Source organism: Vitis vinifera, chromosome 1 (genome assembly GCF_030704535.1).
Source record: "Vitis vinifera cultivar Pinot Noir 40024 chromosome 1, ASM3070453v1".
NCBI lineage: Eukaryota > Viridiplantae > Streptophyta > Magnoliopsida > Vitales > Vitaceae > Vitis > Vitis vinifera.
The window spans coordinates 8,331,459-8,401,571 of NC_081805.1; the positions used below are offsets into that span (position 1 = coordinate 8,331,459).

At 35.4% G+C, this 70,113-nt stretch overlaps 7 protein-coding genes across 22 annotated transcripts; 3 read left to right on the forward strand and 4 right to left on the reverse strand.

Moving 5' to 3' along the window:
* Positions 1–1,052: 1,052 nt before the first annotated feature.
* LOC100853983 (transcription factor bHLH90) lies at positions 1,053–3,857 on the forward strand. Of its 2 annotated transcripts, none has more exons than XM_019223089.2 (8): positions 1,053–1,360; positions 1,457–1,636; positions 1,754–1,832; positions 1,939–2,007; positions 2,090–2,653; positions 2,730–2,945; positions 3,064–3,240; positions 3,615–3,857. In XM_019223089.2, exons 1-8 carry the CDS (start codon positions 1,260–1,262, stop codon positions 3,750–3,752), a joined length of 1,524 nt encoding a protein of 507 aa, XP_019078634.1. In that variant the 5' UTR covers positions 1,053–1,259; the 3' UTR covers positions 3,753–3,857. The 2 variants fall into 2 exon arrangements, with proteins under 2 accessions (XP_019078634.1, XP_059595870.1); XM_059739887.1 differs by having other exon boundaries at positions 3,560–3,670.
* On the reverse strand, positions 1,973–15,867 carry LOC100853947 (pentatricopeptide repeat-containing protein At5g61370, mitochondrial). Of its 5 annotated transcripts, XR_786036.3 has the most exons (4): positions 15,584–15,844; positions 12,776–12,922; positions 2,706–7,000; positions 1,973–2,572 (listed from the first exon to the last, which is right to left on the reverse strand). XR_786036.3 is itself a non-coding variant. In XM_019220224.2 (2 exons), the coding sequence occupies exon 2, from the start codon at positions 15,045–15,047 to the stop codon at positions 13,596–13,598; it is 1,452 nt and encodes a 483-aa protein (XP_019075769.1). In that variant the 5' UTR covers positions 15,048–15,166; positions 15,584–15,828; the 3' UTR covers positions 13,266–13,595. The 5 variants fall into 5 exon arrangements, 2 of the variants coding, with proteins under 2 accessions (XP_019075769.1, XP_010651364.1); XR_009466691.1 differs by having other exon boundaries at positions 1,973–2,907; positions 15,584–15,867; XR_009466690.1 differs by lacking the exon at positions 2,706–7,000 and having other exon boundaries at positions 1,973–2,429; positions 15,584–15,834.
* Positions 15,868–17,541: 1,674 nt separating this feature from the next.
* LOC100853911 (proline-rich receptor-like protein kinase PERK12) lies at positions 17,542–22,193 on the reverse strand. The gene is made up of 8 exons (XM_059739883.1): positions 20,614–22,193; positions 20,077–20,538; positions 19,906–19,992; positions 19,447–19,517; positions 19,254–19,330; positions 18,841–18,988; positions 18,314–18,475; positions 17,542–18,128 (listed from the first exon to the last, which is right to left on the reverse strand). The coding sequence occupies exons 1-8, from the start codon at positions 21,527–21,529 to the stop codon at positions 17,877–17,879; spliced, it is 2,175 nt and encodes a 724-aa protein (XP_059595866.1). The 5' UTR covers positions 21,530–22,193; the 3' UTR covers positions 17,542–17,876.
* Positions 22,194–24,040: 1,847 nt separating this feature from the next.
* On the forward strand, positions 24,041–26,504 carry LOC100852765 (probable inactive poly [ADP-ribose] polymerase SRO2). 3 transcript variants are annotated; one of them, XM_003631213.4, is made up of 4 exons: positions 24,041–24,754; positions 25,288–25,526; positions 25,644–25,780; positions 25,869–26,504. In XM_003631213.4, the coding sequence occupies exons 1-4, from the start codon at positions 24,279–24,281 to the stop codon at positions 25,992–25,994; spliced, it is 978 nt and encodes a 325-aa protein (XP_003631261.1). In that variant the 5' UTR covers positions 24,041–24,278; the 3' UTR covers positions 25,995–26,504. The 3 variants fall into 3 exon arrangements, with proteins under 3 accessions (XP_003631261.1, XP_059595880.1, XP_059595878.1); XM_059739897.1 differs by having other exon boundaries at positions 24,059–24,492; positions 24,579–24,754; positions 25,644–26,504; XM_059739895.1 differs by having other exon boundaries at positions 24,059–24,754; positions 25,644–26,504.
* Positions 26,505–31,237: 4,733 nt separating this feature from the next.
* On the reverse strand, positions 31,238–36,752 carry LOC100853867 (uncharacterized). 2 transcript variants are annotated; one of them, XM_010653044.3, is made up of 8 exons: positions 36,505–36,752; positions 34,833–35,038; positions 33,908–34,162; positions 33,201–33,325; positions 32,993–33,037; positions 32,817–32,898; positions 31,742–31,810; positions 31,238–31,639 (listed from the first exon to the last, which is right to left on the reverse strand). In XM_010653044.3, the coding sequence occupies exons 2-8, from the start codon at positions 34,998–35,000 to the stop codon at positions 31,463–31,465; spliced, it is 921 nt and encodes a 306-aa protein (XP_010651346.1). In that variant the 5' UTR covers positions 35,001–35,038; positions 36,505–36,752; the 3' UTR covers positions 31,238–31,462. The 2 variants fall into 2 exon arrangements, with proteins under 2 accessions (XP_010651346.1, XP_010651340.1); XM_010653038.3 differs by having other exon boundaries at positions 34,833–35,041.
* A 13,935-nt stretch (positions 36,753–50,687) lies between these two features.
* Positions 50,688–51,695, forward strand: LOC100852726 (uncharacterized). Its single transcript, XM_059736323.1, has 2 exons — positions 50,688–50,877; positions 51,019–51,695. The coding sequence occupies exons 1-2, from the start codon at positions 50,688–50,690 to the stop codon at positions 51,693–51,695; spliced, it is 867 nt and encodes a 288-aa protein (XP_059592306.1).
* A 563-nt stretch (positions 51,696–52,258) lies between these two features.
* Positions 52,259–61,094, reverse strand: LOC100852697 (AMSH-like ubiquitin thioesterase 2). Of its 8 annotated transcripts, none has more exons than XM_010652992.3 (11): positions 60,681–61,092; positions 58,884–58,957; positions 58,704–58,776; positions 58,223–58,275; positions 57,788–58,082; positions 57,484–57,573; positions 56,248–56,310; positions 56,054–56,128; positions 54,391–54,453; positions 53,350–53,402; positions 52,259–52,663 (listed from the first exon to the last, which is right to left on the reverse strand). In XM_010652992.3, exons 4-11 carry the CDS (start codon positions 58,234–58,236, stop codon positions 52,489–52,491), a joined length of 828 nt encoding a protein of 275 aa, XP_010651294.1. In that variant the 5' UTR covers positions 58,237–58,275; positions 58,704–58,776; positions 58,884–58,957; positions 60,681–61,092; the 3' UTR covers positions 52,259–52,488. The 8 variants fall into 8 exon arrangements, with proteins under 8 accessions (XP_010651294.1, XP_010651287.1, XP_010651291.1 ...); XM_010652985.3 differs by having other exon boundaries at positions 58,611–58,776; XM_010652989.3 differs by lacking the exon at positions 58,884–58,957.
* Between the last annotated feature and the right edge of the window lie 9,019 nt (positions 61,095–70,113).

The following is a 70,113-nucleotide window of genomic DNA, read 5'->3' on the forward strand; positions in this document are numbered from 1 at the left end:
TATTAAGCTGGGCTGTCACGGCCCATATCATAGACTTTAAAGCTTTTGGAAATAAAATATTAGATATCATCGAAATCTTGTTCGGGGATTTGACGACACTTTCAACCTTGGTTTTAATCCCTAAAAAGAAATGTTCCCGTGCCAGAGAGCAACTAATTCAATTTTTTTTTACCATTGGGTTTAGAGCACTAATGGGCTTAGACCTTACTTCGTGATCTTTGTTCTTTTCGAGATGATACAACAATATACCTTTTTTTAGGGTCCATTTATAATACAATTTTTTTTTTTAGTGGATAAGCATTACATATATGTTTTCAAGTCTCATTATTTATACCCTAATCCTATCTGTTTTATACTTATGTAATTTTGTTTCATTTATTTATATCCTTGTTGGATAATCTAAATTTCACCGTACATATTCAATAACTCACGTTTGGAGTTCAATTTTTAAACAAAGAATCATTAGAACAATTTATTCCTGCCATGATACACTTTTGGCCAAAAGTACTCTACCAATTCCAACAAATTTTCTTTTTAGATTTTAAATTTGCTCGAATTGTATCTCTTTAATATGGACACTTTTGGTCAAAAGTCTACCAATTCCAACAAATTTTCTTTTTGACTTTTGAATTTGCTTGAATTGTATCCCTTCTATTCCTATATCGAAAATATACTTACATGCAAGGATTAGAAGTAGTACTAATCTCCAAGTGGGTGGCATGATAATCCATGCCTGCAGTCCCTAAAAAATCTGCATTTGTTCATTGTAGTTTTGTACCCTTTATTGCTATTGGGAGTAGTGTGTCAAATAATAGGGAAAAAGTAAGCATATATGCCCAGCCGTGCAAATATTCCCTTTTCTGATATCCTCCCAGAACTGAGAACACTGTACCACGCGCAATTGTAGAATGCCACTAAGCAAGTCTATCTTTTAAAGCAAATAAGAGCATTTTTCATGTGGGTGAGTTAGTGTTTTCGGTGGAAGCGTGTATGTCGCAGCCGCTTCAAAGGTGGTTGAGATTGCTTTTGTACATGGAGCTTGATGATTGTCCCGAAGTTATGCGTAGCTTTCAGTGTAGCTTTTTGAACCATTCGATGGCCGTTTTTATCCTCAATCTGGTAATCAGTCAAAACTGCCTCTGCAGAGTGTCAGATTCTTCTGACACAGAGATCATAATGATACTTGATTAATAAGGAGATATGAAAGGCGGTTTTAAACTAGAACAAAGAAAGGAGGCAAGTGCTGAAAAAGAGGAGGCATGAGAGGTTTGGAAAAAGCGATGGAATGGCTGAGACCCCTTGTTGAGAAGAAGACATGGGACTACTGCGTTGTTTGGAAGTTAGGGGACGACCCTTCAAGGTATCAATCATATTATGCTACCATAGTCGACTACACACCCCTTGCTCATTAAATTAATTAACTTCCTTCTTTTTCCTTAAATGACAATCTACATAGGTTTGTTGAATGGATGGATTGCTGTTGTGGTGGTGGCTATGGTCTTGCTAATGTCAAAGTTGAAAGAGAAGGGCAGCATTTGCCTCCCCTTTGCAGGGATAGATACTCTCAGCACCCTGTAAGGACTAGAGCTTGTGAGGCACTTGCCCAGTTTCCTTCTTTCATGCCCCTATATTCTGGGTACTGTTTTTCCCTCTCTCTATATATATGATTCCCCCTGTTGTTATTCCTTTTATTTCATTCTGTTATTGCAACATCGAGTCCAAGAAAGACTTTAATATTTGAGACTAAAACCAGGATTCATGGAGAGGTAGTGGTATCAACCCAACCCAGGTGGCTTTCCCATGGCACTGCCCTGGATTCAAATCTTTCTCATGTGGGTCTTTCTCTCATTATGCCCTTATAATCTCATGTTTCATATATGAGGTTTCATGTTTTAGTTTTCGTTTAATGAGAAAAGAAAACTAATTTTCCTTTTACAGGAGTTCGTTGGAACCCAGGTTCTGATCCCAGTAGTTGGTGGCCTTATTGAGCTATTCATTGCAAAGCATGTAAGGCTTGTTTGATTGTTTACTAAAGTTTAACATGATTGAAATATCCTGAGACTTGTATCGAAATGGTTCACCTTTTTAGGTACCCAAAGATCAGAATATCATAGACTTTGTCAAAGCTCAGTGTCATATCTCTTTGGAACAAGAAGTAAGGAGCTGCAACAGTGTGAGTCCCAACGAAAACTCTCTTGATCCATTGCTCGGCAAGTACGCAGACAATCTTCCACCTCCCCTGCTCCACTTGAGTTCCATTCTCCAGCTACAATTTCTTCCCCCAGCAACCCAACCCTCCATGTTGTGTGGTTTTGAAGGATCTTCCAACGTTTCTGATCGTTTGAATGAACATCCATCACTTGATTCAAGTTCCTGTCTTGCACCAAGACATAAATCTTTGAAGCGGCCAATTGAAAAATCTTCATTCTCTACAGACCATCATTACAATGAAACTTTGTTAAAGCAACAGCTGGGTTTGGGTTTGGGTTTAGTTAGTGCCACTCCCATGGTTGAGAAAGAAAATGAGAAGGCCAGGCAGAAGCCCGAAAGCGAACAATACCACTCCAAGAATCTGATCACAGAGAGGAACCGAAGAAATAGGATTAAAGACGGGCTCTTTACTCTACGTGCTCTGGTGCCCAAGATTTCCAAGGTTAGGCTAAACTTCAAGTCAAAACTATACTTCTCTATTTGCCCATATCTACCTTATATTTTCAATGTCCTTTTAGATGGACAGGGCTTCAATTCTTGGAGATGCGATCCAGTATATTGTGGAGTTGCAGCAGGAGGTGAAGAAACTCCAGGATGAGGTCAATATGGAACAAGAGGACTGCAATATGAAGGATGCTGAATTGAAAAGAAGCTCTAGATACTCACCAGCTACTACTGAACACAACCGAGGCAGCTCTAGTATCCGCGAAAAGAAACAAATAGAATCACAAAGAGTCAGTAAAAACTTCTTACTCATCACTTTAGGGAGGAAAAAGAGGGCATAAGTAATATATTTTTTTCATGAACTTTGTATATACATGCATGAATAATACATTCTGGACTTTTGCATAGGTGCAAGTAGAAGTGAAGCTGATTGGCACAAGAGAATTTTTGCTGAAGTTGTTATGTGAGCAGAAGCGAGGTGGGTTTGCAAGGCTGATGGAGGCTATCAACGTTTTAGGGCTTCAAGTTGTTGATGCCAACATCACCACATTTAATGGCAACGTCTTGAACATTTTCAGGGTTGAGGTATGACTAAAGAAAGGGCAATATATGAATTAATGCTAATAGGGAGTAGGGAGTTGGAGACAACTGGACATCCCATGGAAAATCAATCTCTCCAAGCTGTTTTACATAGCACACAAAATATTGCATTATCAACAGTTTTTTTTCCCTTTTTTACTAGGGGGTCATTAATTGAAATCCTATGTAAATCACAATGGACTTGTTTCAAATTCTGGAGTCACTTTTCCTTGGGACATCCAAACCATCTCCTGCTTTTCATGCCCGCAGTAGTTAATTGGCTTCTATCTAATATGTCATAGTATTTTATTTGTTGATCTGAAAGGCAAACAAGGAGTTCCAACCGAAGAAATTGAGAGATTCATTGATTGATCTAACAGGCTAGAGAAATCAGAATGTACATAGAAATACATTGGGATGAGAAGAAAAAGAGAGCAAGTTGTGATTCAGAAAATGAAGCATTTACTCTCAGCATTGAGAGCTCTCCTGTTCATGTATCTTCACTTCATCTTGTATGATCATATGGTCTATCACCTTTGAAGATCAAATTTAGTTAAACGCTTGATCTCTTGTACAGGAGGAGGACATATACATATCAAATGACTCGTGTGTCATGTTGCTTATTTTTCTTCTGTTTAAGGAAAAGATTTTGATCAAATCATTCCAAAATGATTCGCTAAAATTTTACGACACGGTTGGTTTAATTTAAATACTTTGGAAAATGTCATACTGACTCTTTGAGCAAGAAACTATTAAAGCTCAAAAGGCTGCAAGAATAGTTGTGTATTTCATTACAATATATATATATATATATATATATATGTAGAAATAGTTATAAATAGTAATATTTGACCCTCTCCTAGAATCAAGTAGTGAGTTATGGAATTAAGTAGTGGTACAAGTTTAGAAATAAATGAATTCATGCCTCATATGAATTGAAAAAACAATGAGGACCCAAAATTTAAGCCTATAGAAATTTAAACCCATGGGACCCGAAATTTAAGCCTATGGGTCCAAAATTATAGTTTAGGGCTAACTTAACCCTTGGGTGTTACATATATCCCCTTAAATAATCTAAAGGTAAATAATTATAGTTAATCCATGATCATGGTAATGTCATTAAGTTGAAATTTGATATTTATTCTTATGATTTAGAAATATTAAGTGATCCTAGAAAAATGGATTTGTAACTCAAGGAATTAAGAAGTAATCTAGTTAGTTGATAGCAATTTTCAATTTAGATTATGGATATTAGTTCACGGGAACATCATATAATATATCGCAACTTAAGGAATGAATTATTCTTCATTGTAATTATCATACAATACCCTAGTATAGTTAATATTCTTTAGTGGAAGAAAGATCAATTATAGAACTTTTGAAATTTTGTGGGAGTGGGTTTATTTATGGGTCTGAGTAGTCCCCATGTTAACTACCTTTTTATGTGTGCAATATTTAATTAGAATAATTTAGAAGACTAGGGTGCACTATGGTCTTAGGTACACCATAATTGTAGTCTTAGCTAAGGCTAGCTCATTAAAGACAAGTTCAGATCCATGACCTACTATCCATTACATTCAAGCTCCCTATGAACTAGCGTCCATAATCTAACAAGGTAGTGTTATCACCTATCAAGATTACCTCACAAATTCTTAAGTTATAAATTCCACTTATTATATGATCAATTGACATACTCTACCTCCAAATAGCATATGTCAAATTCCACTAAAAGAATTAATGCGATCATAAATTTCATGATCACATATCCTTTGTATCACCCAAAGGAACATATTGTCTCAGTCCCATGAGATATCATAGTGTCTTTATTGAAAATACTTTTTGTCACCAGCCTCCATCAACAATGACTCAATCCATAGGAAAATATGACCACTTTAAGTCTCACCCATAGGTCAAAATCTTCTATTGATTTCAAGACAAACTTAATATCCTCTTAAGATTGAGAATTCATAAAGTATAGTAGTTTGGTAAATCATGATAATTGATAATTTTACGTCATGATTCACTTTAGGTCCTGTCCAATGTGCATCACATATACTAGTGCACTCACTATGAGAAACTCATCCTGATGGTCAAGACAAGTCATCCCTCAAAGTAGGATGTGGTGCACTACAGTCTCTACTGAATTAACCAAATCCATGAATTGAATGTGGACAACTCATCTACTTACAAGGAACCCATGACTTATATCTTTTATGCAACTCTTAATACACTTAAGTCATATACAATGTAAGAGATATTGGTTGAATGCTCAAATCAATGTCAATGCGTAAAAAAGATAGCACAGGGATAGTCAAGTCTAACTTTGTTACACCATGTCTTGCTTTTAGAGGCTCAATCCCAACATAAACAATACTATTGGAGATACTTTTTGGAGTTGCCCCTGATTCCTTCATCTCTTTCTTTGTCTTCCACTTTGTTCTTGGTAATCTTCCACATAGTCTTACATACTTAAAGAAAAGATACTCTTGTAGTCTTTAAAGCAAGAAAAAGTGATAGATCAACCCTTCATCGAGCATATCAACTTGTAGATGCAAGTTTAGGCAAGCTTTTCTTAAAACCCTAAATATAAGGATGCATGCAATATTGTTATTGTCTGCTATGTTTTTTTTATTAGATTCCAATATAAACCCCTCCCATAAGTTACAAACAAAGAAGGAAGTTTGCGCCTTATGACCTTCTTCACTGAGAGGGCCCATTGGTCAAGATTAGATTTTTTGTTCCATTGATCATGTGAAAATTCAATTAATACTTTACTTGAATATTTATTTTGAACCCAAAAACTAGGTTTAGAATTAAATAGTATCCCTTCTTGTCTTCTATCAACCCTTGGATTTATGGGATCAAATAAGATCATTACTAATTAATTCCTCATGCTAAGCATTAATAATATTAAGAAGCATCCAATAAACTAGAATCAAGACAAAAGCAAGATAAGATCTTTAAAAAATTCTAGGTATCAAATCTAAAGCATTTTCATACATTAAAAACATGTCACCATCAAGACACAAAACAATCCTAAAATTAAGCCTAAAATACCCTTCTTTAGTTAGAGAAATTAGCTACTAAAACATCACATCATTACATCCATGTTGACAATTGCAAAATAGCTAAAAAGTTTAAATAAAAATATAGAATGTATTCAATCTAAATTAAAACTTGGAAAATATTAGATCTTTAACAATGAAATCATGTATAAACATGGAAAACAAAGATAGTGAAAGTGCTAAGGCAAATGAAACTGAACGAAGTATGAAAAATTTGCTGAAAACTCTAAAAGCTTAAATGGTAATAAATGTTATTGAAAATTTGAACTGAAATTTTTGAGATTGTATGCATCCAAAGCTCCTAAAGAGATGACTGAAAGGCCACTAAATCAGCCCCAAAATGTCACTTAAATTTGGTTAAAATTGACTCTAAAGTCCCAAGACATGGCAAAATTGCAAGCATCAATTAGGCTTAATTTAGCCCCAAATGTGAACCAACTAAATTTGGGCTTTAGGAAATCTGCATGAGGTTCATCTACAAAGTGTAAGGTTAACAAATTTTGCACTAATGTTTGTCCAGTGGGGCAACCCCAATGGAAATCATATTGCGAAACCTAAAAGAGATATTTTAAGGATTATTGTACTCAATGTTTGCCCAGGGTGGATCCATGAATGCAAGGTGAGCAGATTAGCATTTTCCTTGCTTCTTTATCTTTTCATGACTCCATAGACATGTGACTTTCCAAGTACCTTATTTTATCCTACAAAATATCACCAAAAAGCATAGAAAATATTAGAAAGTAGAAAGAAAATAATTAAAGAATAACATAATTTAAGCTAATAAGAACCAAAAATGCTTTGAAAGGCTTTGAAATATAAGGAGCGGGAAGCATTTTTTTAGTGTTAACAATCAACTTCTTCTCGAGACTATTGGTTGGAACTCTCCATGGCTGTAGATACATGTTCAAAGAATGCTTAGCATCATTTTCAATCCCTACCTATGGGCTCTTCACTAGAAATGATCAAGGCAACAATACCCTATGTAGCTTATATTAGACAACATAGACTCCACCAATGATATGGTCACACCATTGGGAGGGGTGTGGCGTTGGGAAAGGGCATGGTTGGGGTTATTCTTCACCACTTTTATATTGGGATTTCGTTTAATCATTTCTTTTTCTATTCTCCAACACTATTATTCTAAACTCTCTTTTTTTCTCTTAACCATAGCTATCTCTACATCTGCAACCCAAGTACCAAGAATTGGTTGGGTATCCAATTCTCCTTATCCTTTTAAGTCCTCTTCTTTTTCTCAAATGTGGTTTTTCACTTTTACTAGTTAGCATAGCATCCTAGCAATCGAACATGTACCTTCCTTGAATCAAAACAAAATTATATGCTTGTTTATACATAATCTTAAAAATTAAATGTATAGTATTAGCAATAAAGTGTTCAGCATAAGAAATAGTACACATGTAGACTCCATAGGGATACTTGGATCTCTCCGTTCCTTATACCCAAATTAGGTTAGGTGCATGCAAAACTTTTCTGGGCTTTTCTAAATCCTATGCATAGCATAAACAAGCATAATTTTAAACAACGGATTTAGATATTAATGCTAGAAAACATTATCTTTGATTTAGACGTTCCTAAATCGATTCCTTTTGATAAAAAGTATATTTATAGTTGCAGAAAGTCTTGTAAACCCACAATCTTCTACCCAATGGCTCTCAACAATCAACCAATGAGGGGAAAGAGAGGATGAAGGCTATGACTCTCTCTTTCTTTAGAGGTGGAAGATGAAGTTATGAAAACCTCAACCCCGGATTCCTAACTTAGCTTAAGTGACTCAAGTCTGTTGTAGGCTTGAGTCACTTAATCTAACCAAAAATGAATTTTAATTAATTAATTAACCTCATAGGGTCATCTAATTAATCAAATAGCCCAATCCTGAAACTCTGTTTACTTACCCTTGTGCAACCTTACATAATTATCAAAACACTCTTATACACAAAAATGGACCTAAGGCTAATCCAAACCCCATAAACCGTATCAAGGTATTTGAGCTCGAGCAGAGACCACTAGGACCATAAGGTAGTACTAGAACCCTTAGAATCTAAATCTAAAGTTGATTCAACATTTGACTATAGAAAATTAACTACACTCTAGTACCCTATGTAGATAACAATGAGACATTATGTGCTCGGGTTTGTGACCTACTATCCATGGCGTTCAATCTCCCCATGAACTCGTGTCTATAGTCTAATGAGGTGAAAGCTATCAACCTTTCAAAACTACCTTTATTATCCTTGAGTTACAGATCCTCTTATTGTGTATTCAACTAACATGTCTTAACTCTCTAAAAGTCTGTCAAATTTCACTTAAATAACTATTATGATTATGACTTATATGAATACACTTCCTTAAGACCACCTAAGGGGACACCCTATCTCAATCATATGAGATATTATGGTGTCTCTATTGAGAATACTTATTGTTTCATCAATACTAACACAATCCATGGGGAATGCTAAAGTCACTGCTAATTTTAGTACAAGTTCAATATTCTCTCAATGTTGAGACACAACACAATGAAGCGGTTTGGTGTAGTTATGATAACTTGATAATCTTATGTCATGACTCACTGTGCAGGTCATTTCCAATATGTAACCATATACACTAGTGCATTCACCATAGAAAACTCATATTGATAGCCTCAATCATCCCTCCAATTAGGAGGTAATGCACTACAACCTCTAATGAGTTGACTAGACTCATAAACTAGTTATGAATAAGTAATCTATTTACAAGAAAATCATGACTTGGATCTTCCATACAACTCCTAATGCACCCAAGTGACGCACAATGTAAGAGATACAGGTCAAAATGTTTACAAGGTATAACGCATGGAATTATGATAAATAAAAGTGAAAATTAATTAATACATAATAAATTTCAAAAGTCTATTATATCATGTTATGCTTTTAAAGTTCTATTTTAATAGACTTTGGTGCTTGGAAGTTGATAAGAACTACCCTTGTTTAGTTTCATTAACAAGTCATGCTTTTAATAGGGGAGTTATTTATTGGCTAACAATACATTAAGATCTTCATAACCAAAACAAGCACATTCTCTTCTTAGATTTGGAAACGCCTGTAGCATTCCACCACCATCATCATAAACATTTCCATATACATAATCTTGAGGATCAAGAACAAATCTCCATGATTTAGTTTTCATATCTAAAAAGAGAACGTGTTTGTTTCGGTTATAAGAGTTCAATCTACAATCTAGTAATTATCAATTGCCCTACTAGAAGCATGACTTGTCTACGAAACTAAACAAGGGAAATTTCCTATTTACCTCAAGGCAACAAAGTGTACCACACGTAATTTCAAGATTATGTATAAATAAGCATAGAATTTTGTTTTAATTCAAAGAAGGTGTGTGTTCAATTGCTAGAATATTATACTAACTAGTAAAAGTAAAATACCAATTTAAGGAAAAGAATTTGAGGACTTGAAAAAGTAAGGAAATTTGGATACCACAATAATTCTTAGGCAATTGGATTGTAGTAGTGGAAAAAGTCATGATTAAGAGAAAAAAAAAAATGAGTTCGTAGTAAACATACAAGACAATAGAAAAAGAAGTTAGTAAAAAATTCCCATATGAACTGGTTAAGAATAGCTCCAACCATGCTCATAATGGTGACATATACCTAGTGGAGTATGTCTAAGGTAAGCCAACATAGGGTGTTACCTCGAGCGTTGTTGGTGAAGTGTCTGCTAGTAGAGATTGTAAATGATACTAAGTCATTCTCTACACACACATCGACAACCATGGAGAAGTCTAATGACTAGACTTGATAAGAAGTTGATCCTCACATTCCTATATAGATTTCTACTAGCGATGATCTTTTGCACATTGGATCCCTCTTTTTCTTTTTTCTCTTCTTTTGTCTTGTTGTTTGTTGTAAAGGATCAAAGATTATACAAATACCTAATTCTAAGCAACGAGACCTACAATGCCATATTATATACTCAAACTTTACTAACCCCAATTTTGTTCCATTTAAGGTAGTTTTTATTACTATACATGGACAACAATTACAACAAAAATGAAAGTATATTTTGATGGTAAAATGAGTTGTTAGATAGTTTAGTACCCTAATTTGATTCTTGTTAAGGTAATGTTTATCACTATATATTGACAATTATTATAATAGAAATGAAGATATGTTTTAATAGTAAAATAAAAAATAATAGCAATAATATTTTTCTTTTTCTAAAGTATAAAATTATGAAATTTTGAGAATTATTTCAACATGAGACATTTTTAATCATTTAGCTCTAACTCCACTTTTTTCACAATTCTGGTTCCTAGTGTTTAGACAAGACGAGATGAAGAAGAAACCGCCAATTAGTTTTTCTACTATGTTTTTCCTTTTTTCTTTTATTGTTTCTAACCCTCTTTTTCTTTTTTCTTTTTTTCTTTTTTTTTTGGCTTCTTCATGAAGATTTCTTCTGATTTTGAAGTTTTTCTTTTCCTTTCTTTTCTTTTTTATTTAATGGGGTTTTCTTTTTATTGAACTACAAATTTTCTTAAAAGCTTAAGCTTGTAGGATTTAAGTTCAATACGCATATCATGCTCCTTAATATCCTCCCCCATGCGCGGCCCCATACCCGCACGTGGAGAGATCCCATAGAATTGCAAATTGGGGAGAGAGATACCAAAAGAATTGCAAATTAAGGGGGAGAGATACCAAAGATTGGAAAAAGGGTAAGAAGAAACAACACCCCCAATTTTATGTTAGCTCAAGACAATTGAAGAGTTGGGTATGTTTTTAGCAACCTCGAGCATTGAAGTATCGTGTTGGTAAAGATAAATACTAGAAGACAACAACACATGGTCTACTTCATCAACAAGATGTTTTTACTTTTTAGATGTTGAAGCTCATTATTTAAGATTTTAAAAAATTGTTCTACTCTTCCACCTAAAACTAAAAAGCTTTAACCCTATTTTCAATGTCAAGTCATCGATATTTTGACTAAGCAATTGATTCATACCATTATCCACAATCCAAATCCCTCAGGTCATCTTGTCAAATGGGTTAAGCCATATACATTCTTAAAACGACAAGTGCTAGTTGACTTCAATGTGGAATTAGCCTCAACCAATAAAACATCCATAGATGCACTAATTGGACAAGCTAATTGCCCAGGGTGGTGGTCTCTCTACATACAAATGCCTCTTCTCATTATTTGATGAGCTCACTCCTTAGTTGTTGACATACATAACTTGTTCTTTCAAATTTCTCACAAACATCAAATGTAGTAATGAGCTTCTTGGAAAGGAGTGAAAGTGTCAGATTTGATTCTTAACTTGTCTTGCTTTGACTCCCTAATTGTTGATCTAAAAATAATATTGGTGAATTCTCAATATTAGAAGGGCTACCAGCTTGTAGTTCTTGGATTTGAGCTTCTAAAGAATCAACCCTCTCCATAATCATATAAACGAAATCATTTCATTGTCAATTTATCAATTTTCTTCTAAAACTCCAACCGCTTCACGATGTCATAATACTACCCATAGGCTTTTATACCAAAGTAGATGTAGTATCTTAAAATTTCCAACACTAGAGAAGATTTTTCCTTGTTGTATGATGAGATAAAAAAAGACTTAAAAATCTTTTTTTTTTGAAAAAAAAAAAAAGAACAAAGAAAAGATAGATCATTGACAATTTTATCAAGGTTTCTAGGCAATCACACTTAAGGAAGACAATCACACCTTAAGAAGTTAGATAACTACTATATTCTCAATAAATTCTTTTTGTTAAGATTGAAAGACTATATAGGCTTTCACAGACTCAAGAAATTCCTTTTCCTAATTAAATTAGAAACTAAAACAAATAGAAATTTGACTAAAAGAACAACTATTAAACCATTTTCAATAAAATAGGAAAATAGACTCCAACTAAAACTATGAGACACTAAAACTATTAAATTTACTTTTCTAAATATTTTGCCTTTTTCTTTCATAATTCTTCATAGGGTGCTTTATGTGTTGTTCCCCATCAGATAGACAACTATTAATACTCCATTTGGCCCTTGGAAGGATTTAAGGAAAATGTGAAGGAAAGAAAACAATATGGAAAATTTAAACTCAACAAATTTTTCTTACATGTTTTGCCAAATTAATTTTTCTTTTCTTTCTTCTAGATAAAGAATAAAGAACTTGAAATTTATAAATCTTTAAATAATTTTAATCCTATATTATTTTCCTTCATGCTTTGCATGGTAAATCAAGCAAAAGAATTTGAAATTCATTTATACATTTTTTCTTTCCCCAACTATTTTTCATGATTGAATCTGGAAATTTTACAAATAAAACAGTTTTCATGTTGCAAGCTAAAGCCTCTAAAAGCAAATTTTCATAATCAACAAAACAATAAACAAATGGAAAAAAATATAGTTGATATTCCTCTGAATCCTTCATAAGGAATGACATTGTGAAAGCTAGAAAAAAGAATTCTTTACCTTCCCTGACGACAAGAGGCCTTTCCAGGGAAAGTAAATCTGTAACAGTCTCATTATAAACCTCTAGAAAGAGAGGTGAACCATGCAATTTCCATCACAGCTCCTTTGCCTGATCTTGGTGAAGAGACCTTCCAATAGATTTACAGCCTGTGAAGCAAATGCACAGATATCAATTCATCAAATATTCAGAGAAGATGGTGGTTCAATGCAACAATACAGTCCAACCAAAATCCAAAAAGAACCAGCAGAATCCCCTCAAAGGTAGCACCTCATTGAAAATTTTCAGCTAGTAAGTTCGAAAAATAAAAAATACAGATGTGTGAATGATAAAAATAGAATAAAGCATGATCTACAAGATTAGTCAAGCCAAACAACTATTAGCAAGCGGCAACTCTCACGAGCGAAACAATATTGGCAATGTCATATCCTGGTCTTTTACATTGCAAAACTAAAAAAGTAGTAGTGTAATTAGCCAGAAAGCAATCCAGTCTGCTTAGAAACCCATGTTTCTTGTTTTACAATATATCAATATGCCCAGAGATGGGCAAACAGTACATGAGGATGAGAAGTCATAAGCAGTCCAGGAAATAATAGAATAACAAATACATACTGGGTATTCAGATATTAAATTGTTCAATGATGTGTGAACTACTTCTGGTTTACAATAAAACCATGATAATAAGTTAGTAACTAACCAACAAAGATAAAGTACAATCTTGATAACATTAATGAATAGCCATCCACAGGTTTCTTTGCAGTCTTATAAAGGGGAAAATTAATGGTCCAAAAGAGCTTCTATAGACAAGATATGGATTTCCAGTTAAGATGGTGCAGCACTTTTCTTTTTGTTTTTATTCTTCTTATTCTTATTTCCATTTCTGACAGCTTTCGCTTCTTGCACAAGAGTTCTGGACATGGTGCAGACTTCCTCATCCTTCCTTGCTGGCTTAAACACCTTAGTGATTGAAGGGTCCAACACTTCACTCGAGCAATGCAGCAGAACACCCACCCTGGTTGCCTCATCCCAAAGCTCCCTACCTTTTCCAAAGTCACCTGATCTACAAAGCTTCGGAATAAGCACATCATATACTGGTCCATAACCACCCAATGAGCTTCTCTTCATTCGCTCGAACATCTCAAGAGCATAATTCACCCTCTCAACCCCACAGAGAACACCAATTAAATCATAATAAAACTTCCGATCCGGAACCAATCCCTCTTCAATCATTTCATCTACTATCTGGTTACCTTTCCCAAATCTCCCTGTCAAATATAGTACTCTTGCAACAAGATAATAGCTGACCCAATCAGGAGAACAACCCAACCTCTTCATCAAGTCAAGTATTCGACAGGATTCCTTAACTCTTCTAGTCCTACCTAAACAGGAGAGCAATATGTTGTAACTAATTGAGGTTGGGGTTATCCTATTGGATCTCATCTCCATCATCACATTTAATGCTTCGGGTACAAGACCTGAAGGATTAGATTTAAGATTTCGCTCACAAAGGCATCTAAGGAATGTGTTATAGCAAAATAAATCTGGCATAATTCCAACTGACTTCATCTCTTTGAGAATTCTTCGTGCTTCTTTCACATTCTTCTGCTCAGACCATCCGTAGAAAAGACTCCTATAAATGCAAGGCTTTACCCCCAAAATCTTATCCTTATGGTGTCTCACAACTCCTTCTGCTCTTCTGGCATGACCTTTAGAGCAAAGGGCATTAACAATTGCAGTAACTGTAACGCTATCATAGGAACACTTGAATTTGTCCAGGTTCTTGAAAAGACCCAAAGCATCATCTTCTCTCCCCAGACTGACCAATGTCTCAGCTACAATACCAAAAGTCTGAGCCTTCATCTCTCTACCCTCATTACTGAGATCTGAAACCAAAATATCAATTGCCTTGAGGTCTTTCTTCTCCGCAAACACCTGAATTGCATAATTAAAATCATCATCTTCCAATTTACAATTGAACTTCTTAGAAGACCACAAGAAGAACCTAAGAAGCCTTCTAGTGGGTGCCTCGTTTTTGCAAGTGTCAAGAATCTGGCTAATGAGAGATGACGTGAAAGAAGCATCAAGCCGATCAAGACTTGCTTCCAAATCATCTAAACTGCCGACTCCATTTGAAACAACATTGCAAAGCTCCTGCAGGACCGGCGATGGGCCCAGTGACATTGTAGAGAAGAGAGCCAAGGGAAGGCGTCTTGGATTCTGAGTATTGATACTTTGCAGTGAGAAGCTTTTCCATTTTGATTTCAGTAACCACATGGTGTTCTTCTTCAAGGAAATTCATCAAACAGGTTTTCAACCATGGGAAATAGCTTCTAGAATAACAAACCCTTTCCTTCATCCAATCTGATTTTTATTTCAAAAACCTTCTACTACGTCTGCTCTGCATTAAACAACACATGAAACCCATTTACAATTATAAAATCATGATGAACAAAAAGGATTGAACAATTGTGCATATTGCAAGTACGTCCACCCAAACCCTAACCATTGAGGAATTCTTCAAGAACAAAAAACCGTTCCCAGCCTTCAAATTCAAAAATTAATTGATCCCAGTACAACAAAGCAGTCCACAATTTAACAATCAAGAGGAACCTAAATATATTTCTCAACTCCGTACCGTTAAGCGTATTTATCGTTTAAGATCCTAGCACAACAAAACATGATAGATAAAAAATTGCCAGATGATAAATGAATCTCCAAATATCAATCTGAAATTATAAAGTTAGAACCAAAAGAAAGCCAAAAAAAAAAAGAATTCGAATTCATCTATCAGACTCTGTTTCGTGTCTAACCTCCATGAAGAAGACCATCAGTTCGTGGAAAGCTCGGACAAGAACACAAGAATCACCATTAGAGGATTACGCTCACCGTGAAAAACAAGAACCCACTTCCACTACTGTAAGATATCGATTTTCGCAGGATGCCGAAAGGGAGAATATACGATTGGCCTGCCCGGAACAGAAGAACAGAATACTAAAACGGTGTCGTTTCAGTTGACGTAAGTCGCTTTAAAGAACTGCGTCGTACCAAAATTGAATTTAATGTGTCTTTCCATGATATATATATATATATATATATATGAAAGCCTATTGAACCCAAAAGAATAATATCTAAATGGAACCATCCAGAGATGAATGAAGGTGTATCATCAATAAATTAAGGGAACCTTGGAAATGCCAAAATAAGCATTCTTGGCCCCATTAAAACCATTTGAGCAAAGAAATGGTGCATGAAGTGTTCGATTTTTTTTTCTATTCATAACTATATTTGTATAATAAGTATGGAATTCCCGGTTCAATCAACAATGAATATATATATATATATATATATATATATATTCAATGAATCTTGTATATAAAACACTAAAATTATTAAGGGAAAGTTAAAAGGATTTTTTTCATTTTCATGAACATGGAGTTACAGTATTGCTAAGTGATAAGTAGTAATAAATGACATAAGTTGTTATGGCAAATTTCACAGACATTCAATGGTAAGATCATGAACATTTTCAATGTTAAGGTATGGTTTGTAGAAAGTACTATAAACTGTCAACATAAATTAAATGTTAAATTATGAAGTTTAAATCGATTTTGTTGCACTATATGGAGGATGATGGAGGATTGAGCTCTTATTTATTGAATGATGAGTTAATGCTATTATATTATAATCTTCTTCTGATTTAAGGTTTCATTAGCGAGAATTATATATGTAGCCTTAATCATGCGGAGAAGAAGAACTTTCACCATCATCACTTTGCATCCTCATTTATTTGGTGGACTCTTGAATATTAATAGGTTCCTTGAATGTAGGGTTTATATTGATCATCAAATCATATTAAAAATTCTTATCTTTCTTTTTTCCCGCTCACATGTGATTAAGTTAACATTAGGAGCTTAGAGATAGTTCGACATCCCTTGGAAATTCATTTTGTCCATTTTGTTTTTACATTACATACAAGGTATTGCTTTGGTGGTGTAATATGGAGATATCAATAAAATCACCTTTTTTTTTTTTTTTTTCCCTATTTTACAAGGAGTGATTGATTGAAACCCCATGTAAACCACAACTAGCTTGTTTTCAATTTTAGACCTAATTGTTCATGGATAAATCCACTCCTGCTTTTTTTCTCCATGTCATACCAATTTATTTATTCTAGAAGGCAAAGGAGAGTTTCCACTAAAGAAATTGATGGATCCACTGATTCAGTTAATAGGTTAAAACGATGTTTGATAAATCAATTTAATGATTTAATATTATTTAAGCACATAATTTAAGTCAACCTTTCTTCCTTGCACTTAGTAATGGTAGGCAACCTTTCTTTTTTGCCCTCCTTCTAACTTTTTTCCAAATGAAGAGCTAATAGAGTTACACTTTCTTAGTACATTGCTTTCCATTTATAAATAAAAGTAAATGTGATTTAAAATCAATGAAGATAAATATTAGTTAAAAATAATAAATATAAATGCATCAATTTAATGATTTAAAATAAATTTTAATTCAACTTTATCAAACAACTTTAATATTTAAAGTAAAACAATTAATAAATAAGCTTTAAATTAACAACTCAAGAATAATTTAATTTAAAATCAATTAAAATTATTAAATAATAAGTATTAAGTTTTATTAAACATCTTAATAAGAGAAACGAGATAGTACACAAAAAAAAATATAAAGAGAATAATAGGAGAGAGTATCTTAATTCCAAAAAATGAAGGGTCCTACTGTGATGAAGAAATAATGCAAGACAATGGAAGTAACATGTAAGCTCAAATTGGAATGAAGTCAATCGCTTGATCATAATTGGAAGCCCCTTACAAGTATTCAGACAAAACTGCAATTGCCTTTACTTTGAATAAAACAGGCACTTTACAAGCTCCCCCACAATCTGCATATCATTAAGAATGCACCATGACTTCACAAAAGAAAGCTTTATACACAGTCAAGCAAATGCATTCACTTCAGTATATGTTTTTTCTTTGTGGGGCAGTGAGGAGGTAGATCCCAGGAAATTTTCCCATGTGTAAATGTCAGAAAATACACCTCCAGTCTCATTGGGCCTCACCAGATCGATCTCGCTGCTGGCAACTATTTGCCATTCATGGCTTGGGTTTCTGACTCAGTTAAGGTACTTGAAGTTGGGGCTCCAAGAGACACTTCTTTCGATTGGTATTCCCCACTGTACATGTCATATTCTGAGCTGTCATCACCAAGTGCCATCCTCCTAAATCTTTGAATGTCCTGATTGTACTGCCCAGAATCATAAATGGTGCTCTGACCATATTTCACTCCATTGGTGAGATCAGTCGATTCGCCTTCACTGTCTAATGCTCTTACCACCTAGAAGAGAGGACATGGAATTGTGTTCAAATCTGAAGGCAGTGAAAAAAGGGGCTGCTATATAGTTATAAGCAAAAAGCAAAGGAGAATAAGTTCATGATATTGCTTCAATTTTCTTTGCGAATAATGAACACATTACTAAAATAAGAATGAACCAAGGATATATCAACAACTATTTAAATCACCTTTGCCATGCGGGGCCGCTTTGGAGCAGAATGACGAACACAGGCAGCAGCTGTCTCAATCATTCTAAGCATCTCGCTCTCCACGTACCTGTGTTCCAGCCTTGGATCTATTAATTCACTGACATCACCAGTTTCAAGAGCATGAATGAGGAGCGGGCGAGCCTGCCAAAATCATGACAGCAAATTCTTCAAATGGAATCTAGTGTGTGAAAAATATTGAGCTACCAGCCACAAATTCTGTTTCTAACGAGCTCCAAGCTTAGAAGCGGTATAAAATCTAGGAAATTCTGGTTCTAAGTAGATAGTTCCTGATCATATAACAACGCCCCAGTGTTTTTTCTTGTCAAATAGAACATGGATCCAAGTTCCTTGATAATGAAGTGGCAAACTATAGGCGATACGAAAAAGCATAGGAGACAAACAAATCACAAGGTTATAATGAAACAAGAATGATTAAACAGCATGAGACAAGAATGATCCATGGCACTGAATGTGCAGCTGTGGTACTGAAATGGATGTATACTCACCCATTCAACCAAACTCTCATCTCCCAAAGGTTGAGTTGGATCAACAGGTTTACGCCCTGTTATAAGCTCTAAAAGTACCACCCCGAATGAGAATACATCAGATCTATCAGTCAATTTCCCACTTGATGCATACTCTGGTGCCATGTACCTGAAAGCCAAACTGGACATTAGTATGACAATCACCAGAGATGCATTTAGGAGAACAGTTGGAAATCTTGAATTGCAGCTCTTTCTTACTTTCCCTTATTTCCCCTTTTCTTTTGTCTGAAAACTCAAGCAGACCCGTTAATTTGAAGATGTGTTAGAGACATTTGACATTTATGATATAGTTGTACTAGGGCTTTGCTTAATGCAAAAACCTTATAAGCTCCAAATCAAAATGAAGCTTAAGATTCCAAACAATCCAAACTCACCCAAAAGTTCCCATGACTCGAGTTGATACATGGGTATTATTGTCATTTGATGGTTTGGCAAGCCCAAAGTCTGCAACCTGTGATTGAAGCAAGATGAAATCAGAATCTAGGATACAATATTTAAGTAGGCCATATCTTTAATACTATGACCAGTGGAAGAATTCAAGCACCCAGAAAAAAGCCATATGCATACCTGCGCTTCAAAATCATCATCCAACAGAATGTTTGCTGACTTGATGTCCCTATGAATAATTTTTGGATTACCTACAAACAGATTGCAAAAGATGAAGGAATCAGATAATTAAACATCTACATACCAATTAACTTGAAGATGAAGAAGTTTAGAAATAAATGGTCTGGATCCATCTACTCATGGAAGATGGATATGGTTTAGAAATAAATTGGGGACCTATCAATAACTGTTGTATGCACTTATCAGTTTGGTATATTAGCAAGTTTGTTCTTTTTTAGTTTTGATTTTTTGTTAGGGTCTTTCCTGTTTCTGACTTCAGTATGAAAGGAAAAGTAAAAGTTCCTCTGGTTTCCTATAATGATTTCTATTTAGGTTCTATGTGCCATGCAAGAGATGAGCGAGGACAGAGCAATCTCGACTAATGAAAATGCATTATAAAAAAAAAAAAAAAGGACTTACAGTCTTCATGTAGATATGCCAAACCACGAGCAGATCCTATGGCAATCTTGAGTCTTTTGGTCCAGTCCAATACAGGCAACTCTTTACCTGACAGCACAAATCAATTTCAAACTAAGAATCATGATGAGGACGTTATATTTGATGGGGAAGCAAAAGCAAATTTCACTACACCATGCAAATGATGTTCAAGAGTCTTGTTTGGAAGGAATTCATAGAGGAGTAATCTTTGATTCTCAGCTATAGAATATCCCACCAAAGAGACCAAATGCCGATGATGAACACGACTAATAATCTCAACTTCAGCTCTGAACTCCCGTTCGCCCTGTCCACTGCCTGCCTTGAGCTGCTTAACGGCCACCACTCTCCCATCTGGCAGCCAACCTTTGTAAACATATCCAAACCCACCCTCACCAATGATATTTTGACGAGAAAATCCATTGGTTATTTCCATCAACTCTTCATAGGTGAAAAAGGACTTAGCACCGCCTATGACACCTGATTCTGGTCCCCCAGGGTAGTACATTTGCCCTCTTTGACTCCCATAGTTGTTTCCATTTCCATGTTGAGAAAGTGAGTGTTGTGAACCATAAGGAGCTGACATCCCCATAGGTTGCTGTCCATAGTAATGCCCATCTGCAGAAGGAAAATAAGCTGTTAAAATGATAAGATACCAAGCAATGTGAAAGCTCAAAAGCAGAGAGGATTTACTTGATTTCACAGAGTAGCTTGCAGTTGGTGGATTGTATTTTGCTGGAATGACCCCTGAATGCTTCTTCTTCCGTCGAGAGACCACAAAAAAGATGGCAACCAGTGCAAGGATGACCACTCCAGCTACTGTCACACCGACAACAGGGCCAGTCTGAGAACTCGTACTTGATCCCGATCCCGATCCCGATGATTGGCTAGATTTCTCTGGACTGGATGTTGGGGAAGGAGTGGATGAACTTGGAACCCGATCTGATGGTGGAGGAGGGGGGACATGTGAAGTGGTTGGCGTTGGAGGACTCGTATCAGTTGATGGAGTGGGATTAGGAGTTGAAGGAGTGGGAGTAGGAGTTGGTGGTGGTGGTGGAGTACTAGGCAAATTAGGAGGAGGGATGGCAATGGGAGGAGAGAGTGACAATGGAGGGGAGACTGGAGGAGCTGGCAAGGCCTCAGCAGGAGGGGGAGGAGAAGGAGATGTAGGAGGGGTTGGGGAAGGAGGAGGTGCAGTTTGAGTAGGGGTGGGAGGAGGTGAAAGAGCGATAGGGGCAGGTGGTGGCGATGTTGGTGGTGGTGGGGGTGAAGAGTTTGAATGTGATGGTGGTGGAGGTTTGGGAGGGCCTGAACCGGAGGACGGTGGAGGTGGAGGTGGAGGTGGAGGTGAAGGTGAAGGTGGTGGCGGAGTAGGAGGCGGTGACTCGGATTTGGGAGGGGGTGGTGAGGGCGGTGATGTGTTTGAATCAGGTGGTGGGGATGAATCGGAGGGTGGAGGGGGTGAAGTTTTGGATGTAGGTGGAGGTGCCGAAGGAGAATCATCATCAGGTGGAGGAGGTGGTGAGGTTGATGATTTTGGTGGAGGAGACGAGGAGTCCTCCGGAGGAGACTCAGGTAAAGAACCTGGCGACTCCGCCGAGTCCGACATTCTACTTGCTTTGAAATTCGAGGAGGGTGCTCCTCACAATCTTAGTTTGTTCATCCTATATCGATCAACTTTGTAACCAAACAACAAAAATGTCGTACATAAAAAGTAGTAAAAACACAAGAATCCAGTTGATGTAGTTTTTGTTTTACAACGACGATGAAATCAAAATCAAAGTGGGAGATGAATGAGGAAAAGAGGAGGATGGAGGAGAATGTGAAGAGATTGGAACCTGTTTTGAATGCATGAAAATGGGAGGTTGTGATGCAATTGCAGAATCTGCGAGAGCTATAAAGCCTGGGGATTCCCAACAACGTCCCTGACCCTGCACCGCCCCCACGAAAAGCTTTTGGACATGTCTTCCTCTCTAACCAACTGCACCAAAACCCCTATAATTTCTGCGAGTTTTGTTTTTGTCTTTTTCCCTTCTCTCTTTGTTAGATTTCTATTTGTGTATTTGTGGCCGTTGCTCTTCGCCCCTTCCTTGAATTTCGGCTTGCCGCGCAATGATATTGATACCATGCTGACTGCGCAGTATCGCTCCTCGTGGACTGGTACGAAATCAAAAGGCCCATTGTCTTAACTTTCTGACGGGCCTTTCTTGTTTTGATTATTCAAATTACACGATGGAAGAAGACACTTGAAACTTCAAAGTCACTCATTTGGATTCCATTACACCAAGATGTTTTTTTAATCAATATTTAAGTTAATATAAAATAGTATTTTTTATATCAGATGTTAAATATAGTTTATATTCTTATAAATATTATTATTTATATGTAGATAATTCCAATCTCTCTTTTCAAGTTGAAAGGAAACTTTGGTGTTTATTTGCTTGCATTAACTTGCTGCCAAAGCTATGATTTCTCCTCAAAATTCATGATTATAAAATTAAATTAAATTATAATAGTGAAAAAAAATTTGGTTCCCTGCTCACGCCTCAGTATCACCAAGGCATTATAATTACCCATCGTTTTTTCTTTTATTTTTATATATCTTTTTTAGTATTTTATTAACTTGGTGGTGTTTTTTTTTTAATGGAAAAAGTTAAAATATTTATTTTTTTATTCAATTAAAAATCACATGTTGATATCAATCAATATAAATAAATTAAATATATTGATAATAATTTCATTTTAATTATATTAGTTTATATCAATAGATTACTTTTAATTGAATAGAAAAAACATAAGGTGATATTTATTTATTTTTTACTTAATTTCAAAATGGAATTTAAAACTAAATAATGTTTAATAATATTAAGTATTAGGTTATTTATTTTTGTAATATTTTATTTGTATTAAACATTAAAAAGTAAAGAATGTCAACGTGTTAATTTTTTCATTAAAAAATTGTAAAATATTTTTGTTTTTTCTATTCAATAAAAAATTTATAATAAATCATGAAAAAATAGAGAAAAAAAAAACAACAACAACAACATAAAATTTGAAAACAAATTGTTTTCCGTAAAAAGTTAAAAAACAAATACTCTCTAATATTTTGACTTTTTATATTTAATAAAAAAACAAATGAATACAATGGAATTGGAAATTCAATAAAAAAAAAATATTGTCTTATTATTCAACACAAAAGTAATTTTTTATTGTTATATTTTTTTAATAAAAAATATTTTTTATTGGGCACAAATTGGTTTTGAAATAAGATGGGTGAATACTAAATTCAAAAGTAGGAAATAGAATTTCAATATCACATGCACACTTACGTCTACTTTTTTATTTTAGGAAATAAATTCCAAAGCAAGGCTGGAAAATTCTAAAGTCTTCTAAGAAAGAATAATAGAAAGAGAAAAAGAATAAAAGAAAAAGAAGCAAAAAAAGGCCCAATGGGCCAGCCAATAAGCAGATGTTCTTTAGTATTTACGATTCTATACGTATAAGGTAACAACAAGAGATGACTTGCTTTCAAAGTAAGCAAGACGCCAGGGACCGATCCCGTGGCCTGTTCTACTACCACATTTCCTAATTTATCCCTTGGTCCACATGGAACATGCTCATAGAGAGAAATTGGAATACCGCTCTAACCAATATTCGTACACATGTGTATCATGGCCGTCGAAAAGTAATAAAGACGTGACTATTCTTAACTTTACAATTAATGTCATTCTTCGCTTCCAAGCAACTAAATCTTTTTAACTTACCATTTAGATGATTGAGATGAAATTTTTTTTCATCCAATGGTTCAAATAAAATGGAAGTATGATAACACTGTAAATTTTTTTTTTTTATAAAATAATGAAATTAAAGTATTTAATAATATTATAAATTTAATATAAAATAATGAAACTAAGATAGGTAAATGAAGATATTCAATTGATCTAACTTTTCGATTTCGTATACACCGATTCAATGCTATATCATAGTATTGTAATTTCGGAAATACCTTATTAGTAAATTGCAATAATAAAAAGTTGAAAAACCAAGAGGCACCTTCATGAGGGGTAGTTGAGTAATTTTAAGATGTTGAAATAAAATATCCTGAAGAGAAGTTTAACGTGACCGCCTCTCTTAGGAAACGGCGGCACGAAACAAACCGCCTAATCACACCAATCAAAATTATAACAAGAGAGTCGGTTTCGTAACATATTTATACTTCCCTATGGGCCATTCTTTACCGCTCTCTCTCTCTCTCTCTCTCCCAATCTCAGCTTCCTTTTCCTTCTCTTTAATATCTTTTTCGTTCATGATTCTTTGAAAACTTGGTGAGAGTTTTTTTTTATTCTTTGCACTAATAGATGGAGCGTGTTGGTGCCGAGGAACAAGTCTCAATGACTGTGGACGACCTTGAAATCATCCGCCCCGAGGCAGAATCCGATGAATTCAGTTCTAGTTCAGAGCGAGTCGATTTGTTTGCTTGGAACAACGGAATGATCAGAGTTGATGAAGGAAATACAGAGCACGACGCCATCAAGAAGATGTTTTTTTCCGGCATGGGACCGATCGGGAAGGGTACGGATGTTGTGTCTATACACAAGAATTCGCATTCTACTTTAACCGGCCAAGCGCGATTTGAATCGTTTCGAATATTTTCGCAGGCGGTGGGGAAAAAGTGCGGTGGTGATGCTAATATCAACTATGCCTGGTATGGCGCCTCCAGGGGTGAAATCTATGATATTATATCTCATGGATTTAGCCGACTTCAACGGCCAAAAGCTGGTGAACTATATGGTTTTGGGGTATATCTATCTTCTGCAAAGTTTTCCATTGATTGGTAAGCATAGAATGAATATTGTTCTTGTTTACTCTGCCTGTTTCTGTTTTTTCTTTTCGCTTTTGTTCTGGAGTTCCTGTTTGATTGTTTGCAGGGAAAAATAAGAGTGAAATTGGAGGTTCCTGAGTCTTTTGTTTTATGTTGCCTTGGTGAAAAGGTCAACTGAAGCGGGTCAAATATAGTTGTATTAGGGTTGGTGCGATGTATTTTTAGCTTTCTTGGATTCCAATGAATTAAAAGTCTAAAATAGAAAAGTCCCCACTATCAATAGAAAATATATTTTTATTTGAACTTTAAATGCACTTTTGACGAAGCCTTTGAAAATATGATGAATACTTCGATAATTTTTATTTGTTCATAAAAATAACTGAGAATTGCTTTTTAGAACTGTGTTTTTTTAGTATGGTTGTTGAAAATGTTGCCATGCTGTTCCTTAGTTTCTTTCCTTTGATAACGCATTTACTTAGTAAAGGAGAATTTTCAGAATGAATTATCCAATTGTCTCAATTCTGATGCTTCCAACATTGTGCCAGTGCATTATCTTCAGCAGAGGATGAAAATGGGCTTAGGCATGTGATGTTATGTCGCGTGATATTGGGCAACATGGAAACTGTTTGTGCTGGTTCACAACAGTTTCATCCATGCTCTAGGGAGTATGACTCTGGAGTGGATGATGTTTCAGCGCCTAGAAGATATATCATTTGGAGTGCTTACATGAATTCTCACATTCTTCCCAGTTACATCATAAGCTTTAGGGCCCCTCTGAAGGGAGGTAATACCAATTCCAAACAGCTACTTCTCTTTAGATTGAACTTTGAGCTCCAGAGTCTGGATGATTTCCGATTTAAATTCTAATATTCTTTTGGGTCTTGTATTTTCAATTGGTTAGTTCCTCGAAGAATTCAGGCGAATTTAGTAAAACCCACCTCCCCATGGATGAAGTTTCACACTCTATTGTCCGTACTTTCAAAGGTTTTACCTCCTCACAAGATGACCCAGATTTCCAAATATCACTGTGATTTCCATGTAAGTACTATTTTCTATTTTAAGACGGAAATCATTTTCTGTGAGTTTGCTTTGTTTTGTCCTTATTTTCGGAATATGCTTGTTTCAGAGGAAAAAAATTACGAGGCAGCAACTGGTAAAAAGATTAAGACAGATAGCCGGAGACGAGATGTTAACCAGAGTGATCAAACTTTACAGAACTAAGGATCAGACCTCCTGTGTGCTAGTTCCATGATAGGGGTGGGTCTCCATTCTGAGGTGGTGTTTCGAGGATGATACTCTTTTTGTTTGGAACATTCATACTTGGTATGGTTAGCTGAATGCCAAAGCTTGTTCGGTTTTTCATAAAGTAAGGTGGGCTTGTATGGGCCTCCAGAGTGGTCCAAATGGAGTTTTACCCTTTTTATATGTTGAAAGCTTTTCAAATTCATTGAACACCACCACACAAAAACACACCCGCGGAAGTCTCTAGGCAGGTACAGAGAGGTTCATCATGTTCCCTGTAGATATTGATGCTGAACAATATATTACTCATTGTCAGTTTCGATACTCGTATATCCCAAAGCACAAAGTGGAATTGAAGTCTTTGCTCTGAAGCAACTTAGAGCCCGATCACAATCTTCCTGAGCTGAGGAGCTTAGTGTAGTAGATTGGCTTCTTGCCATTCCCATCTGAATCTTGAGATTGTAGATGTGAGGTACCAGTGGTTTCATTTGGTATTATGAACAGAATCATGTTTTGGGTCCTTGGGTTCTTTCTTGAAATTTTCATATTTTAGAGAATTTTGCTTTCCTTTTCTTCCAATTGAAAATTTCCATTTCAGCACAAATTTCTGATAGAATTATGCAGTATTGTGTTCCAGGCAACAGAGACCACATAGATTCAATATCCTGTCATTAAATTACAGCAGATATTCATGAATACCAGATTTAATGAATTACCATCTCAAATTTTTGGGCTTGTTCACCTGCACCATGCCCATTTGTATATTTTAACATGGAAGGCGACAGAGGACTTTTTTGCAACTGAATGACCTGAGATAGCAAGTCCCTTCATTTGCAAAAGCTAGACATCTACGTTTAAATCATCCAATTTACTTTTATGAGCCATCGTGTCATGTGAAAAACAATGTTTAAGGGAATAGTGAAGATTTTCAAATGAACCTTCTTGAATGAAATAAAATAATATTTTGAAGTAAAAATATCCTTCTAAGATATTTGTAGGACAAAGCAGTGAGGTGGGCAATGGGCAGAGGACAAAATTTTGGTATGATGTTTAATGTGGGGAGGTTGCATTCAAGGACCATTTTCCTTGTGTAGTCTCATGCGGTATACACTATTGATCTACAGTTCTCCTCTGTATATTAAAGACGGCTTTTCCACCTCTTCTTTTGATCAAATTTTGTAAATTTGGAAGAGATGATTTATCCATCACTTATACATATATTTATTAACCAAAAATATAAAATATTTAACATTATTAAGCCTATATATAGATAAACAATTCTAACTCCAGTAGGAATCTTACTAATTTTAATAATCCTAACTCTAATAAAACTTTATCACTGAATAATAATAAGCCTAAATAAAACAAAAAAATAAAGTATTATTACTTCTCATAATTACGTTTGACATAAATGCATAATTTAGTATCTTTATGTTCATCATTTCCCCCCAACTAAAAAGAAGTCAAGTTTGGTGAGTTATGTTGCAAATATTACTCGTAAAATATTCAAATCAAGTCAACAAAACTCCTTAATATCATCAGTAGAAGGACAATCTTTCCATCAAACAAGAAAGTGTTGACTATCACCAGATGGGGAAGTCATGTATTAGTCCCCTAATACATCCACAATCACATCAACTGACGATGATGACACAGGAGCAAGAGGCGTTGGAGTAGAAATTGCTCTATAGAAGGCGGCAAAAGCAAAGGCTTGAATGTGTCTTACTAAGGAAATAAATCTGCTACATTGAAGATTGAACTTATAGTTATGTGTGATGGAAAATCAAGCAAATATGCATTAGATGTAAGCCTTTGAAGGATAGGGAATGGGCCAAGTGAGCAAGAATGAAGTTTCTTGATGAAATTTCTATGGTAGTGCTCATGATAAATGCAAGCCATAACAACATAATCACCCACTTTGAACTCTTCAAAAGACCATTACTAACTTCAAAAGGATTTTTTTTTTTTTTTTTTTTTTTTCCTGTGGACTGATTAATCGAGTTATTATAAGCAAACTCAATGATAGAGATCCCAATTATCAAGCTTCTCACCAACTAGGAACCTAAGCAAATCACCCGGATGACAATTCACAACTTCTATCTAACCGTCTGTTTGAGAATGAAAAGCAGAGGAATACTTCAAAGCGGCTCCAAACAATTTCCAAAGCATCTTCGAAAGATGGTTAACAAACTTGACATCTCTATCATACACTATGGTAGAGGTAAACCATGTAACTTCACAATTTCATTCAAAAACAACTTTGTCAATGATCTTGGAACAGGACCATCTTAGAGAATCTACCTGTAACTACCAAAATGGAATCATAAGCTTTAGCGGTCCTCGACAACCCAAGGACAAAGTACATGCTAAGATCACAGAAGGTGTATGTGGAATCATTAGTGGAGTGCACAAACCTATGTTTTGTTTCTTAGCCTTACCAAGATGACAGGTACAACATTGGGACACTATTCTAGCAACATTGCTTTTCAAGTAAGGCCAATAAAACATACCTTCTACAAGAGCTATGGTTTTATCCATAACAAAATGTGTAGCTAGACCTCCAAAATGTAACTCGAAAGCTAAAAACTCTCCAAATGAAATACTAGGAATGTGCAATTTAACTCCCTTGAAAAGATAACCAACACAAATAAAAAAGTTGGTATGATTTCTATTATGACCATCTAAGAGATTCATAAAAATAAAACCAAAGTCTTGTCAAGTAAGATATTCATCCTTAATTCGCTTAAAACCTAATACTTTATTTCTTAGAGTAAAGGATAGTGGCAATAGGACTAGGGGCGTTGGCAGCCTTATTTTCTACCCTAGAGGGATGTTTGAGAATGGAAGTGTATTCTTGGAACCCATGCAATATATCTGTCACTCAACTTACATTGGGAATTAAGGTATCGAAGGGCCTAATGGTCAGAGTAAAGGATAAACTCCTGTGTTAACAGATAATATTTTGAATGACGAAGAGATCGCACCACAACATAAACTCCTCATCATAGGTAGAGAACCGTTGTTTTACCTCATTGTGTTTTTCATTAAAGTACACTAGAGGATGACCATCTTAACTTAAAACACCACCTATACCTACTCCAGAAGCATCACCAGGTACGTTAAAAATCTTAGAAAGACAAGGGTGTCACAAAACAAGATTCTCAATCATTTACTGCTTTATTGCTAGGAAGCTTTATGGACTGCAGGGGTCTAATAAAAGTCTCCTTTTTTCATGCCCTCAGTAATTGGAGCAGTGATGGTATTGAATCCCTGAGCAGATCTCCCACAAAAAGGGTTAAACCATGAAAACTACAACTACAGTCAAATTTTTGGGTTCAGGCCAAGCTCTTATAGCCTTTACGTTATCAGGGTTAGCGGAAATCCCTCGAGTAGGACACAATAAAACCTAAGAAAATCACTCAAGTTTGTGTGAAAGACCACTTTTTAAGGTAAGCATACAATTTCTCAACTCTAAGACAATGAAAGACTTGTCTAAGATGATTTAAATGCTCTTCCTTTGATCAACTATAGATTAAAATATCATAAAAATAGTCCATAAGGGATTTTTTGAACAATGGCCTCAAAACATGTCATTACTCATGAAAATACTGCAGGCGTTACACCTTTCAAAAAGCATCACTAACCACTCATGCAATCTATCTTGTTCTAAAACTTGTCTTCCATTTTTGAAAACTATTGGGAACCAGCTAGCTCATCTAACATATCTTCTAGCTAAAGAATAAGAAATCTGTTTTTAATTGTGATTTTGTTGATGACTCTAGTATTCACACACATTCTTCAAGATCCATCTTTCTAAGTGGTTAGCAAAACAGAACAAAACAAGGACTAAAACTATGGTGAATAAAACCCTTAGCTAAGAGACTCTCAATCTATCAATTCAATTTATCTTTGTCCACAAGATACATCTCATAATGAGGAAGATTAGGTAATTGGTATCCTTGGGTTAAGTCTATAGGATTCATCTAGCAAAGGAGTAACTTCAGAAAGGTAAGCTAAACTAGACTTAGATGAAAGGTGAAAACATTCCTTAGCTACAAGGGAATATACCAAAGCAATTACAAGACTTATAGTAAGTTGCCTCTTAGGAGAATGCAAACTAACATCACATTTAATTTTAGCTCTCAAACCATTTATAAACCTAGCAATAATGACCTAATCATCCTCGTTAATTCCACAACATAATAGTTGATCTAACAAGTGATTTCTATGATAGGTTGGTTTCATCTTTTCCCACATAGTAACAAGGTCTTTACTTAAACGATCAAGGTCAAGCAAGACTAATTGCCAATAACTCTTAATAGACCCTACCAATTTCATCTTAACAGAACGAACAAATTGAGTATCAGTAAAGTCATACTAATCAAAGTAATCTTCAAGATTCGCTAACCAATCAAGAAACATACTTGGGTCTAATCTACTATCAAACTCTGGTATCTCTACCTTAACCCTTCTAGTGGTATCAACTAATTCATCATACCTAGATTAGCCATAATGGTACTATGAAAGTGCAGGTCAACGCACCAATAATGGTATCTATCTTGATGTTCCTAATTCCTAAAGGCATTTCAAGGACCTTCATTGACAAATTGTGACCTAGAAGACTCTTTCCTATCTTCATTAATAGGCATTATGGCACCAAAAACCTCATCCTCATGAAAATCATCATTTTCATCTAAGGCTCTACCATTAACTAGATCTTTGTGTATGGGCAGCTTTCCTAGAGGTATGGGTAGCAAACCCACTCGAGAATCCCTAATCTTCTATGGTTTGCAAATTAACTATAGTGTTGACCCAGTTTAGATTCATCTATTGTTTTCCCCTCATGATGCTCTCTAAGATCTTTCAACAAATGGCCCAAGTCCATATTCAATTTAGTCACAACAGCTTTGACCTCTCTCAAACGGTTTAGAGGATTGTCGCACTAAATTTTGATGTTTTGTATATCCCTCTGAAAGGTCAAATGAGAGTGATCTAATTTAGCAACCTTCATGTTTGGTGAAAACAAAGGTTGAGAATAAAATGAAAACAAGTATAAATTATGAAAGAAAATGGTAATGCTTAATAAAAAATTCTCCTTTGGGCTTAATAAATTAAGGAAAAAAACATGCAGTGAGATTCAAACAGATGACCTCCCACTAAACAAGGCTCTACTACCATGTTAAACAATGACAAAAGCACAAAAACTAGAACAAACAAAGGGTTGTGATAAAGCAGTAAATCTGGAAGAGAACATGAGGCAAGGTTGTGTTATTTGAGAACCTTAAAAAGTTAAAAAAAGAGAACACTTATAGTTACTTGTGATAGTTGCTCTTTATTCCCATCCATACCCCTCTTTTGTACAAGAAAGTCAGCCTCTTTTGCATGGACAAAAAAGGCAATCACACTACACCTAATATGAGAGATTCCAACTAACATGAGAGTTATAAACACAACATATAAAATATTTGGAATGAGCAATTACACCTTCAGCATCCTAAACCGGTCACCGAGTGGAGCAAGGCCATTAAGAATAGCCCAGGCCAAAAACTCTTTTGAGCATGCATGTTTAAAGAAACGGTGCTTTAAAAGCTTCTCTGATGTGGGACGCTTCTTTGGATCCTTCACTAAGCAAGCACCTACCATCTCTTTAAACGACTGCAAAAGTCAATTATTTTCAGCCTGGTGAAAAAGAAAAAGAGAAAAAGAGAGCAAAAAAAACCATTATCATTCAAAAAGTTTAAATTGAATAGCATAAACCTTTGAAAATCTTCGATCCCTTTCATAGTCAAGACCAGGTGGTGCATTTTGTAATGTCATCAGCAACACCTAGATAAAAAAAAAAAAAGGGAAAGAAATGTCATCAGAAATACCTATAATAAGTAAGAAACAGGACTAGAAGAAGATTTTAAAATAAGGAGTTTCTCGAAATCAGCCCTGGTTTGATCTATGTCATTCAGAATCCAGGCACACTTAATGAAGGCTGTGAGCTTTTTAACATATGTTGTTCATAGCTGGGGAGCATCCAGAATTTCTATATTGAGAAAAATAATTTTAGAACAGCACCAAAATGTGACTAAATCAAGAGGAACACAGCAGGATTTAGAGGAGATTCATTTTTGTGAGTAAAATGTTGTTTCTATGTGGCATATCTATTGTAGGGGTGGTCCTACCTATCAAAATTAAAATTCTCAACTTTGGAAATATGTGCCCAAATTGGAAAAGAGGGCAAAGAAATGGAACTTCTAAAGCAACTATTTATTTATATTTTTTATATAAGTATTAACACACACACAATATGTATATATGCATAGCTGCCAATGATAGGCTGTAAACAAGGGGCGATGGGAGGGACAGGGTCAATCAAAACCATTTCCTCTGCCTTTCATTCACTCTCACGCATATGACATAGGAAGTGACTTCGTACCAATGGAAGGAGTTTAACAACTTCCAATACCCAGTTCTTCCCTGAAAAAACTAAAGTTTATGGGATCTCATGATCAATAGCCTACAGAAGTCATTTTTAGGTGCCTTGAATACAAATAATGGTGAGACTGCTCCATGGGTTCACCATCATCAGGACATCGGAAGTCATTTAACTCCTTCCATTATTGCAAAGTCAATTCCTATGCAGCATGCACAAGAGTGTGAATGAAATGCGGAGGAAATGGTTATGACCGTAGCTGTCCCTCTCATTTCCCCTCCCTTCCTTTCTGCCTATCATTGGCCACTATATATATCCTTTAACGTCTGGGTATTTTCTGTGTCAACATTCCCTAGCTCCATCAAATTTGTGCCTTGCATTATCTTAGTTGCACAGAATTGTGAGATTGACCTTCATTGGTGGATACTTGGAAAATGGGGCATGACCATGAGCAAGTTCCAGAGCGGTTATTCCAAAAGACCAGATGTCTGCTCTGTTTACAGAAACTTACTTCAGAAGAAAAAATGAAATCTAAAACAACACCTTAGTTTAAAAAGAAGTTAGAAATATATGAATCATTCACTTACTTAAAGTCATATCCATTTAATTGCTGCATAACTTCAGGAGCCATCCTATGAATAATAGGGATAATTTTTTATTTGGACAAGAAACAAGAAGGCATGGAAGTGAAAAATAAGAGTTTTAGAATCAGAAAAATGAGATAAAACAGATTATTAGCCAATAGAAAGAATCCTGATAAACAAAAAATGGCAGTGGTAGGGCCCAAGCAAGAACCAGCATGGAGTTCCCACAAATGTGTTCCTTGAACGTTGTCTATCTCCAGCATCAAACATACATGCCGAAACTCCAAAGTCAGCCAACTTAATTGCACCTTTGGAATCAACCAAGATATTCCCAGCCTAAAGAAAATCAAAAAGCCAAGGAAAAGGTAAACTATGGCCAGGAGTAATGGTGTATCCCAAATAAAGCAGGAAAATAAGAACCACCACCAAAAGGCTACATGTTGTACGCCATGACTAAGAAACATCTTGCATCAATAAGCAAAACATGTACCAACATATGCAGAGATGTATGCCTTTTAATTGATAATGTATCTAAAATTGAAATCAAAACAAAGCATTGTCCCTGCAACTCAGGTCTGGATGATATACATATAGTAGCATTTCCCAGAAACTTTTAAGTCCCTATGCTGAAAAAAGCTGGTAGAGCTAGCAAAAGCATCAAAGGGAGTCACTTCACTCTATTTTGTAAGATTAAAATTTTCATTATCAAGAAAGAACCGATTTTTTGGTGCAGCAAAGACAATAGCAGCAGGAGTTCTCAGGCACTGCTCTCAAGATATAATTGGCTGTCATAATCAATCAACTTGAGTACAGGATGAACATTCCGTATTCTTGGGGAAGCCCATCATCCAGCCAAAAATTTCATGTAATAGACAACAGACACCATTAGAACCAAATCATGATAGCAGGATGGAATACCTTAACATCTCTGTGGATGTGTCCATTGGAATGAAGATAAACAAGAGCTTTAAGAACTTCACGTAATAGTGTTGCAATAACAGCCTGTTCAAAACCCTCTGGATAAGAAGATTTCATTATGTGAAGACAAGATCCACTAGCCATATAAGGCATCACAATCCAGAGGCAGCTTCCCACTGAGAAAGAGCAATGTGCCCTGAGTACATTTGGATGATCAATCAGGCTCATAGTTTGTACTTCATGTCGAATACCATCCTGTTGAATCCATACTCAGGGAGGAGGAAAACCACAAAATCAGGGAACCAGTGATAAAAACTCTATAGACAACATGCAAGGAAATGTAGAAACTTTCTTATCACAGCAAGTAATCAGAGACACTGAAAGTATCATCTTCCCCATGACAATTAAAATGTGGAATATTGTCAATGCGCAAAATCTGAATGTCCTGATATAATACAAAGAATGAGCACTCGCATCTTACACTTGAAGTGAAGAGAAGAAGATCATCAACAGACATATTTTATAATGGAGGATAACATGTGTAATTAACCATGGAGGAAAATATATCCAAAGGAAACTAAAAAACTTCATAAATAAGAAATAGGCAAAACAAGTTATTGAGATTAATAAAGGGAACCATAGAAATATTTTTAATGCCTTTGTCCCCAAAACATTGATTTGAATTGCATAACTGCATAAACTGACATGCATGAGCATGAGTTGTTGATCATTAGCATCATGAAAAGACAACATCTAAACATAGTGCTAACCAGGTAGTATGAACTAGCAATGCAAGATTCTAATCAGGATAATACACATACTACGCATACACTAATCAGCATAATACACATACTACGCATACACTAATCGGCACATGCCTATATGTATTCATGTCACGTCTCTAGAAGCAAAGGAGTCTGCATACCAAGTTATCGTTGCACCTCTCCAGATCCATAACCTTGACAGCGACTATCTCATTAAATGGAATGCAGAGAGCTCTGTACACTGTGGCACTAACACCTTCACCAACTTCCTCATATAACTTGTAATCTTTTGAATTGATGGGAAATTTCTTGTTTGATAAATATTCCATGGCTTCTTCCTATGGTACATCATTGAGATCCTCCATTTCTTCTAGAAAATCAAGAACTGATAAATTAAGTCATATCTTGAAGGAGGTAACAACAATTAGAGTCATAATTTATGCAAATATCCTCAGTGTCATGTTTTAAAAAATTTCAATCTCATGTAAAGTCATTTTGATTTAAAAATTTAAATCAAGAGAAACCTCAAACACTTTTAGCAGGTATCAATCTCAGGACATCCCAGACTTGTGTTCTAGAATAGAGGGATGGCGTACTTTTTTAATGCATGGAGGAAATGATACCTATTTCTCACACTTTCTGCCAACATTTAAACAATTAAAAATTTGATGACTAGTTGGATCAGAAGATGGAGTGCCCCATATTTGTATCGTCTGAAGTTATTGTCATATCTTTACTTTATTTGAGTTCTTGAAAGCCTAGAGTTTGGATTTGATAGAATAATATATATCAAAGAAATCAGCAAAAATTTTCAGTAAGTTGATTTTACCCACGTTCAGAGAACAGAATAAATCAAAATTGCAACATTTATGGTAAGAATCTTATAACCTCTTCAGTGGAATATTTAAAAGCTAATTAAAATTGCTATGCTTTAGCTTACTAAGATCAGCAAATAACAAGAAGGCAAATCTTGAAATGTGTTGCTACAAAATAATAGTAAAGACAAGTATACAGATACGTAAACAAAATTTCAGAATTTACAAATCAGCCATTCTGCCAGCTCTTTAGACTATTTTTTTTTTTTTTATGAAAACCAATTTTACATTGCATTCCAACAGTAGTTTAGTAACTGGTGATAAATGATGTCAATTTGAAAACATCTGGACCAAATTTCTGAATCTGAAATTCAGTGCACAACGACAATACGTTACCATTTTGCTCTTAAAGACCATTTCAAAGTGACATTTTTTTAGCCTAAATTCCTCATCAGAGACGATAACACTATTCTATTGGAAAATAAATTTTGATGCTTTGATTAGAACATCAATCAAAAGCCCAAAACAGTCTAAAATGATGTCAATTTGTATATTAGAGACAAGCTAAAATGACATCGTTTCGACTACATATCAAATGACATCGTCAAAACATTCATACGTAAATCAGAATGCTACATGTATTTCCAACATTGTCACACCAAGATCAACAGCAAACCCCATGATAAATCAAATCAAACACATCATCTGGCATATCGACATACAGAAATTCAGTTGCCGAACCAATCAACGCCGCCGTATGTTATAAATTGACTAGAAGCTAAGCATTAAAAAAATCATTAAAGCGATCAAGTGTGCTTGTGACAATGGTGTTATCCAATTCTGAATGCCGAAATTTAGTTTGATTAGAAGAAAAAATTGCTATAAAATCGAGATCATCATCAAATTAAATAATCAAATCAAGAATCGATTGAGAAACCGGAAAACAAAGAGAGAGAAAAAGAAAAAAAAGAAAAACGAGAGGGAGACGGTGATGAGTTTAGAAGAGATTAAAGATTACGAGGCATGAATGAGTCCGGCTGCTTCGGAGGCGAAGAAGAAAGAGGAATGCTTCGAGATGATGGTGATGGTGACGATACGCTTGGATGACTCCGCCATGAATGGTACGGAATCCACTCCGTCGTCTCTTTTGTCTCTCTGCTCTCAATAATGCAATTTTACCATTTTACCTCCCAATGCTATTTCACCTAAAATGGAAATATCATCAACTCCAACTCCCCACTTCTCTCAGATTTGCCAAATAAATTTTAGCGAAACCGTTTTTATAGATCCAATTATAATTATAATAATAATAAAAATATTTTCCTTTAATATATATATATATATTTTTGGTAATACAAGATGAGGCAATATTGTAATGGTAATTACAAATTTCACCACCTCGAAAGCAGACTCCTACAAATACAAATAAAAATAAAAATAAATAAAAAAGGAAGAAAGAAAAATTGAGGAAACCCAAATGCATAAATATATTTTTAATTTCTCAACTATTATCAGAATATAAGACTATATTTGGTTTTAGAATATTAATATTTGTGCATTTATGAGGAAAAAAAATAGAGAGTAAAAGTAGAAAAAAATTTAAAAAAATAAATAAATTATTTTTATATACTATTTTAAATATATTTAACTTATTTGAACTTTTTTTATATAAATAGTAAATTAATTTGAAAATATATAAATTTTTAACTAATTTTAATTATATCTTATTTTTTTATATTTAATATTAAAATAAATTATAATTTTTTTATATTTAATAGTAAAATAAGAAATAAAATGAAAAATATTTTTCTTAACAACTTTCACATATTAGAAATTGAAAGGCACTGATTTTTAGCCGCAGTGTGTTACATACTAAGAATTAATCGTAGTAGAGAAGTGAAGATCCAAGGGTCGGCAACCTAGTATTGTTGTTGGACACTTTTTTTTTTTTTTTTTTTTTTTATCATTTCTAGAAAATGCTGATGGAAGAAAAAAAATATATAAAAAAAAATTAATTTTTTATACTTGGTTTTATGATACATTTAGTTAGAAACTCATGCATTAACTAAATAAAATGATTTTTTTTTTGTCTTATTTCATATTTGTCGATTTTATATATACACTCTGGACCCTCATTTAAAGTTTTTCAATGTTTTAAATGTATACTTTTTAATTTTATTCTGTTTTTTTAATTTAAAAAGTAATTCATACTTTGTGTTATAGGCTTAAGTACTAGTTAGCTTAAGTGAGCATATCAAAGTTGTTGCTATTAAATTCTTATTATTGAACTTTTTGATTTAACATAGAGTTTTTATTAACTCTGAAGGAAAAGAAATGAGGTAACCCTAAAATTCTCGCTTTAGGGTGACTTTGGGCTATGCAAGAAGATCATACTACGCTTTTATTAAAAATCGGACTGTAGACCCTCATTTTTGGTCTATAGGTTGGAGGTATTTTGGACTACATTTTTACCACTTTTGAGAAGTTTTGGCAGTACGTGTATGACCATATTTTGCATGGCCACCCTACGTGTATGACCTTATTTTGCATGACCACCCTCCTAGGCCCATTTTCACAGCCCATAGCTTCGTGCATGCCTTCAAAAACTGGATTTTCAAAAATCTTGCTTTCAAATAATTTTAATTCTTCAATTTTTCTTTCTTGTTTTTAAATAAATTCAATTTTAATAAATCAATTCTTACCATTTTCCACTAGGCATGCATCTTTCCTTTTTTTTTCCTTGACTTCAAATATTTTTTCCATTTTTTAAAATAAAATTTATTGCCACATTTCTTTTTGGTGAGCACCTTTCACAAATTCTCATTGATTTTTAATAATTTTCTGATTTTAATTTTTTTAATAACCATGAACAATTCTATAATTTTAAATAATAAAATTTATTAAATTAATTCATGCTAAGATAAATCGGGCTTTGGTGGCGCCCAACATATGAGATTTTCTCATTGATTGATTGATTGATTGTTATGTTTGATTGGTTTGCCTCACTCTATGACATGCATGCGATTATCCTGTATTCGTGCACTAACCTTGTCTCTTATGATAGCACTCAGCTTGCGACTAAGGTACGTCTTATACCCGATTGTGTTTATCTATTTATTTGTTATCATGCGTGTCTTGCTTTCACACCCTTGATCATTGTTTGGTATCCATAATTAATCAATCAATTCCCACACTTGTTTTAACTCAATCAGTAGATACCTAATTCTTAGGGCTTAGAGGGGTGTTACGATCTATCACCATACCTTCCCAATAGGTAACTTGACCCTCGAACCTAGACTCGGTTTTTTACAAACTTGTTTTTCCTTCAGGAGTCACATTTAGAGTTTTCTATCTTATTTTGTTTTTCCCTTTAAAAATAAAACAAAAATAAGTGGTGACTCCAAAACTTTTCAAAAATAAAAAAGCGACTTGCGCCATTTAAGTGGGAAACGCATGCGTCCAGAAATACGGAGTCCACACGTACTTTTTGTTTAATTCCTCCTCAATCTAATGTCAATATTATTGATTGTAAATGGATATACATCAACTATACCAAACTTATTTTATGGCCAAGGGATTTTATCAATCTTTTGGCATCAATTGCACAAAAACTGTCAAATTTGTGGTTGAAGTAACAACTATTTATACTAAGTTGGATTTGGCTCTATCTTGAAATTGGCACATTTTTCAACTCAATTCTCACTATAACTTCTTGAATGGTTTAGTTGGCGAAAATGGTTATATAACTCAACCTCAAGGATTTGTTCATCCATAATTTCTAGACCATGGATACAAATTGCAAAAGGTTCCTTATGGCCTCAAGCATGCTCCTTGGGCCTAGTTTTAGTGTCTCCATGAAACTTACTTCGTTAAGGTTTTACCAACTCCACATTGATTCCTCCTTGTTTATTTTTTTGCAACTTTGATCATATCATTTTCTCACTACTTTATATGGACAACATCATCCTCAAAGGTGATTCAATTCCATTTCTTCTATCTTTGATTGCTTATCTTCATAGGAACTTCCCTTGAAAGATTGGGCCATTAAGCTATTGCATAGGGTTACATGCTACTAGAAATGACAACACCTTGCATCTCATCCAATCCAAATGTATTACTAACCTATTGTTGCACACAAAAATGCATGAAGCTAAAACTTGCCCCACTCCAATTATTTATGGGAAACAACTTTGCATTATTGATGAGGATTCGATGCTTGATTCAACTCTGTAACAAAGTATAGTTAGTGTTCTCCAATACCTCACTCTTGTCCAACATCACATCTATAGTTAATAAGACTTATCAATTCATGCACAAGCCCACCACATTACACTAAGGGAGTGTAAAGGATTTTTTGATATCATAAAGGAATTGTCACACATGGAATGACATTAACAAGGTTAAGTTTTCTCAATCTTACAACTTGTATTAATGCGGATTAGACTAGTAATTTAGATGACAAAAAGTTCATCCATGGGTATGTGATTTATCGTGGTCCAAACCTCATTTTCTAAAAGACAAACAACAAATAGCGGTTGTTCGACCTAACATAGTCTAAATATAGAGTAATTACATTATTGTTACTAAGTTAACGTGGATTCAATTTATCTTAAAAGATATTGGATTCACACAACACTCTCCATTAGTATTGTGGTGTGCTTGGAGCCACATTTCTAGTTGCTTATCCAATTTTATGGTACGAATGATTGATCCCACCTCTTATTTTATTTTTAAAGAATTCTAGCAGCTTCAAATTCATAACACCATAATTAGTATTTGATGTTTCTTAACTAGGCTCTTTGTACTGCTTGCAAGTTGCAACGCTAACCATGAAAAATGAGAAAAATCTAATGAAAATTAATATAAGACATGAGATGAGTTTTAGGTGAGAGATTATTATTATTTTCTTTGGATCTCCTATACCCTGGTGGAGCCAGCATGTGCCAAAAGGAGGTACATGCCACACTTGAAAAACCAAACTACTAGGAAAAAAGAAAGGTTTTAACATTAAACCATATTTATATTTGGGAAACTTGTGTTTTGATGGGGCAATTTGGGAAATATATGGTTTTTGAAACCCAACTTTATGAAATCTGAAAACCAGCTTTTAATGTGAAAAGTTATATATTTTTCATGCACTTTGAGTCAACTGCATATTTTGTGCCGAGATTGCCCTCGGGTCTAGTGATTTTCCAAAATTATCATTTTTGTTCTTTTTTTTTTTCCTCCTGTACCCACCATCCGCTTCTCCTTCCCTCCCCAGTGAAACTGGTCGGCACTTTGCCAGCGTCATCACCGGCCGCAACTCACACCTCTCTCCGGTTGGCAATCTCCCCCTCTCTCTCTTTCCTTTCTCTCTTTCTCTCTCTTTCATTCTCTTTCGACATCACCAAGAGAGAGAAAGAGGGAAGGGAAATGGAGAAAGGGGGAGGTTTCCAGCCAGTGAGACCTGTGAGTGACGACCGGTGATGAAGTTGACAAAGCGCCGCTCAAAGGCGACAACAGGTGATGGCGATGGTGGAGAACCAAGGTTGGAGGGAAGAAGGTGCGACTGAGTTCCACCGTTAACCTCTACCCAGAGGTGAGCTCACCCTCGTCGACATCCCTCTCGCCCCTCCTCAACATCTCTCCCTACGCTGGTGCTTCCGCTGTCAATGATTGCGAGAATTGCTCCTACGACGGCGGCAACGACAACAAAAACAACAACGCGCATGATCAGCATGTGCCCTAGTTCTCCACCATCGCCACCGCCACCACTACCAGCGACCCACTACTCTTGTTGTCTTTCATCGGTAGCAAAACCGGACGGCACTTTGTCGGCTTCATCACCGGTCGTCGCTCATAGCTCTTTCCCGTCAACAACCTGCCCCTCTTTCCATTTTTCTTCCCTCTTTCTCTCTTTTGGTGATGTCGAAAGAGAATGAAAGAGAGAGAAAGAGGGAAGGAAAAGGGAGAGAGTGAGAGATTGTCGACTGGAGAGAGGTATGAGTGGCGGCCGGTGATGACGCAGGCAAAACGCCAACCAATTTTACTAGGGAAAGAGGGAAGATGGTGGGTACAGGAGGAAAAAAAAAAAAAAATGATAATTTTGGAAAATCACTAGACTCAGGGCAATCTTGGCACAAAATATGCAGTTGGCTCAAAGTGCATGAAAAATATATAATTTTCCGCATTAAAAACTAATTTTCAAATTTCATAAAGTTGGGTTCCAAAAACCATATATTTCCCAAATGGGCCCATCAAAAAACAAGTTTCCCTTTATATTTTGATATCACATTGCCCTCAAATCAATTTTTTTCTACTTTGTCCCCCTATCCTACATTTTTGGCTCCATCAATACTCTATAATTATTTGATTTTAATTATTTGTTTTTTAATATAACATTATAAAATAGGGTAACAAATTATGAGTTGTTTGGCAGAGTTTTTAAATATAGTTTTCTGTTTTTAAAAATGGAAAATAATATTTAAAAATTTATAACACTGTTTGGTTATTGTTCTCTATTTTTTAGTTTTTAAAAACAAAGTAAATTAGATAATAACTTTTAGAGAATAAGTAAAAGTTGTTTTCACTAATTTTTAAAAACAATAAAAATATACATAGACTTTATTATTTCTCTTCTACATAGAATTATTATTTTTCAAGTTTTTTGTTAGACAAATTAACTTTAAATTAAACAAAATTTAATACGTTGGATTTGTTAACAAGTCTATTATTTTTTAAAAATAATTTAAAACTTAAATAATAAACTCATTAATACCATAAATTTATGAATATAATAAAATAACATTTTTCTAACATATAATAAAATAATATATTTTCTACTAAAAATATAATTTATGATTTTATTGTAATATTACTATTTATGTTTTACTAAAAACTATATATTTTTTAATTTATTTATAATTACAAAATTATTTTCATTTTACTTCAATTTAATTTAATTAATTAATATTATATAAATTGAATTTAAAATGTTTTTACAAAATCAAAACAATGTTTATATATATATATATATCCAAACAAGATTTTTGTTTTTTATTTTTAAAATCCTTTTATAAAAATAACATACCAAATATCCTTAATTTTATAAAGCATTAAAAAACTTTTTTTGACTCTTTAACTTAAAAAAAAAAAAAAAAGTTTCTAAAAAAAAAGCATAAGAAATCATGATCAAACAAAAAAATAAAAAAATAATTAAAGTACTTTTTTGACATATATTAAAATTGTTTTTATCTTATAGAATTTTTTTTCACTACAATGAAAAAATTATTTCATAATAAAAAAAATCTTTAACTCATATATAATTGTAGATTTTATTTTTATTTTTAAATAAGACTTAATTTAAATTTGATTTTATATTATTATAAATTAATTTTATAAAATAAAAGTAATACATCATCTTTAAAAACAATACAAATTATTTTATTCAAACAAACTTCTTGTTTTAAAAAACGATTTTTTAAAATATCTTGTCAAGCATTTTAATTTTTTTTAAATTTTAAAAGAATTATTTTTTATTTTCTATTTTTAAGACAATTTTTAAAAATAAATTTTTAAAAACACCGTCAAACAAACTCATATGCTTTAATAATATTTACATTTGTTAAAGATTTCTAAGAATTTTAATTCTCACCTTTTATATGGTTGGGGATGAGGAAAAAACAGATGAGAATTGAGCAAGGAATGGAGGTGGATGGTGCTCGCTTCTTGCTTGAGACTCAAGCGTAGAGTTAAAAAATCACAAGGAGAGCAAAACGAAGTTTCTCCTTCAAAGCATCCATTTTTGAACTTGGAGGACCACATCGTAATTATCATCAGAAATGTTATTTAATTTTTTTTTTTTAAATCAAGTAAAAGATGAGGAATTGGTCAATAATTGACAGAGTCAACAGTCAATTTTGACCCTTGTGCAGCAAGGAAAGAGAGAGCACGTAGCAACTGGCAAGTGCATCTCCGGTGTGGAAGTGGGCCAACTGGCCACTTGTCTGCAAGGGAATTCGCTTTCCTTTCTTTTTATTTAATTACTTGAATTTAAAATTAATAAAAAGAGTCGGACCCACCACCCACCTTTAAGAAATTTTATTACTTGAATTTAAAATTAATAAAAAGAGTCGGACCCACCACCCACCTTTAAGAAATTTTATTTTTCATAATGAAGGATTAGTTTTCTCTCATTTTTAACAACCTTATTTTGTAAGCTAAGGATAGCTCAGTTGATGTGATCTTGAATTTGCTCTTTAATGATCATTAGTTCGAGGTCCCTCAAAGCCCATTACTCAAGGTACGGGCCTCGGACATTCACGATTATCAAATATATATATATATATATATATAAACTCATTTTGTTGTCTTCAAATGAAGATAAGATAAAAAGTATCCTTAAAATTAATGTAATTCAATATAATAATATATTTAATTATATTAATTTATAAGATGATTATTAAAAGGATTCAACATATCTTCTTAATAATTATTTTTAATTAATGAAACATAAATATTTTTAATTCTAAGTTTTATTTTCATTTCATATTTCAATGAAATTTTTAATTCTAATTTTAATTTCATGTAATTTCTTATTCATTATCTCACAAAGTTTATAAGCAATCACATTGCAATCATTTGTGAAAATGACGGGACTTATGACCATCACAATCAATCATTCACTAAACTTCTTAAATCTTAAATCTGAGATGATATTTATTTCTTTTAACTTAATTATAAATAAAATTTAAAATTAAATAATGTTTAATAGTATCAACCCAATAGTTTGATTTTATAATGATTTGATTTTATAATATTTTATTTTTAGTAAGTATTAAAAAATAAAAACTAACATTTTATTTTTTAAAAAAAATCAAATATTTTAATATTTTTTCTCTTCCATAAAAAAATTATAATAGATTATGAAAAAAAAATCATTTAAAAACAAATTGTTTTCAAACAAAAAATTAAAAAAAAAAAACAAACACCCTCTCTTGGCTTCTTTACCATTTCCATTGCAGTAAACCAAGACTACCTTTTGCTTTGGAAAGATTGGGGCCAAATACAAAAGAAAAAATAAATTTAAAATTAATAAATTATTTTTTATCTTATTTTAAATTCATTTACTTATTTGACCTTTTCATTTAAAAATGAAATAATTTTTAAAAAAATATAAAAAATTTAGCTAATTTTATTTATATTAAATTTTATTTGATATTTTTCATATTGAGGAAATTATATTTCTTTAGTATTGTTTTTTTCTTTTCTTAAATATTGTTTGGGATAGCTTCCCAATTTTGGCTTCATTTGGAAGCCAAAAGTGAAGTCAAAGTCACAATTTTTAGATGATAATATAAATAATTTTTTATATAAGTTTAATTAGAGCTTTTACAAAATTACAACTAGCAATATTTTCCTAATTTTCATTTTATTCCATTATTAATTAAATTATTTATTTATTTTAAAACTTTATTCACACTCATGTTATAGACTAAGTAAAAACTTGCCTATGCGAGAATATTAAAATTCTTGTTATTGGATTTTTGTTATTTACTTTTTTTATTTGAATGTTTCATTTGAATAGAATTTTTATTAATTCTAAAGGAAAAAAAATGAGGTCCTCTTAAAATTCTCACTCTAGAGTGGTGTGAAGTCTATGCAAGAGGATCATACTAATTCCTCTTCTAGTTTGGATTTAGTGTCCCATGAAACTCTACTTCATTGTGGTTTTATTGGCTCTACTACTGATTCCTCCATATTTATTTTTTACAACTTCAATCATATCATTATTTTACTAGTTTATATGGATGTCATCATCCTCATTGTGATTTCATTCCACCACTTCTCTCTTTGATTACTTATCTTCATAAGAATTTCACTTTGAAAGATTAAGGCCACTAGGCTATTTCTTTAAGTTAGAAGCCACTAGAAATGACACCACCTTGTATTTTATCCAATCTAATATATTAATGATTTATTCTTGTATAACCTTATCCCCACTCTCATTGTCTTTGGGAAATAATTTTCCATTAGTGATGGGGATCCTATGCTTGATTTGACACTATATATCGAAGTTCAGTTGGTGCTCTCTAATACCTTACTCTTGCTTGATCCAACTTATCTTCTATAGTTAATAAGACTTTATCAATTCCTGCACAAGCCCACCACACAACACCAATAGAGGATGAAAAGGATCCTTTGATATCGTAAAGAAATTGCCTCACATGGAACTACATTATCAAGTTCTCTCAATCTTACAATCTATATCAATGCGGACTAGGTTGCTAATCCACATGAAAAAAAGTCTATCAATGGATATGCGATTTATCATGGTCCAAGCCTCAATTTTTTAAGTAAGTAAATAAATAAATAGAAAGTGATTGTATAAATATGTATGATGTCTATGTTGGAATTTTTATGTGTGGACTTACATAATCAATTTAATAATGTCATAAATCAGTGTTATTTATTTTTGCATTGTGGTCCATAATGGGACTGGACACATATTATTGCTTGATTTTTTATGGGCTCACCCTAATTCACTTAACTGACCCATTAAGTCAAGTGGTGGTCCAAATAATGTGTGTGATATATATATAAAAGAATAAAAAGGGGCTTTTCTCGTGGGCTTGCTCCCTGCTCCTTCCTCCTTTGGTTGAAAGAGAGCACGCACTCTCGTTTTGGACTGAATCTGGGTGTAGAAGGGAAGAGCTCATTAACCCGTAATTCTCGCACCATCAAGCACTGGAGGACCTTCCTGAATACCAGAAAAGAGCAAGAAATGACATTTCACGGAATTAACTAAGATGAACGTTTCCGTTTTTGCCGTTCAATGCATGCTTAAATGTCAATATGTGATCTTATGCTGTTTAAATTTTCTTCAATCTAAATATAAAACAACTGCATTTGTTATTACTGAATTGACATGAATTCAATTTGTTTTAAAATATATTGATTTCACACAATACTCTCCATTGATACTATGATGTAATAGTCTTGGAGCCACAATTCTTTGTTGCTCATGTGACTCTACTCTCAAATGAAGTATGTGAAAATTAGTTTTCAATTCATCAAGAAAAAAAGTTTCTCAAGGAAATCTCATTCTATAGCAATGATCAAATTGCATATATTATCACAAATGGTATTGAGACAGATACTATAAGCCAATGTTATTATCTTTATAAAAACAAATAATGAGGAAATGATAAGAAAAATCATAATCATCCATATGATTGTTGTTTTTGTATTTTGGTATTTTTTGTTATCTTTGCATTCTATTATGGTTCTTTTGTTTAAAAGTTAAAATTCAAACTTTATATTAGAATTAAATTTGATCTGATTGTAATGTACTAAAAATTTAATTTGTATATTTCATATATATGATTTATCTTTACTTTACCTCTATCTTCACTAGTAATATACATGTAAATTTATATAATAAAAAAAAAAAAATTAAGGATGAGATAGTAAACAAGTATGTTGGTCAAATGGTTAAATGTGATATATCATACATATACAGATGAAACTTTTCAAAGGTTAAGCATTAAATAGATTAGATTGATCCCAGCTGGATTGAAAGGGAGAATTTCAAACTGCTGTACCAAACCCACGAACTCCATCAATTTCCATCCGTCCATGCTATCCAGATTAAGACCACAGAAAACCGGTCACATTGTGCTACTTTTAACAATCAATTTCCATGGGTCCCTTGCCTTTTAATCCTCCATATCAACCCATTCTTTTTCCTTGAAATCACCTCTCAATATGCTGAGACATGTTGCATTAACATTATTAAATATGATTTAGATTGTCCACTTGTAATATTATTGATGTTGGTTATGTATAAAGATACCATAGCATATCTAATGTGACATCCCATATTGGATATGAGAAAAAATTTTTAACTCCATATAAGTATGAATTTTTTTTAATCCTGTAAACGACTTTTAAAGTCGTTAAACCTTTTTGGACTTAAAACGGACAATATTCATGTGATTGGGAGCAAATTGTTACACTTTAGCTAATGTCCCTTTCGTTTATAAATGATCAGGGTTTTTAAGCTTAAGAAACCCTTTACGAATATTAATTCTGGCTTGAGACTTAAGCATCAAGTTAAAAACGTCATAAGGAAAGCAAAACGAAGCTTCTCTCCCAAAGCATCCATTTTTGAATGCGGACGTCCACATCGGAAGTATTGTTATTTAAATAAAATTAAGAATAATAATAATAAAAAAAAAACCACAAGTAAAAGGCGAGGAATTAATCAGTAGATTGACGGGTCAACGTTTGACCCTTGTGCAGCAAGGAAAGAGAGAGCGCATGTATCAAGTGGAACTGTGGAAGTGCTCACTTGTCTGCAGATACAATAATATTTAGCCGCTGTGATTCTCTTTCCTGTCACTTTATTTAATTATTTGAATTTAATATCAATAAAAAAAATGAAAATAAAAAAGTCAGACCCGCCCAATATTGAGAAATTTTAATTTTCAACACGAAGGACGGCATACAACCCATTCTTTTTTCTAAAAATGAAAATAGGATGAAAATATCCTTAAAAATTATTATAATTGTTTTAAAATATATTTATACTTACAAATATTTATAAATAATATAAAAATAAATTATAATTTTTGTTTTCAAGAATTTGTTTGATATTATAAGGAATATCTATTAATTTAGTTGATGTTTTAATCTTATATAAAAAAGAGTTTGACTTTATAAAGGATATCTATCAATTTAATCTTATAATCTTATAAAATACGTTAAGAATATCATGACATAAAAGTGTTTGTAATATCTTACTCTCTCTCGAGTTATATAAATATATTTATTTTAATTATATAAAGGAGTTTTAAAATGGATTGAGCGTGATTCGTTACAAAATTTTATTAAAAATTTAAATTCTGATTTTAATTGTCTGCATTCCCTTTTTTTTTTTAATTCTAGCCGTTCTGATTCATTAACTCAATAAAGTTAATAAACATGCCATTAATTCAATGACACGTGTCTCCAGGGGAACGACTAAACCATGTGCTTAAAGTTTACGTATGATATGATATCACATTGCAATAATTTATTAACAAAACGACACTGATGACCAGCGCCAACCAATCATTTACCGAACACCCCGACTCTTGCAACAGACGACCTTTCCTTAGGAAAGATATGCGGTAATTGAAAATAAAATTAAAATTAATAAATCATTTTTATATAATATTTTATTTTAATTCTTTGGTATAAAAAATAATTTAAATATAGATAAGGTTTTAACTAATTTTATTTTATATTTTTTAATACCTTTTTCAGACTTTAATTTGAAGTAATATTTTGATTTTGGTTTTACTTGAACAAGAACTCAAATTAAAATCATAATTTTTATTAAAATTGAAAGTATTTTTTGTATAAATTTAAATAAATTTTTATTTGAAATAATATTTTTTTGACTAAGTATATGAAACTATTTTTTAAGTTATGAACTCTTTAGATAAAATTAATTATACGGACCTAAAAGTTATTATTAAACTTAAAAAATGCTTTGACTTCTTAACAATGGCATGAAGTAAGGATTTAGAATACTCTTTGGAAAGAATCAAGCATAACTTAAGATGACAAAATCTAAAATATTTTGGAAAATTTTGGGGTGATTTTTTGTGGTGTAACAGATGCCATGGTGTGTCTGATTTTTCTTTTTAAATAGTTGAAAAATCAAAATAAAACTGGTAAAAAGTCAAATAAATGATTTCAATGGATTTTAGAATAATTATTTCTTTATTTATAAAAAAATTTAAATGCAAAGTAATCATATTTAATATATGATAAAATTGTAAGTTGTTAGAAGGAATGAAAAAAGAAATGGTAAGGGAAATATTTTTTGGGAGGTAAATATAAAATAAAATAAAATATAATTAAAATTAATTAAAAATTTAGATATTTTAAAATTATTTAATCTTTATACAAAAAAAAATTTAAAACTAATTTAATAATTTTGAATTTTCTTTTTCTCTACTTTCCTTTCCTTTCATTTTCCATCAAATTTTTAACCAAATATAATCTTAATATTTTCAATAATTTCTTAAGAACATATTAAAAAAGCTGTTAAAGTACTTTAAAATTTTATTTTAAATAAATTTAAAAAGAAAAATTGAATTTAAAATTTGTCAAACTTAGGTTTTAAAATTAAAAATCCATTTTTAAAATTTAAAACAAATTAAAAAAATTTAATTTGAAGAAAAGTGAAATTTGCATTTCAAGTCAAAAAAGAGGTAATTGAAATTACTAAATAAAAAGGGTGAGGCAAATATTGAAATGAACCCCTTTCTTTTTACCCATAAATAGAAATACGAGAAGGTTGGACCCTTGACCTGGACTTGTAAAAGTACTAAAATGCTTTGGCCTTGAAAATCTGTAATGGTCATAGACCTACCATGTATGACCATGGCTTTCCAAGATGGAAGGTCGGGAATCGGGATACATGAATTTTATCACACTTCTCTTCTGTTCCAAAAAGACAACAGCTTTTGAGATATGGTTGGCGGCTCATTCTAGAATTGGGCTGACCAGCCTCCGGTGGTAGACTGGCTTCTGTCCATACTCATTTTACCAAACTACCCTTTTTTTTGTTTTTTCTTTCTTTCTTAACCATTTAACATTGATTTAATTTTTGGTAAAGTCTCAATTCTTCAAATAAAATAATACAAAATGAGACACACCGTAATTTATTTTAGGAAGTCTAATCCTTAAATTTGAACATTACATCATGAATGAGATGGGGGTGGGGGATTTGATTTGAATAGTGAATAGTCGAATGGATTCGTGGGCAGCCTCGGAGGGCAACCGCATGGGTGATGCGTGGTGTGACGCACCCACCTTCCCTCTTTTTCTAGAAGCAAGTAAATACCACGTGTGGCAAGTCAGGAGTTTCCGCGTGTAACGTTCAACGCGTCGACCTGTGTGAACACCGCCCTCTCTCGCCTCTAGAAACCTAAAAAATAAAACAAAATAAAATCCAAAACCGCCGTCAGACATTTCGGGCCCGCATGCTCTCTCTTTCTTCTCATCTTCTTCCTCCGTCCATCTCCATCCTAGAAGAGTTATTAAAATAATATTGTATTTCTCTATTCAACCATCTCCAAATCTTCGGCCTATAAATACTTCCCAAATAGACAGAAAGAGAAAGGGAGTTTTGATTTGTGAATAGATTGAGATATGCAAAAGGGTATGACTCTGAACCTGTCTCCAACCTACAACAGCCATTCATCCGAGGATTTTGCGCAAACTGATGGTAATATTACCCAGGCTTTTGGCGCTATGGACGTCGGCTCCTTTGATTTTAGCCAAAACCTCCAGGTAATCGTTTCTGAAGACAACAATGGGGAGGCACTCCTTGAAGAGAACTCAAAGGATCATGGTTTAGTGGAGATCTCACAGCCGCACAATGAGGCTGAAGAAGATGGGAAAGAGGAACAGGAGGAAGAAGAGGAAGAAGAAGAGGAAGAAGAAGAAGAAGAAGAGGACAATGGTGACTTTGAATTCTCTTTTGTTCGCGCAGATCCTGATTCGTCCCCCATTTCTGCTGACGATATCTTCTTTAACGGCCAGATTCGGCCAATGTTTCCATTATTCAACAGAGATCTCCTCTTCGCCGACAGTCACGAGGGAGACTCCGAGGCTTCGGGCAAAGCCTCGCCTCTTCGGCCTCCGTTGAGGAAGCTATTCGTGGAAAAAAGTGAACATCCTTCGTCTTCCTCCTCGTCAGAGTCCGATGAACTTGAGGGGGTGGCCCCCGAAACCTACTGTGCCTGGTCGGAAAAGGCGGTAGAGGCGTCACCTGGGGCGTGTAAGAAGAGCAGTTCCACAGGATTTTCGAAGTTCTGGAGGTTTCGAGACCTGGTCCTTCGGAGTAACAGCGACGGCAAGGACGCATTCGTGTTCTTGGATCCGTCGGCGGCGAAAGCGAAAACGGTTCAGACAGACGAAAAGGTCGAAAGAGCGAAAAAGATCGAGAAAACAGAAGTTTCGGTGGAGAAGATAAATTCCGGCGATGGAAAGGTGGGCGGCGGCAAGGTAAAAGGGGAAAAGAGGGTGTCGGCACACGAGAGCCTCTACATAAAGAATCGAGCATTAAGGGAAGGAGGGAGACGGAAATCTTACCTACCGTACAGGCAAGACCTGGTTGGATTCTTCACCAACGTTAATGGCCTCAGCCGGAACGTACATCCCTTCTAATTTCCAAACAAATCATCCATTTCATTTTCCATAAAGTTCTATTTTTTTTCCTCAAATGTGTAGAGAGCAGAAATCTAGTTAGGGTTCCACTCTGGAAATCTGGGTTTGATTGGTATGTAACACGACGGTTGGTGTAAATCCATCAGTTAATTGATTTTTTCATCCGACAAAAAAAATAAAAAATTGCAGTGACTTCTCATAGTATGAAGTTATGAACATTGTGCAAAGGTCAACTTCTAGAATGATCACTCAGTTGTGTTCATCTTATTTTCTTCTTTAGGAAATAGCATTTTTTTTTCTCTAAAAAAAAGTCAAGTTTCATGTAACATGAATCAACCCATAAACATACCTATGTTCCTTTCATAACAAAATGCTTGAATTAGTCTTAGGGTTCTGTTTGGATGCATCACTATGCCAATGCAGCAAATCCCAAGTTTAATATTTGCTTCCTGTTTGGTTGGTTAATAAAAGCTAAGTCAATGTTTTGCAATGGAACGCCATTTCCATACCCATATGCACAATAAGGGAGTAATATCCATAATCAGAAAGAACTGAGCCTTAAATAATCATAAAATATAGACGTACAGGTGCAACCACCTCATTATTATAACTATAGGCAAATGTGATTTGCATCATCCCTGTGGAAGTTGAGTGTGTCAGCCTATATATATATATATATGTACACACATTTCTCTTTTCCCTATACAAAAACTAAAAGAAAAAAAAACCCATGTCCTTGTTCATATATACCTACCAATATGCTCAACCACGCACATTAAATACACACCTAACTTCATCGCAAGTCAAATATTTCAAATCTGAGATTTGAATTTATATAAATATTAGAGCAGTGCTCATAAATGGGACCCCCATCTGCTGGTTCATTGTGATGATGAAATCCCTCCTCTGGGCAGTCTTTCAGAACACTCATTCCAACTGGGTCAGACAGCCGGAATATGCCATAGCTCCTGAGGCCATCGATCTCAAAAGGTAAGCTTCTTACAACAGAACCTAGGGTTTTATCAAAAAAGAAAAAAAGAAAGGAATGTATGTTGCAAGTAGATGGTGTTAGATGCTTGTGATGTTACTCCAGGAGAAACCAGAGTAATCCAGATTTGCTCACAATATTTACCTATAATGCTTCAAATTGAGTTAAAACTATAAACTTTTGCAAATTTACTGGTAAATGAGAGAGTGCACTACTCAACCAATCAAATTCAAAGGCCAAGCTTACATGCAAATAAGAAGATCAGCCAGGCTTTATGGTCTAGAAAATGCTGGTAAGTGAAGGAAAGTGTCTGCAGAAAGTGCAGAAGTGAAATGAGGATATCTGGATCAATTAGTGGGGCAATGCAAGAAAGGATAAATTAGATATCTATGCCTCTGTAATTAGCTGAGTTAGTTTGGTCATTTTAACAAGTAACGATCAAGCACTAGCGAAAAGGTAATGCAGCTCATGTTGAATGTGCTATAAGAACAAGGAGCAAGGCCTAAAAGGACAAGGATTGAGATAGGGAGAAGACACAGGGTATTCATGTAGATAATCCCAACCAGTAGGTGTAAGGCTTTGTTAACTTCCATTGTATATGGTCAAACTTAATAATTTTGGAGTTGGAAGTTGGCGACTACCAATATGTGGTGTCAAGATTCGCACCTTGAGGTATCAGTTGGAGCCATGACAATGGCAAAAGCCTCAGGCACCATCACCTGAAAAGTGTTAAATGATGGTGGAGCCATCTGATTAGCATACAAGGGAATCAAAACAAAATCATTGCAGTTCAAATTTCCAGAGTTTGCAAGTAATCCAACAAAAGTGTTTGATTAAGATAAGCATTAGTTAAAAGGAAAAATGTATCAAATAATTAGATTGCAAAAAAAAAAAAAAAAACATCAATAATTTTTGTAGTGGTTGAAACTATAACATTTAAGTATGTATATATATATACATATCGAGAAGTTTCATTCAGGAATCAACTTCTATATGAAGTTTGGACAAAAAAACCATTCATCACTAGGTAGTCAAAAGCCTAAAATACTTGAAGACTTCAAAAGATATGTCAATTTTTAAGAGCCATTAAGTACAACCTGTTGTAGAAACAAATGTGAAGAAGATAACATTATGTACTCCCTTCCCACCCAAACCACTACGACAAAGAACATGAAACCTTTTGGATACTGCACTCTGTAACTAATTATGTTGCCTTTGAATGTTTTGATCATTTTCATGAAAATATCAAGAATTTGTCAATAGACTAGGGCTTTTAAAATATTTTATCTAGATAAATAATAATCTGATGAAAACTGACTGCATTTTCATGCTAGGTTCATTCATATAATATTTCAGTAGAAATGTTCTGCTATAGATCATATTAAAAAATTTCATATAGGATAATAACTTGTATGTGGGTATACTAAGAATCTGTTTGGCAATGCTTTTTCGAGAACACTTATAACATAAAAAGAGCTTTTGGAAAAAAAATTAGGTATTTGGAAAATTCAGAAAGCACTTCTAAGAAATTGAAAAATCCCTTGTACTGCTTCCTGAAGAAGCACTTAACATGCGATTCTCCTAAAAACACAAAAAACTTCCAATAACAGCACTTCAAATAGAAACACAACTAAAAACCCTCTAGGTAACCTAAGACAAATGAGGTTCCTCAAAACAAAAATACCCACCCTTTAAAGAGTCAATTACCTGATATGAGTATTGCGTGTGCAAATCTATTGATGACATGAAACAACTCTGAGAAGGATGTGTCTGAAAATAGATATAGGAGTGAAGAGTCAAACAAAGACCTACTAAAAATTTCATCAAGACCAGACCAGATAATCTTTATGAACAAAGAAGAAATGCTTCCTGATCATGCACAGATGCTTAAAGTATAAGAGAAACATTTTTAAGGACAAGTCGTCAACAATATTAGAAGAAAAACATTTTTGAGCACAAGTAGTCAATAATTGTAACCATGGTGATACCATTGTAATTAAAATAAAACAGATGACAGAACATTCTGAGCAAATTGTTGGTCTTGCAACCAACAAGAAAAAGCTTCATTTGAGAAGCATTAAGCACACACTGTTCTTGGTTGCTGGAAGAGTTGTGTATTTGCATCTGCACTTTATTCAACTGATGGAAATTAGGAAGTATAGCTGCTCTAAATGTCCTGAAATTTAATGTAAATAAGTTCACTTTTTTATGTTGGTCCCTCCTCTTAAATTTCGCTTAAGCTGGTTTTTTATATCTACTTTTCCTCCATACCAAATCCTGAACTCAGGGGTGGTTGCCAAAACACTTTTCCACCAAGGCAGCAACAGTTGATTGTTATTATTATTTTCCTTTGGTTTGTAAGGTCAAATGCCAGTTTCCAATGCAGAATAGTTTGTAAAACTAAATTCTGGGTCAACATCCCAAAATGCACTTGTGCCAATATGCCTACACTCAAACTGGGAAGCAACAAGAGCTACAAATGAGCATGCCCTATGGTCCAGTGGTCTGCAACTTTGGATATCAGAAAAGTATTGGCTACCAATGGCAACAAAATCAAGCTTATCAAGTCTTTCTGTCAAGGTTCTTCCAACCAGAGAAACTTCCTCCAGAAAAGGGCCAATGTTCTCTCCAACTTGAAAATTCTAAACTTTATTACAGTTAAGGCACATCGTCTACAGCTAATGTCATGGTGTAGATGGAGTGCTCCATTTTAAACTTGTTCAGAGACAACAGTGGTTGAATTGGTCTGTACATGGAAAAGTCAGGTTTATCTTCAGAAACTTGTTCATACCAAAATCTGCAACTTTCTATCAAGGATCAGGTCAATCAGTGATTGACAAGAAATATGCATACTGATGATGGTAAAAATACTCTGCCAATAAGGTGAGAATAGTTATATGGGTGAAAATAAACCTATCAAAAAGAAAGAAAATAAAAAAAGAAAAAGGGAAGAAAAGAGTTGAGACAATGTCTTTCTTGTCAATCACTGATTGACCTAAAAATACGCACACTGATGATGGTAAAAATACTCTGCCAATAACAATGTCTTCCTTGCAAAAATGTTATATGGTTGCAATTCATTCCATCATGGTAAATACATCCCTTATCACAACAAGGTGCTACATAGGATCCATTGACAAATGCAGACAATCTTAATACTTAACAGATTTCATAGCATAGAACCAAAACCCTTAGAATGCCCCAAGCACAAACAATGGTTTACTTATGATTCATTGTGGAATGCGATAACAAAAAAAATGTCATTTCATGATTGATAGCACCAAAATCATGGAAACATTCAAGTGCCTCCAGACTTTGGAATTGCATGAGTAGACAACAGAGATTGAAAACTAAAAATAGGAATGCATACATGGATCCATCCTACAGGAAAAAGGGAGTGTTCATTTTGTATGGCAAAAATCTCCTCCTCTTTTATAGCCTGACACTGCATTCAGCATAAACAAGTCAGCAGAATGAATACAGAAGTATAGCCTTTTAGAAGAATACTTGAAGCCTAAATCTCAAATGGAATCAAGATTATAGACAAAAGCCCCAGAGGCTTACACTGTTGGAAGTTGATTCCTGCTTGGGTATTATCAGAGTAGTTACATAGAAGGTCCCCATTTTCTGGATAGATAGGGGAAAAGAATGTTAGATTCAAGCAAAAAACTTATCCCCATTTTTTTTAATGGATATAGGGCAAAATAAAACATTAGCTCATATTCATAAATTATTCTTTTTACCTATTTCCTGCTTTTCTAACACATGAGGGTAAAAAAAAAATGCTAAAATGAAGGAAAATAAGCAAAAGAAACAAAAGAAAATTGAGAAACTATTTTCTCATCTCCTCGGGTCATGACAACATGACACAAGAACATGTAAGTTGTCCATCCTCCTACATCGGACCCCTTCTGGTACAACAAGTAGTTAAAGAACCATAAGGATGAATATATATGAACAGACTTTTTTTTTTTTTTTTTGATATGCAAACTAAACATATAAAGATTTCAAGCAAAAAACTGTCAGCATATTATGTTGGTTGATTGAAAGATTGACAGAGTACTATTCAAATCTTTAAAACCACTTGACCTAATATGATACCACTGGAATAGTTTCATGGGGCAGGGAAGGCACATCATCGGAAACATGAAATGGGGCAGGCCAAATCTGGCTTGCGTTAACAATTGATGGTAAAGAGCACCCTGGAAAATGCCAAGACTTATACATGCTTGATTTTGTTAAGTTCTGACCATGCCTGGGTCTGGGAACTGCTCAAGCAACACTATCCTTTATCATTCTCTCAATGTAGAGTAGTTTTGGTTACTCAGTTACATATATTGGAAGTATCTAATAGGATTCCATCCAACACTGTAACCACATAGGGCCATATTTCAGGAACCAGTCACAAATGTGTTATGGCCACATAGGGCCATAGAGTAGTGATTTTAAAGGCCATCAAAATTGTATGGATAATCTTAACATCAAATTGGACAATTAAATGTTGACAATAAGGTAATACATTAAAAATACATTGAATGACCATTTTGTCTATAAGGATAAAAAACTGAAGAAGGATTCTCTAGGTGATCATAGATGCAGAACAGGAGAACCCTATTTGGATTAAAGCATGAGTAGAGCATGTTCTGTGGCATAAGGCAGCTGCCCCTCATGGGTTTCAAATTAGCCATGAAAAAGTCTGTCTCAACGCATTCTCACAAACCTCAGTCTTGGAACTTTACAATATAAAAGATGACATTTGATTCTATAAGGAATCAGAATCAAAATCAGCATGAACCTTACAAGGAAAGCACCAAGAATCCCACAAGTCTCCAGATCATTCTTTGTGTTGTCTCTAGCAAGTTCAAGAAAATCCTCCATCAACCGTGCTGACTGAGAAATAGAACTATTAACTTGTTACATATCTGTTTTAAAGGAAAATGAATGGAACTCTAAAATAATCTGCTTCAACAAAATAAAATTTGGAACTCCAATACTGAAAAAACAAGATATATTTCAGGCAATTCAGGAAGCATAAGGATCAAACTGACAATTGTAGCACAATCACTACAACAGAAGAATATGAGCATGTGTCTTGAGCTCTTACTATGTGTACATCTTGCAGTTTCTTGGATACTGCTGTCTCACTGCATGACTTTGAATGTCCAGGTTCTGAATCAGAAACTTCGATATGTGAAATATGTTTATCATGATGTGCATTCTCTGTGCAGTAGATTATAGGAGAAGGAGAAGCCTTTGTAACAGCATGCACAGTGATACAATGTTCACTAGCGGTCATAAAGGAGGTGGGCCAAGCAGATTCAAATGGGGAGCAACTAGTGCTGGAATCCACTGAACAAACAGATGCCAACTCATCCTTTTCCTCATTGATAATCCTGAATCTGTAATATGGCATGACAGAAGAGAAATTGATATGCTCTGCTGAAAGAATAAAAATCTTCTTAGAAATGTTAACTTTGATCAATTATACAAAGGTTTCATAAAGTGAATATTTTTCTTTGATCAATGAGAAAGATTATACCTCTGATTTCTCATTTCTGCTATTCCACAGTATTTGAGCTCTGCAATAAATCACTGCAGAAAAGCAATGGCATCATTTAATTCTCAAGAAAGAGATGAGAGAAGGAAAACTACTTAACCTCAAAGTTCTCTCACTACACTCTCCAATTCCCAGGAGAATGCCTTTAACAATAGACTACTCAAATGGACTGATAACATCATTCCTAACATACTTTGTGAGAGACACTACCAACATTAATGGTAAGATGCCATCCTTACCTTTAGCTTTAAGTGTCATAGATATTGCAACAAAAAGTGCAAAAGAAAACCATAGAAAATTTGTGCACGAAAAGGTCAATTTTCTAAATATGTAATACAAAACCAAAGAACCAGTTTTATGTCAACATAACCTTAGATTGCATTGTAGGCATTCGTGCAGTCTGCTGCTATGAACAATAATGTACTATATTAGCTTCCTTTCACTTAGATTTGAAAGACATAACTCTTTTGGAACTTTGAAGCATTGCCTGCTAGTGGCTTTACTCTTTCCCATTCTTTGACAAACTCCTGGTATACCTGAGAGCAATTGGTAACAATTATTTTTTTTTCACAGACCCACTTGTATAATGCACAAGGCCCAAACAAAACTGTTTCATAAGAATTTAGTTGTGTGCTAAACATACAGTGACAGGCAGCATATATGTAGCAAGGACACCATTGTTTAAGCATTTTTCTTTCGATCCCATTTCAAGTACACCTGCATGTATGCATGCCAAACACCATGTTGACACTTCTATAGTGGCACTCATGTTGCTATTCATTTTCTTACTTTCTTCCAACACTGCATATTCATCTTGAATTTTAATATAGTTCAACAATATTTGACCATTTCCCAGGCACACTGTAACGCTCAGCAAAACTTCAGAAAGTCTGAGAATTCAGGTAAAAACAATAGAATACTAAAATTCCCCTTTCTAGCTTGTCTTCCTTGTAAACAAAGTAAAGATCCTAAGTCACCCAATAAAATTTGGTGACTCAGGTCTCCCATAAGGAAAAGCATGTTATTAAAACTACCTTCAGCTTAAGATATCATATATAAATACAACTTTAAAATGTTAAGAATACATGTAATACGTCGATTACATAAAACACAATACAGCTTCCCACAGCCCATAAATGAATGAATAAATAAAACAGAAAAAAGGAAAAATTAGAAACAAAATCCAATAAAAGCCAAGAAGACCACCATAGTTCACAGCAATTAAGCAGGGAAGAACACAGCACTATTTTGGATGGTAACAAAGGCACCATCTGGTTCCACTTGTTCCTTGGGTCTATAAAATCACAAAGATTTGGGTCTGGTACCTCGACCTGACCAGGACCTGGATAACATATATTCTCCTTTAATAGGCAAAATAGCAATTTAGTTAAAAACACCAATCAAAATACGGGTAAGTACACAGGAGTAGAGGTTGTCAAATGGCAAGAAAGAGGAAAGTAAAACACATTAGTGTGAGCCAACTGAATCCACAAAATCTCACATCAGTGAATAACTTGCTCCACACAAAATCTGAAACAAAGCACAAAAAATTCTTTAACAATTGAATTGACTACTCAAGCGCTCAAAAGTTCTTTGGCTCCTCTAAACATAATAGATCAAACCTCCAAGCCTTGCTTTGATTTTTTTTTTTTTTTGCCCAAGAAATTCCCTTTCGATCCTAACAACACCTCTTTCACTATACGAGGCAATGACCATAACACATTAAAGGATAGGATTGGCCAAATCCTCATCACTCTTGCATGGGCAACACCGATTGGCTAAAAGCCTGGTCTCTGCTCCTTAGTTGTTCTATGTCAATTTTTTTCCCATATCACCTTCCAAGTGAAAAACACCCCACCTTTTGGAGGAGCCCCAGAAACCCAAAATTCTTTGACTAGAAAATGATCTCTAGAAACAACCCAAAGAACTATAATAGGACTTTACAGAGAACTTCTCATCCTTCTTAAATTTCCAAATCAACTTGTCCTCATAATCTCTTCTAACCCTTGTGTTTTGGAAACTATATATGTGTAGAGTATAAACCTGGTTTCACCAAATGAATTTAACGGGCCAGACATAAAAAGAATTGCCCATCCAGTGACAACCATGTATGCTGTTCTGAGGATTAGGGCATTTGTTAGGACTCAAACCTTAATACAACAAGCAAATAAAAAGACAACTAAATACTAAGTAGGAGAACACAATCAACATAAACAAAACACCAACCCAGTAAGGTTAACAAATAAAGTATGAAACCCTTGAAAACTAAAAATTCAATTCCCAGTGCCATAAGTGAAAACAAAAATATAAAAGAAGGATATAAAGAGACATATGCCTGCAACATCCGCATAGCTACACTCCTTTGCCTGATGATTCAGACATCAATTGACAAAACAATTATCAATTTTAAAAGGGGAAAACTAGAATAAAAGAAAGCCACCTGGTTGACGAGTTGATTGGCTATTCTGTAGTTGAAAAAGAGAGGAAACAGGGTGTGAGCTCCTCCTACATGGGTCACAGGAACTGAGGCTTTCACCTTCCTGGGATACAAAATTTTCGCCTTGGCTCCGATTATATAATAGTCTGCTTTAGACAAATTTTTGTGTCACTGTGCGATTGGCAAGTGTTAGGAAAATTTCTAACATTACAAACACAACCGAGAAAATGATAACCGGGAAAAAAACTGAAAAGTGAACTAATTTTAGAAAGTCTTCAATAGCTTGTTATAAAAATATGATTTTTTTTTAGAATACATTTTCATTATTTTAAAAAACATCACACTATTATTTTAAAAAATTGTTCTTTAACTATTCCGAAAAATTATTGTTTGGGATCTGTGTTTCAGAAGTGGCCTTTCACAATGAACCACATAATAAGGTTGGATGACAAATAATGATAAAGACCCCCACGAGGTGATTATGACATACATGGAAATCCTACTCAAAATGTTGGATGATGCCCCCCTTTTTTAACAATTAATATGGGGGGTCGACTCGGGCTGATGTTTATCTCTTCAAAATCCACCAATAATTATGAAAATGGCAAAATCACACTTGATCTTCTTCTGCCAACCATTGGCCCTTTTTGCATGCACCAACTGTTACAATACTGTACGAACCCCTTATTGGAAAGATCAGCAAATCCATATTTAGTGGCAATGAGACTTAAAGAATCACCATTAAGTGATCCAAGATTCAGTCTATAAGATAGAAGCTATCCTATACGACATTATTGGTGTCTCCTGACTCTCCTCTCAAAGGTCACAATGTACCTTTAGAATTTAGAAGTTATTAGTGGCTATCATTCTTGAATAAATTAAAAATTTGAAGTAAAGTCTCCACACAAGTATATAATTAAGCTAAATAACAGTTATCATCGTCTAACGTCCATACATGAATATAGGTCATCTATGTGACTGTGACATGAGGTGGTACATGTTGATACGAGGTCAACTAGGATCAGATTCTCCCCTTATTATGCCATTGGAAGTTCCTGCTCAGCGACTGGAGGCTGGGTAAACTATTTTCCTGCACAAAGGATGTTTGGACAGATTTTCCGAGCATGTCCTTCCGAAGTTTAAGTTAGACACAAGTGGGTTTGAACCCTTAAAGAGGAGAGTGAAGGAGTTAGCCCTTGCTCGCGTACCTGGGTTATGCCTAGGAGGGTCTTTTATAGTGCTTAGGAGGGAGTCACTATAGTGCTGAGTTGGCACTTTGACTCTTAGTGCAATGATGGCTATCTTGCTAATGGTAGGATAATCATTGTAGTTTAAGGCGGCTAGCTGGTGCCGTCAGATGGTGTGTTGTGATGTATTTGCCAGTCATTTCAACCTTCTATAAGTATGGGGCAATGTGTGATAGTTTTCTGACATGGATGTGTGGACTGGGAAAGGCCTCATCGGCCATACCTATGTCAAGAGAGAATGATTACATGTAGTAAGAGAGAATCGAAAGCTATCCGGGAAACGTTGCCAGCTTGGGGATCTTAGTGTTGCTGGTTGCAAGCCTATATGGCCCAAATAGGAAGCTCCGAGTGCTATGGTGACCATCCGAACAGTACTAAGGGGAGCGCCACATGGACCAACATGTGGGTTGACATGTGAGGAGAGGCCCTTACAATGCCCCCTTTTAACATGGGTGCCTTTGTTCGGACAGATGTGGACGGGTTAAAAAGGTCCCTTGGAGTCCCCCAGTGTATGTAGGACACGTGTCGATCTGGGAATTAAATGATGGTCGTTTTCTTCGAGGGCACTATCAGGTAGCATGTCGATTCGGTGCGCGTTCCCAGGCGGCCTACCTTTTGGGACCCCTAGGGTTTTGGTCCCCTATAAATAGGGGATGCCAGACCCCTTGGGATGCCTTATTGGACATTTCTTAATTTTGGAGTTCTCATTCTTCATCCATTCTTCTGTATTTTTCCTGTTGTGACTCTAGTTGCTTTTTTTATTCCGTTACTCCGCTGTCTACCTTTTTCAGCTATTGTATTGCCTTTCCTGGTCCCACTTTTGGCAAGCCTCGCTTTCTACTATCGGACGTTCATTTAGACTTTGGTAAGCCCATTTTTCCCTCTGCATTTGGTTTTCTTATTTCTTCGTGCTTGTTTGGGTGTTTGTTGAAGCTACATATGCAACTTTTTGGGCATAAAATGGATGCTTATGAAGTCTAGGGTGTAGGATTTCAATGTTCTCCTTGGAGAGGTAGTCGCCGTCGATGGCAGGATTGGCAGTGTTTAATAGAACTAGGGTTTTTTCTCTTCTCCTTCTTTGTTGGTCCTTTGAGGACTATACTTAGGCTTTTTAGCTTGTGGTTATTGCAGTGTCGTGGTGGGGAAGTCCACAGTTGAGGCTTGCCTGGCAAGCATGACTAGGTATCTCGCCTAAGTATGGACTTAAAATCCGCCACCCATTTGCTGCATATTTGGGGCATTGCTTGTTGGTAGAGGGGTTGGGTGATTATTTTCTAACATCCGGCACTGTACCGTGCAAGTCTCACGCGCCCCACTACTCTAGTATGTCAGCAAGGAGGGACATTGCTTCTACCAGTGTGGTTGGTGGGCCAGAAAGATGTTCGGATAGGAGCAGGTGTCGATCGTACCTATCTAAAAAACCCTACTGAACTCATTTCTGAACCGAAGTTTTGGGAGCGTTTCCACATCCTATATGGAATCTCCATACACTTGGTGGATGGTGCTCCTACGTCTATTGAGAAGGGGTCTCCCAACGTCATTTTTTTTAGCAAGGAACAATTTAACGCAGGGCTCCTCCTTCCCCTTCCTTCGTTTTTCAAACAATTCCTCCATTATACCAAAATTCCTCCGGATTTCATTCATCCGAATGTTGTCAGGGTGTTGATGGGATGCAACATCCTGGACATGCTTTTTCAACTAGACCTCTCTCTGTTAGAGGTCCTCTTCGTCTACACAATCAAGATGAGCAGGAAGGGTATCTTCAGTCTGTCTGCTCAGATCCCTTCTCTCCAATTGGTGACAGGGCTTCTAGACTCTAATAAGGGTGATGCTAGGGGGCACGTCCTTGTTCAAGGCTTGTAGGCCAGTTTAGTTGAGCATCTGGATTGGGACTTTCGCCTACGTTACACATTGAGTATTCCGGGTAGAATTGGCTCATTTTTTCCTTTGCTTGCTCTTTGTAGTTTACTGGTTGTAGTTCTAAAACTAACATTCTTGTTTTGTGTGATGCAGGCAAGGAAAGGAGAGGTCGGTTAGTGGAATGGGTGGAGAAGGTCTCTTTTGATCACCTTAACAAGTTGTTCGTAATTTATGTGGTCAAAATGAATCATCAAACTCTCCTAATGAACCAGAATCTACTGGCAGTTGTCTAGGAGCCTCAGCCGTACGTTCTTTTCATCATTCCCCACTTGTTCCCTAAGGTTCTAGTGCCCGAGGAGCATCACATGCTGAAGAATATTTCCTTCTATGAAGTTGCATGTGAGGCAGACGCTAAGGCATGTTAGGATCGTCTTGACCAGAGGGAGAAGAAGAGACAAGATGGGACGTTAAGGCAAGCCCTGGGTAAAAACTGTCCGGTCACTACTTCCATCATCCCTCCCACCCTTCCTCCTCGGCCAAAAAAAAAGTCTGCTGCTAAGGCTACTAAGAAGGCGCCTGCTCCGGCACCCGTGTCTCTGTCCGCTTCGACTTCTTTTACATCTGCTTTTGCGGCTAGCACTGTCCCAGACTCAGAGGCTAACTTGAACTTCCTGGGACCTAAGTCGGATATAGAGGTTGAACTTGTGGTGCCTCGTATCATCCATTAGCCAGATGGAGAAGAGTAAGACATGGCGGCGAACCTACAAGTGGAGTTTAAGGAAAGATAGCATAAACTTTTTTTCAAATCCATTGTAGTCGCTCTGCCCCCTACCAAGAGGTCCCATGTGGAGGACCCCCATGTGGAGCCTATTTCGGACACTCCTACAGCACCCATGCCCCATGCTGACATTGTGGGGCCTAGTAGTGCGCCATCTCTAGGGCTCTCTGTAAGGAAAGATGTTTACCCGGAATGAGGTAGGGCTTCTACCGGTTCAGCCCCTACCTACGATGGCACTGATGAAAAAGGCACCTCAATGCCTTCTCGCGTTCCTAGCTGAGAGGAGATGGCGGCTTTGTTGAAACAAGTTTCCTGCTTTACTGAGGTTGAGCCTCTCTTGATCGACATGGTGAACTTTTTCCCGCTCACCAAGCGGGTTTCAGCGGACTTGGGCAGCAATCCTCCCATTAATGTAGCTGCCCGACTTTCATATGGCACTCCAGAGTCTATAGTCTCCCGTATTCAGCCAATGCAAGACTACTTAGCTCATGAGACGAAGGAAGTGGTAAATTTTGTTCCTCCTTAGTTTTGAGTTTCCTCCATCTTTGATTTCTGACATTTGTTTTAATGTTGCTTTTAGATAGTGGTCGGCGTCCGCAACCTGATACGACAGCGTGGCTTACTTTTTAAGCAGCCGGAGGTCGCTAAGGCCATGAGGACATTCATTACCCAGTAGATGGGTGGCAGTGAAGTACTGTGCTTTAAGTTGGCAAAAACAAATGGTGATCTTCCTACCGCTCAAAAGGTTGCTGCGGACAGAGCTGAGGCACTGAGGAAAACAGAAGGGGAGAGAGAGATGGCCTAAGCTAAGGCACGTTGGTAGAGAAATGAGGGGAAAACTGTGGAAGCCAAGTGTAGGGATGCTGAACAGGAGAATGATCGCTTAAAGAAAGAACTTGAGGAGCTTCGGGCAAGGTTCGCTGCTTAGAAGGAGTTGGAGGATGAATACCAAAAGCAGGTTGATGACATGTTCTTCTTCAATTATTAATGTTGCATGAAGAAGAACGACATCACCTAAGATACCCCTAGCTACCCTTCTGATGATGAGGGTACTGCAACCGGCACATCCACTCAGGAAAACAGAGTTCCTTCTACTGTTGACTCCTCTGTTGGGCAGTGATATTACTTGTATTTTTCTTTTCTTTAATTACTCTGGCAAGATTTGGCCTTGTAATGAACAATTGTGCATTTTAATGAATACTTGTTTTTTTCTCTGCTTGTTTTTGTGCACGCTTTACTTTCCTCAAACCAACTTATTGATAGTATTGCTTCAAGTTAGACACATTCCAGGGGCGGAATGGGGATATTTTGTTTAGTGTTTGCAAGTGGTATGCCCCTGAGTCCCTAGCCTTAACCACAATATAGGGTCCTTCCCAATTTGCTTGGAGTTTTCCAGCCATTTTTTCAGCTGTGTTTTCAAATACTCTTTTGAGGACTAGGGTCTCGACTCTGAATGCGTGTGGTTGGGCCTTTTTGTTATAGTGGGTGATAACCCTTTGTTGGTAGGATGCCATTCGGATGGCCGCGTTTCCTCTTTCTTCGTTTGTTAAATCCAGATGTCTTTCAAGCTCTTGATTCTCATCTCTTTGACCTTGGACGACCGTCTTGGCTATAGGCATGCCTATCTTGATTAGGATGATTGTCTCCATTCCATTAGCAAGAGCAAAGATGTGTTTCTAGTAGGTTGTCCAAGGGTCGTTCGGTAGGCCCATAGGACCTCGAGCAGCTCGTCCACCCACTTTCCTTTGGCTTCCTCCAACTTTTTTTTTAGCGCAGTGAGCAGGGTTTTGTTTGTTGCCTCCATTTGTTCGTTGCCTTGGGGATAACGGGGCGTGGAATATAGATTTTTGATCTTTAACTCTGAGTAGAAGGTTCTGAAGGCAATGCTATTAAATTGTGGCTTGTTATCTACTACAATTGCTTATGGGATCCCGAATCGGCAAACAATGCTTTTTCCAAACGAACTTGGAGACATCATTGTCTTTGATGTTGGCATAGACTTCTGCCTCTACCCATTTGCTGAAATAATCTATGGCTACGAGTAGAAACTTTTTCTGCACGGCTGCGATGGGTAAAGGTCAATTATATCCATTCCCCATAGTGCGAACGGCCAAAGACTCATAACTGGATTGAAGACTTCGGAGGGCATATGAGGTATGGGGGCGTACCTCTGGCATCTATCACATCTTTTGACATAGTTTTCAGTATTCTACCTCATGGTGGGCCAATAGCACCCCTGTGAGTGAGTGTGATGTGCTAAGGTACGTCTGTTTACATGATTGTCACATACACCTTCATGGAGCTCGGTCAAGACGTACTGTGCATCTAGATCATTCAAAGACTTAAGGTACGACTCCCCAAAAAATAGCCTGTAGAGGCTATCCTCAATTAGAGTAAAGATGGCAGCCTGTATCCAAATCTTGTGGGCCTGCTTTTCTTCTTCAGGTAGCTCTCATGCCCGAAAGTATGCCTTTATTTAACACATCTAGTTGGTATTTTCCTCACTGGTGCTACATACTAATGTCACTGCGATTGAGGATGTGGTTTGGAGGTAGATGGGCAGTAGTAATGCCTCATTTATAGAGAGAGTGGCAACTATCCCGACCAAGATGTCAACCTTCATGTTTTCTGTTCGGGGCACTCTTTCGATGACCCACTCGCTTAATTTTGCTAAGTTAGCTTGAACCCATATGAGGTAGTGAGCCATGCGTTTGTCCTTAACTTTGTATTCTCCCTGAATATGCCCAATGACTAGTTGAGAATCGCTACATATCCTCACTTTAGTTGCTGCTAAAGTAAGGGTAAGGTCCAACCTGATCAGGATTGCTTCATATTCAGTTTCGTTGTTGGAGGCAGGGAAACCAAGTTGGATAGCCTGTTCTAGCTACTCCCTGGTTGGTGATTGTAAGACAAGGCCTATCTAGGAACTTGAGGCCCTGGACACTCCGTCAACATGAAGAACCCACCACCCTTCTTCGGGGCATTCCGTGATGAGAGATGGCTGCTAGGGAACCTCAACTATAAAGTCAACCATGACCTGTCCTTTCATCACCAGTCTAGGCTGATACTTGATTCCGTATTCACTTATCTCTATGGCCCATCTTAGCATTCTCCCGAACAGGTCTGGTTTATGTAAAATACTTCTGAGCGACTGTTTTGTGAGCATAATCACCTAATGGGCTTGAAAGTATGGGTGGAGCTTCGTAGTGGCGTTTTTCAAGGCTAAGGTCGTCTACTCCATCTTGGAATATTGGGTCTCTACATTGACCATTGTCTTGCTTTCGTAGGAGGTGAGTCTGTGTTCTTTGTCTTTCAAGTGACGGGATAAAACAACACTGACCGCGTAGTCAGACACTGCTAAATACATGTGGAGTTGCTTATCGGGTTCAGGACTACTTAAAATGGGCGGTTGGGTATAATAGTGTTTGATTCATTCGAATGCTAGCTCACAATCATCCATCCATCCGATCACGTTTGCCCCATTTAGTATGAGGAAGAAGAACCTTAACTTGTATGTGAATCAGGCTATGAAGCGTCTTAGTGTTGCTAGGCGGCCCGTGAGGTGCTGCAACTCATTCTTGTTATTTGGGGCAAACGTCTCCATGACAGCTCTTATTTGGTTCAGATTGACTTCCATTCCTCTTTGGGTTACCATAAATCCCAAAAATTTGCTCCCGTTGACACCAAATGCGCATTTGGCCGGATTGAGCTTCATGTTGTACACTCTCATTAGGTGAAACGTTTTTTCTAAGTGCAAGGTGTGTTAGCTCCTGGTTTTGCTTTTTACCACAATATCATTGATGTAAACTTCCATGACTGGGCCAATTAGAGGTTTGAATATTTTTGTCATGAGCCTTTGATAGGTGACTCCAGTGTTATTGAGCCCAAATGACATGACTATGTAGCAATACAACCCGTGGGATGTGACGAAGACAGTTTTCTTTTCATATGGCTGGAACATAGGGATCTGATGGTATCCGAAAAACGCATCTATGAAAGAAAGCATCCCATGTCCGGCAGTGGAGTCGACAATCTAATCTATCTAAGGCAAATGGAAGCTATCCTTTAGGCAAGCATCGTTCAGATTGGTATACTCAACACAAACTTGCCACTTTCCTTATTTTTTTGGAATAATTACTACATTCACCAGCCAATCCGGAGACTCCACTTCTCTGATAAATCCGATTGCCAGCAACTTGTCTACCTCAGATTGGATGATCTTTTGCCTATCCGGGTGGAAGCGTCGGACCTTCTAGTGGATGGGTCTCGAGAAAGGTGTAATATTAAGTTGGTGTAAGGCTACCGATTGATGAATTTTGGGCATATCAAAGTGAGTCCATGCAAAGACATCTTTGTTTTGATGAAACACGTCTTCAAGTATTTTTAACTCTTTCGATGTTAGGAAGGAGCTGGTATAGGTAACATGATCGCTGCTTTCCAAGAGACATAAGGATTGGAGTGGATTAGCTACTGACGGATCTTTGTCCATCGGGTTCTGTAATTGTTATTGCTCCTTTGCATTTGTCGGTTTTGTGCATAGCTCACTACCACTGGTGGATCTGGATTTGCGCGCTACTTGATAACATTGGTGTGCGACCAATTGGCTATAAAAAATGTTGATCTCTTCGTCCTCAGTAAGATAACTCACCATCCGATGATACATAGAGGGGATGACCTTCATGTCGTGGAGCCATGTGTGTCTCATGATGGCGTTGAAATAAGACAAGTCTTCCACCATTAAGAACTACACATTCTGGATAACTAGACCAACCTAGATAGGTAGCACTACGTATCACAAGGAAGTTGTCGAGGCTCCATTGAATCCAGATAGTATCCACCCGGGATTCTCTAAAATAGATGGTAGGAATCCCATCTGTTTATATGTTGACATCTGCAACAAATGAGTTGAGCTGCCCGGATCGACTAAAATCCATCTCACATCAAAATCACTTATCCTTAATGTCAGGATCAGGGAGTTTTCGTGTGGTTGTAATACCCGATTGGGGTCTATTAGAGGGAAGACGATTGTCCCATCCATTAAGCGTGCACCCCCGCTTGGAAAACTGTGCTGGATGGAGCTGACCTATTCAGTCACGGAGGTTGCTCGGAGCAGTCTTTGCCTTTTTCATTTGGAATTGTATTTTTCGTCAACGGGGCCCCCATGGATGTAGTTGATGATAGCTTTGGGAGCTGCGGAGGTTGTGGGCACTTGGGTGGTGAAATTTTGGGTTGTTTCCCTTCGTGCTTCGTCGTAACAGATGTATTGTTTCAAGTGTCCAACCTTGATTAGTCTCTCTACCAAGTAGTGGAGACTTCTATATTGCTCCGTGGTGTGGCAATGATCTTTATGATAAACACACTTTTTGTTCCAATCCCATTTTGTCAAATCTGTCTTAATTGGCTTTGGCCACCTGAAATCGGACATATCTTGGATCATAGGGAGGAGTTTGTCATATGAGATGCTAAGAGGGGTTAGGCCAGCTTGGCTAGGCTACTTCTGTCCATCTCGCCCCTTGCCGACTTGCCTCAAATGGTTTGAGGGCTTAGAGCT

Coding starts and splice junctions, on each gene's coding strand:
- LOC100852697 (XM_003631211.4), bottom strand. Junction 56,311..57,483: donor GGATTCTTGGTGCTTTCCTT/GTAAGGTTCATG, acceptor CTATCTATCCAG/AAAATGGGGACCTTCTATGT. Junction 53,403..54,390: donor ACACGCAATACTCATATCAG/GTAATTGACTCT, acceptor AACACTTTTCAG/GTGATGGTGCCTGAGGCTTT.
- LOC100853947 (XM_019220224.2), bottom strand. CDS start 15,047: ATGTGGTTACTGAAATCAAAATGGAAAAGCTTCTCACTGCAAAGTATC.
- LOC100853867 (XM_010653044.3), bottom strand. CDS start 35,000: ATGGAATATTTATCAAACAAGAAATTTCCCATCAATTCAAAAGATTAC. Junction 32,899..32,992: donor TTAAATGGATATGACTTTAA/GTAAGTGAATGA, acceptor TTCTGTAAACAG/AGCAGACATCTGGTCTTTTG. Junction 31,811..32,816: donor CCAAGTATCCACCAATGAAG/GTCAATCTCACA, acceptor TTTTTTATCTAG/GTGTTGCTGATGACATTACA.
- LOC100853983 (XM_019223089.2), top strand. CDS start 1,260: ATGAGAGGTTTGGAAAAAGCGATGGAATGGCTGAGACCCCTTGTTGAG. Junction 2,008..2,089: donor AGCTATTCATTGCAAAGCAT/GTAAGGCTTGTT, acceptor TCACCTTTTTAG/GTACCCAAAGATCAGAATAT. Junction 3,241..3,614: donor TGAACATTTTCAGGGTTGAG/GTATGACTAAAG, acceptor TTGATCTAACAG/GCTAGAGAAATCAGAATGTA.
- LOC100853911 (XM_059739883.1), bottom strand. CDS start 21,529: ATGTCGGACTCGGCGGAGTCGCCAGGTTCTTTACCTGAGTCTCCTCCG. Junction 19,993..20,076: donor TCTTGAACATCATTTGCATG/GTGTAGTGAAAT, acceptor TTGTGCTGTCAG/GTAAAGAGTTGCCTGTATTG. Junction 18,129..18,313: donor AGCGGCCCCGCATGGCAAAG/GTGATTTAAATA, acceptor CCTCTCTTCTAG/GTGGTAAGAGCATTAGACAG.
- LOC100852726 (XM_059736323.1), top strand. CDS start 50,688: ATGACTCTGAACCTGTCTCCAACCTACAACAGCCATTCATCCGAGGAT. Junction 50,878..51,018: donor AGAGAACTCAAAGGATCATG/GTTTAGTGGAGA, acceptor TTGTTCGCGCAG/ATCCTGATTCGTCCCCCATT.
- LOC100852765 (XM_059739895.1), top strand. CDS start 24,279: ATGGAGCGTGTTGGTGCCGAGGAACAAGTCTCAATGACTGTGGACGAC. Junction 24,755..25,287: donor GCAAAGTTTTCCATTGATTG/GTAAGCATAGAA, acceptor ACATTGTGCCAG/TGCATTATCTTCAGCAGAGG. Junction 25,527..25,643: donor TAGGGCCCCTCTGAAGGGAG/GTAATACCAATT, acceptor TCAATTGGTTAG/TTCCTCGAAGAATTCAGGCG.